The sequence below is a fragment of the Carassius gibelio genome, chromosome B20 (genome assembly GCF_023724105.1).
Source record: "Carassius gibelio isolate Cgi1373 ecotype wild population from Czech Republic chromosome B20, carGib1.2-hapl.c, whole genome shotgun sequence".
Classification (NCBI taxonomy): Eukaryota; Metazoa; Chordata; class Actinopteri; order Cypriniformes; family Cyprinidae; genus Carassius; species Carassius gibelio.
Window position 1 is genome coordinate 27,497,833 of NC_068415.1, and position 56,086 is coordinate 27,553,918.

General features: G+C 36.9%; 3 protein-coding genes across 3 annotated transcripts; 2 read left to right on the forward strand and 1 right to left on the reverse strand.

Moving 5' to 3' along the window:
• Positions 1-3,903: 3,903 nt before the first annotated feature.
• Positions 3,904-18,226, forward strand: cebpz (CCAAT enhancer binding protein zeta). Its single transcript, XM_052586798.1, has 15 exons — positions 3,904-4,112; positions 5,827-7,328; positions 8,421-8,652; positions 9,773-9,935; positions 12,699-12,787; positions 12,879-12,932; positions 13,504-13,606; positions 13,691-13,759; positions 15,072-15,138; positions 15,228-15,334; positions 15,417-15,477; positions 15,682-15,875; positions 16,735-16,805; positions 17,262-17,343; positions 17,544-18,226. Exons 1-15 carry the CDS (start codon positions 3,948-3,950, stop codon positions 17,687-17,689), a joined length of 3,105 nt encoding a protein of 1,034 aa, XP_052442758.1. The 5' UTR covers positions 3,904-3,947; the 3' UTR covers positions 17,690-18,226.
• Positions 18,227-20,638: 2,412 nt separating this feature from the next.
• ndufaf7 (NADH:ubiquinone oxidoreductase complex assembly factor 7) lies at positions 20,639-29,865 on the reverse strand. The gene is made up of 10 exons (XM_052585596.1): positions 29,462-29,865; positions 28,513-28,646; positions 26,930-27,010; positions 26,727-26,837; positions 24,569-24,779; positions 24,408-24,466; positions 24,155-24,268; positions 23,911-24,054; positions 22,210-22,383; positions 20,639-21,038 (listed from the first exon to the last, which is right to left on the reverse strand). Exons 1-10 carry the CDS (start codon positions 29,514-29,516, stop codon positions 20,835-20,837), a joined length of 1,287 nt encoding a protein of 428 aa, XP_052441556.1. The 5' UTR covers positions 29,517-29,865; the 3' UTR covers positions 20,639-20,834.
• A 3,931-nt stretch (positions 29,866-33,796) lies between these two features.
• rps6kc1 (ribosomal protein S6 kinase polypeptide 1) lies at positions 33,797-50,997 on the forward strand. The gene is made up of 16 exons (XM_052586858.1): positions 33,797-34,001; positions 34,538-34,573; positions 35,508-35,628; positions 36,246-36,361; positions 38,768-38,861; positions 39,212-39,271; positions 40,356-40,709; positions 41,426-41,547; positions 41,842-41,934; positions 43,170-43,217; positions 43,582-43,714; positions 43,795-45,003; positions 45,885-45,974; positions 46,914-46,996; positions 47,207-47,302; positions 50,485-50,997. Exons 1-16 carry the CDS (start codon positions 33,900-33,902, stop codon positions 50,584-50,586), a joined length of 2,859 nt encoding a protein of 952 aa, XP_052442818.1. The 5' UTR covers positions 33,797-33,899; the 3' UTR covers positions 50,587-50,997.
• Positions 50,998-56,086: the final 5,089 nt, after the last annotated feature.

A 56,086-nucleotide genomic window follows, 5' to 3' on the forward strand; every position in this document is an offset into this window, starting at 1 on the left:
GTGAGGATGGCTCCTGGCTCCCGGGTTCTCTCCGCTTGAGCAGATGCTTTCCTTGGATCCCAGCTATCAGGTTCGTCAGGCGTGATGGTATAGGGTTCCCATACGGTGACGTCACCGCAGCATCGAAGTGAGCTGTGAAAGGAAACATATCGGTTACGTATGTAACCACGGTTCCCTGAATAGGGAACGGGATGCTGTGGTCCCGGCCGTTCTGTACCTTGATAGCATTTCTTCAGTTTATGAAATCTGAGCGAAATAGCACGCGGCACTCAGGTATATGATGTGTACGCATGCGTAGGGCAGTGCCAAGCGCTATTTAGCCAATAGGATTGGCGGGATGGTATAGGGCTTCAGACATTCGTCACACCGAGGGGTGTTCCCATACGGTGACGTCACCGCAGCATCTCGTTCCCTATTCAGGGAACCGTGGTTACATACGTAACCGAGATGTTTTTCTCCCAATGCCATCTTCAGTTGAAACAGCTAACATAAATTATAACCTGTAATTCATTTCTACATCTCTAATCGTTGGCTCTTTCTCAAGTACTACTTAAATACATATGCATATATTTTGTTTTTTATTTATACAGCTGTATAAAGAGTAAATAATGCACAAATCTGTAAATAATTATTATTTAAATGTTTTTTGTGTTTTCTTGTCATTTGTGACCATGGACCACAAAACTAGCCATAAGGGAAAATTTTCTGAAATTGAGATTTATACAACATCTGAAAGCTGAATAAATAAGCTTTCCATTGATGACTGGTTTGTAAGGATTGTTCAATATTTGGCTGAAATGCAACTATTTGAAAATCTGGAATCTGCAGGTGCTAAACAATCGAAATACTGAAAAAATCTCTTTTAAATTTGTCCAGATACAGTTCTAAGCAATATTACTAATCAAAAATCAAGTTTTGATATATTTAAGGTAGGATATTTTCAAAATATATTCATGGAACATGATCTTTACTTAATATCCTAATGAGTTTTGGCATAAATGAAAAAGTTATCATTTTGACCCATACAATGTTTTGTTGGCTATTTCTAAAAACCTGTGCAACTTATGACTGGTTTTGTGCTTCAGGGTCACATATATGTAGGCCTATGTATGTATGTATTTATGTATATATGTATGCATATGCATTTACCAAGATCTCCTTTAAAAAACACTACAAATTTCTTTTGTGTTTGTGCACACGTGACTAAAGCTAATTCTGATAACAATTTTATTTCCATTGCATTTTGTTTATTGAACACAATATTGACCACAAACAAGCCTTTACAGGCCCACTTAGGGCTGCAAGAACAGGGACCTGAGAATTGTTAAATCAAGAGTATAGTTAAATCAGTGAATTCAATGTAAATTTATATTGAAAAATAAACCACATTATTTCCATAAATTCCATATGGTGAAAGAGTATGAACATGGAGGTTTGAGAGCCATTGATTTTCAGTCTCTTTTTGGTACATTCAGAATAAAATGGCTGAAAAGATGTTTAATAAAGTCACACTCAATATGGTAACATGATCCTATTAAAAATATTGGCGGCCTTGATTTTGTGTTGAGGCGTGATCTCGACTCTTGTAACATTCCTCTGAAGGTATCTAATTTTCATAAACAAGTACTGCTTATTTACTGTAGTACTTATTTACTTAAGTACTGATATTTACCCAGAACTTTTCCCCTCACAACTCCACTCTTATAATTTTTGTCATAATTACAATAAAAGGTTATAACAAGGTATGCAATGCTATAGCCACTGGATTGTTAAGAATAACCCAAAGCAGTTTTTCTCATCTTTTATCTAGACCTGTAGATTCTCTTCCTTCTTTGAAACGTATTATCATGGGTGATTATCAGTGTTATTTTCTGGGAGATGTTGAAACCTCAGTAAAGGACAAAGCTTTTACCTGTTGTATTTTACAAGTTGCTCGAAAACGTCAAGGAGACTCATTACAAAATTATGTTTAGGATTTTGCCAGTTAGTGATTTTATACAAAAACAATTTTATTTCGACGTGGATCCTTGTGGTTTCAGTTCTTAATTTCCTGAAACACTTGAACACCTTTTCTTTTACTGTGAAGCTTCTTCTAAATTTTGGTTAGATATGCATAGCTGGTTGTCAGTAAAAATGGACACAATTCCTCCTATAACCCAACAAGATGTCCTCTTTATTAAGTGTGATTTAAATTCATCCTTATCTGATGTTGTGAATTTTGTTTTGTTGGAAAAAATGTAAACCCTTCTTCAATATATTTTTATGTGAGTTTGCTAAGATATTTCAGGGCTTCAAATACTTCAAAAACATAATAGAAATTTTGAAAAGTTAAGATTTTTTTGTCAAAATATTTATTACTTTAGTATTTTTTGTTCTTTATAATGTCTACATCGACTACAACTTTGTTTTCATCCTTGTGATTATTTATTTTTAATGTTTTTATTTATTTATTATTATTTAATGTAAGCTCTGTGTTTGTCTCATTGGATATATCTTACATTGTTGGTTGTTTCCTGTATTGTTATGTACATTAAGCAATAGAAAAATAATAAAGAAATAAACACATATAAAACCTCCAGGAAGCCTTAGTGGTGTTTTATTGAAAATAATAAAGTTTGAAGTCACCATTATGGAGATAAGTGCTTGCTTTAGTTGGGTGCTTAACCTTTGACTTTTTAACTTAAGTTTTTCTCTGGCTGTTGTATATAAATACAGAAATGCGTCATATAAGTCATATAAATCTAGTGCAAAGATTGCACACTTGCAGTCTTGGCCACGTGAGAGCAAGTGCACGCGACAGGAAGTAAGTGTGCAAGATTGTCCCAGGTCTAAAAACAGCAAAGCACATTGCCCTTAACGTGCACTAAATCCACACTATTTTGAATACTGATCTGGAGTGCTATTCGAGGCTTAGTGTATCCCATCACCCATCACGAGAGGTCACAGAAACCTTTCTAATGTAAGTTAAATATTAATATAATTATATTACATATAATTTGGTAGTTTTTACTTTTATTGGTGCAAAGATAAGTAGTTGTGATAGCTATTTAGTATAACATTAGTATAACACTATCCCCTGGTTTCGGAGACAAGGCTTAAGCCTAGTCCTAGACTAAAATCTAAATCTGAGCTGTTTCAACTGAAAGATAGGCATTTATATTAAAATTACTTATACTGTATCTCCCAATTTAACTATGGCCTAATTCTGGTTTAGGCTAAGCCCTGCCTATGAAACCGGGCCTATAAGTGTGTCTCATCTGGTAATGAAATGCATCCGAAAAACTGAAAAATGCTGCCTTCGAAAGATGGTAGGAAGGCATCAAGGCACGTCCAAATTCAATGTTGGCTTCCGTTCCTGTCTTCTGAGATGCCTTCATCTGGCCGATTTTTGAAGGCAGCATAGATGTATCCTTCACTGCCTTTGATATCCCACAATCCTGTGCCTTCAATTCTGTGACAGTTAAGCCAAGAAATAAAAATGGCACCTGAATGTTGCGGTCAGTTTGTGTGTAAATGTATGTTTTTGATCAACATTTTCCACTTTTTATGTCATTCCTAGAGAGAATGTAATATTGCAGTAATTAAATATTCACTTAGTTACCACCAAAGCTCTCTATATTTTGCTGTAGATCATTAAACCATTACATAGGCCTCAGAAGCCTGTCCGAAATCAGTTTCATGAGGTGCCTTCATGCAAAAACGCTGCCTGCAAAGTCATTGCCTAAGTTTTCGGATGCACTCTTCATCCTCACTTGAACACTTGGGCCAAATACAGGAAAAACAACATATAAGATGTCAAGTGGTCAAATGCAAAGACTGCAAGTGTGGGTACTTGGACAAGGCAATTGTGAATTTACACACTCCGGAACAGAAGGTGGCGGCAATGCAGCAATAAGATAGATGCCAAGCGCCGTTGAAGAAGAAAAGATGCGCACGTGGGGCTGTACATGCGGAAAGGAAACATGCGCGTGAGCATCATGGAGGAGCACAGCAACATCATGGACCCGAACAACAGTGATTTTGATGATGAAGACTGCGATCAGACTGATGAGAATGACAAAAATGAAGACGAGTTGACGCTGGATGATGTTTTGCGTTTGGGCGGGACAAAGGTGAGTTTTTAACGTGTCTCCTCCACACGTGTCATTATAAGAACATAACCACACATAAGGACAATCTGCGAACATTTCAGCTAGCTAGCTAGTTAATTAGACTGAACAACCTTGCCAAAATGTAGAGCATTGATCAGTTACAAACTAATAGTAAAGGTGAATGTTAATGTTTGTTAATAACCTTAGTTACAAATAAATACAACAAAATAATCATTAGAAAATTATAAAATAATCTGATGTAACTATCATGAAATCTAAAATAATTGTAACTCCATATTTATATTATTATTCTTATTATTTTGTGGCAACAGCAATCATGTATAGTTATCATGGTATTGCTACACACTGATGTAGATGTAGAGCCCTTATTTGTACTTATTAGAACCGGATCGAATGGTTAATTGTTATTTTTAACCCAAGCTAAGCAGAAACAGAGAGCTAGGTCTTTTAATATTCCCACATTGAACAGTAATTGCAGCTCCTATCTGTATACAGTACTGTGCAAAAGTCTCAGGCCCCAAAAAAATGGTTTTAAGTCAGTGATTTCTATGTTTCCTGTAGTGTGTCAGTAGGAAATATCAGATTACATTTCCAAACATTATTTTTTGCCATTAAATGTAATAATCTAGTGAGATTTTTGTTTGCACAAAGGGTCTGACAGCAGCCAGTGCTCCACACAGAGATCTGATCCGATCATCAGTCTGTCTGGAATAACATGAAGAACAGAACAAACTGAGACGGACTCAATCCAGAAAAACTGTGGCAATGTCTCCAAAACGCTTCTAGAAACCTGCAAAGCTACAGTACTGTTTTAGACACTTGTGTAACAATGCTTGTATAGTGAGAATGCTGTCAAAAAGAATAGATTTTAGAAATAGATTTTATTAATTAATTTCTTTTAACTTAACTAAATTAAATCAACATTTGGTGTGCATTAAAAAAGCTTTTGTCCTAGGTGCACTTGAGCATTGTTTTTCAGGTAGATTTGCAGGTAGGTTTCTTGAAGTGTCTTGGAGACATTGCCACTAGAGGTCGACCGATATTGGATTTTGCCGATACCGATAGCTAGGTTGGACCACACTGGCCAATGGCGATTAATTAACCGATAGTTTTCAAAATGGATACTGAACAAAAACTAAAATAGTGCTTTATTTACAAAACAACAACAACAAACAGTACTGAACCATAAACATAATAGTAGTTGTAATAATAATAACAGTAATAGTAAGAGTAAATGTTCAAATTACCACACTCTAATAGGGCCCTATGAAATCGGTTAAATTTTTTTCTTAAATTCCATTTTTTATTTCCAAATTCCGTTATTTAATTTTTCTGGATTCCGTTTTTTTTTTTTTTCATTTAAATTTTTCTCCACTCCTTTTTAATAGTTACATTTAAAGTTTATTAATCATAAAGCAAAACTAATTTATTAAAATCATGAAACTTACACATTTTCACATTTATTTGATAAAAGTTTATTATTAAATGTTTTTTTTTCTCACCATATTTTTTATCATTACCAAATTCTTTTTTAGCATGTCTAATTACTTGAACACAAACTAAATTTTATCCATTGATGAAAATGTCAACAGATTTTCGTCATAGTTTCAGTCATTCAGAACAAATTTTAGTTGATCATTGGTGAAAACATTTTGTTGATGAAAATTGACAATTCGTAAACTAAATTAACACTGGTATTATTGTCTTGTCACAGGCAGATTATGTCATGCTGGCTTGCCTCAGTGACTCTCCTGTGCTCATCGATGGTGGAAAGAAAGGTGCAATTGATGATCTGGAGAAGGGAGAGCTGGAAGATTTCATAAAAAAGCTGGGCATCCGTGCTTATGCAGAGCAGCAAATCATTCGAGATGAACAGGATGAAACCTCCTCAGAGCCACCCAAAAAAGAGAAAAAAAAGGCAAAAAGCTCCAAAATGAAAGACGATTCACAGTCTGATGTGCAGAATACTGTTAAACCCACAACAGCAGATAGGAAAACCCCTGTTCAGTCTACAGAACCTGGCCAACCCACTGGAAGGAAGGCCAAACAGAAACACACAAACTTGTTTGAGTTTGTTCCACGACAAACTCTGCTTATCAAACGTGGAGGCAAGTGGTTCGATATAGAGTACACCTCAGAGAGCACGTCTTTGGCTCAGAGTGAGTCGCTGGTCTTACAGTACAAGGCTTTGGCTCAGAAACTCTATGAGAATGAAATTGCCCTCTACAAAAACAAGAAGAACCTCCAGAAAGGTGCCAACTCTGCTTGGATGAAGAGTGTAGTGTCCACAGGAACTTTGCCTGATAGGATGGCAGCTATGACCGTGCTAATTCAGGATGCTCCGATTCACAGTCTCGAGCACATTGAGAACCTCGTGTTTCTGGTGAAAAAGAAAGCAAGTCGCAGACAAAGCCTGATGGCCTTGGATACCCTTAAGGAGCTGCTCCTTACTGACCTTCTTCCAAAACACCGCAAGCTTCACACTTTCTCCCAGCATCCTTTTGACCAGCTGGAGGAAAAAGCCAGTGGAAATCGGGACGCCCGGGACCGCAGACTCATCCTATGGTACTTTGAGCACCTGCTGAAGCTTCAGGTAGCAGATTTTGTTGCCTCACTAGACGAACTGGCTCGCGATACGGTCCAGGCCACCAAAATGCGTTCACTTGCCACCACCTACGAGCTGCTCTGCAATCAGCCGGAGCAGGAGAAAGTGCTTCTTGTGCAGATTGTCAACAAATTGGGCGATCCTGAATACAAAATAGCTTCCAAAGCCTCGCACCTGCTGGAAACGGTGCTCCACAAACACCCCAACATGAAGACAGTGGTGTGCTGTGAGGTTGAGCGCCTCATGTTCAGACCCAACATCAGTTCCAAGGCTCAATACTATGCTGCTTGTTTCCTAAACCAAGTCATTCTGAGTCACGAGGAAGCAGACTTGGCTGCCAAGCTTATCAACATCTACATCACGTTTTTCAATGCATGTGTTAAGAATAAGGATGTTGAGTCTAAAATGCTCAGCGCTCTGCTAACAGGAGTGAACAGAGCGTATCCGTACGCAAAGCTTGGGGATGACGATGTGTGCAAGCAGCTGGGCACGCTTTTTAAAGTGGTGCACATTGTCAAATTTAACACTGCTGTCCAAGCCCTTATGCTGCTCTTTCAGGTCATGGACTCCCAACAGAGCATTTCGGATCGATATTATGTAGCACTCTACAGGTAAACCAACACTCTCTATTTTTTCTGATGAATGACAAAAAAAATAATTTAACTGAATGAACTTTTTGTTAGTAGGTGCAGAGTTTTATTTTATGTACTATTTGTCCATTTACCAACACTTCAATAGTCTGTAATCCCAGTATAATACTAGTAACTAGCAAATAGCTGTTGAACACTCCTTTTAATCATCTAACTACTTAAAATCTTTTGTTTATACAGTATTAATTTAAAAAAGCTAATGAATTCATATGTATTACAAATATTAATATAGGTAAAGATCAATAAAGAAGAACAAAGAAACACATATGCAGTAATCAGTCATTTGGGCATCTAACAGTAAAGAGCTTGAATTTGAAAGAAGTTGAAGTTCCTAATTTTTCAGTCTTGACAGGGAAATGTAAAGTCTTTAATTGGAATCAATATTGCAGAAAGACACTGACATTAAAATGTTTCTAAGCATTCCAGATTTTGCGTTGTTCCACAACTATGGTGGCTGAGAGAGCTTAACGCACTATAGCTTAAGAAAGCACATGCAAATAGAAGATGCACCAGCAAATTAAAATACATTTTCATGCAAATATTCGCAACACAACCAAGTGCAGAAACGTGCTGCAAAAAGCACGGACCACAACGGAACCCTTACAACCATTAACCATGGTTTTGGTACACTTATCATAGTTTGATATTGGTAGTAAAACTGTGGTTATACAAATGGTATTAAAAATGGCAAAAATTTTAAAGCCATGGGTAATTATTGTAAGGGAAATGTTTCTAGGGGATCCCTTTTTTTTATTTTTGGTGTATTACCATTTGTAATTTGGTATTTGGCTGTGTTGTGAGCATTTGCTGCACATGGGTTTTAAAACTGAGATTTACTTCACAAAATTACAGTTGCAGCAGGTCTCCTTATACTGTTCATTCACTTCCTTCCCACTCAAGTGTATTGTTGAATTGATCTTATGGCAAACAATGCCCGTATCTCAAAATCCAATAAACAGCTGATGATTGGTATTAATTTTGTACAAGTCTTCACATTTAATCCTAAAGTGGTACAGACATCTTTATAGACATCATTTGTTTGTTTTCCTACAGAAAATTGTTGGACCCGGGATTATCATCAAGCTCAAGAAAGAGCATGTTCCTCAACCTCTTGTATAAATCTCTAAAATCTGACATAGTGCTGAGACGGGTGAAAGCATTTGTGAAAAGGTTACTTCAGGTCAGTTGTGAACAGACCCCTGCCTTTGCATGCGGTGCATTATTCCTCGTGTCAGAGGTGATGAAGAACAAGCCAGGCCTCAAGTTACTGCTCCAGGAAGAGGGGGTAAGTCTACACCCTCTCAATCTGCATATTGTGTTGTTTAGTCAGAGGTTTTATATGTATGAGGAGATGCCATTGGAGAAAGTGTGACAGTCATTTAATTGCTTGAGGTATTGTACTACAGTCATTCACTGTTTGTGGATGTAATAAAAATGATTGAGTATTGAGCTAATACAGAATTCTGTTGGGATTGAAGTTAGGTGGTATGCCCAAAGCGTGAATCCTTATAAGGGAAAACAACTAATGATTCTTTACACCGCGTCTACACCGGATGCGCGCAGCACAACAAAATACTATAGAACCACTGATCTATAATAAAGATTCATTATATATATAGATCAGTCAATAGAACTCATTATAATCAGTGATGCTGTCTACGTGGATCCGGTGCGGTGTTGCACCACTAATTTCTGACAGTAAACTGCTGCAGTGTTCTATTTATGTCATGTTGACAGATATTTCAAATGATTTTCGATAATGAATGCGATATTGTGTAGCTTGTCAGTGATCTACAGCTCTGTCTATTAAATGCCGCTCCATTTGAAAGCAGTTGATGGCGATTTAGCCGTGATCACTGAACCAGATCTACTGACTAGATGCGCATGATCATATCGTTAGATGTATCGCCCAGCCCTATGGTGAATGATGTGCATAAATTCTCAGTACCACTGACAAACATATAATCTTGTCAAATGTGTGGTAAGTACTGCTGCTCCATAGTATAAACATAGCACAAGTGATCACGAATCTCGAAAGTGATTGTGAAATGAAATAGCGGTCGTGCATTCAAAGGTGGGGGGCGGGGTCACAATGCAGACGGAACATCGTGATGTCTATCAGCCATCAGCAATGGATGATGGGATCGTCTGTCGCCCCAACCCTATTTATCGCACATCAAATTTGGCTGAGAAATTACTCCCAGAAGATCATTTAAAATCATTGTTTTGTAAAGCATCAAACAGACATTACAAAAAGTAGCTTCAGCAAGAAACTTTTTATTTGATACAATTTATTGCATATACTCTTTTGGACCATGAAGCTAAGTAAATGTGTTGATGCTTACCTTGTTGACTTTAGATAGGGACAAGTTCTGGTGATTCTAAATTAAAAAGTATCTTTGCAGGATGAGGAGGAAGAGATATATCAGGACCTTGAAGAGGATGACAATGATGACACTATTGCGGAGGAGAAACTTGTGGATACTGACCAAGATGAAAAAAATCAGAGCGTGAAACAATGCCAGATGAAGCCTACTGCATCATGGGTACATCATCAAAACTTGGGAGGTGAGCGTCATATCTATCCTAATAATTTTTTTAAATGCATGTTTGTTGACCTAAAAAGGAATGTCACCAACATTTTAGTCAGTCACACTGCTTCTGTTATCGGTTTTGTTCTGTATTTATGTTTATATACTAGGGGTGTAATGCTACACAAATGTTTACTTGGTTTTGACATCACATTTTGGTGCAGCAGGGGAAAAAGAACAAGACATTTTTTTTATTATTAAACAATGGTTTACTTTACAAATTGCTCTTCCTTTAAATACATTCAATTGTAATTAAAGGTTACAGTTAACAACAGAGCCCAAACTTAAAGTAAATGACTATTTATGTTAGGGATGCACCAATTCCGCTTTTTCCAGTACTCGACCGATACCGATACTTTTATTGGTACTTGTCGATACCGAGTACCTTTACCATTATTTTAATAGCATTAGTAAAAAAAAATTAATATTGGGTAGAGAAACCAAAAGAGTATGTATAATGTTAGCTGGTTAACTTCATTTATTAAGTAGATACAGTCAAACCAAAATTTATTCAAAACACACATTGCACATTATCACAGTTTAATCTATAGTTTAGAAGGTGGTAATAAAATATCACAAGAACTCAGAGTTAAACTGTGTAAGAACAAATTAATCTTGATAATGTTAGTTTACTTTGATAATAATAATAATAATTCCTTACATTTATATAGCGCTTTTCTAGACACTCAAAGCGCTTACATAGTAATGGGGTATGTCCTCATCCACCCCCAGTGTGCAGCATCCACCTGGATGATAGAAAGGTATGTAATGGATTACAATCAACCAAAAAAAAAAATTCAAACAGCAGTTAGTATGACAATATTTACAAAACTATCAATACTTAGTCGGGCAACCCTTAGCCTTAAAGGGTTAGTTCACAGAAAAATAAAAATTATGTCACTAATAACTCACCCTTCCAAACCCATAAGACCTCCGTTCATCTTCGGAACACAGTTTAAGATATTTTAGATTTAGTCCGAGAGCTCTCAGTCCCTCCATTGAAGCTGTGTGTACGGTCTACTGTCCATGTCCAGAAAGGTAAGAAAAACATCATCAAAGTAGTCCATGTGACATCAGAGGGTCAGTTAGAATTTGTTGAAGCATCAAAATACATTTTGGTCCAAAAATAGCAAAAACTATGACTTTATTCAGCATTGTCTTCTCTTCCGTGTCTGTTTTGAGTGCGTTAAAAACTGGAGTTTAGTGATATCCAGTTCGCGAATTAATTATTCGATGTAACCGGATCTTCTTGAACCACTGAAAATGAACGTGGATTTGCGCATCTTCTCATTTAACAACGGCTCTGTGTAGTAACAGCTGCTCTTTGTGAAATCACGCACCTGATGTAATTTACCGCTGATTAGAGAACAGGCTTTACTGACGAGATGCGCATAACGAGCGGCCGATCGTGATCGGACCAGCCCTAATTACATGCTGTTTGGTATCAGCATTTTAACAAGTACAGGAGCTCAGTATCGGGCCCGATACTGATAGTATCGGTGCATCTCTAATTTATTATTTAACAATATTAATTAACATTCAGATAAAAAAAAATATATATATTCAAACATGTTTTTAAGTTAACTTCTAAATTATACAATTTCTATTAGTTGTTGAAATATTACAATTTACAGAGTGGCTGTCATAACTTGTTTCATAACATTTATTTGTACATGTATTTAATAATTAAAATCATTAATAAACATCCCCAACAAGTAAAATATAATTATATAGTCCAATTTTTCTGGCAAACTGAGCTGTAGACACTGACTAAAATGCTACGTGGCATTTTGTTTACAAGCTGTTTTAGTGATGTCTTTCCTCGGTTGAAACACTAATTGAGTGATTACTTGAGGGGTGAGATGTTCATTCATGTACATTTTGGTTAAAACTAGTAATAAAGAGGAAAGGATGAATATGATCAGTTTCCATCAGAACTGAGGTGTTTATACTGCGATCTTTTGCGCCACATCAAAGAGTGATAACGTGGCATTTAATGTATATAACATAAATAAATTGTATATAGCATAAATATATAAAATACTTTCTAATTCTGCGTCTAAATAAATGCAGTTCTGGTCAAGAAAAAGAGACTGAAGCAGCAGTTGTGAGTGGGGTGCGTATTAAGTCATACATTTTATATCAGTGATGATCAGTTATAATCAGTGATGTTGTCTGCAGTGTGCTGAATTAATCTCTTGTTTTTACATCGCATGTACATCACTTTGTTGTTTCTGATGACAGAATTCAACAAAGTGCACCGACCAAAACTTTTGCATATCAGCAATGTTAATATTAATAAAATCCTCTTAAATAATAAAAATGTTAAAGAAAATTATTGAACTGCAATACCTAAAGCACACATATATAGGTTCGCATAAAATTCTGTCTTGTATGTTAATCTATAAGAGTTTGGGGTGTTTAATATTAGGATTTTGTTAAAAATCCCCCACCCTGCAACATCAAGCCCCGCCCCCAGATAAAATGTGTTCCCTTGGCTATGCATGTTCCTGATCAGTCATTTCACCCCTGAACATTCCTAAATTTAAATATTTACTTTCTTGACATTCCAATTCTCTTTAAAAGAGTGTTCTAGATTTATGCTGTTACGTTGTCAATAAAATAGCAGTAATGTCATTTATCACAATTATTTCTGGTTCAAATTATTGTCTGCGTTATTGTTACACATGCCACTTTTCTATCAACCTTTTTCTTCATTGCAAACCTTTCTTGTCTTCAGGTAGTTCAAATAAGGTGACATATGACCCCATGAACAGAAACCCTTTATACTGCGGGGCAGATCACACGGCCCTCTGGGAACTGCAGAAGGTACCGAGGCTGATACTGTCTTTCCATTCTTCTCATTATCACGGTGATCTGTGCTCTGACATTGTGACCAAGTAAGTGTTGTTTCTTTCAGCTGTCCTTTCATTTCCATCCCTCCGTGGCTCTCTTTGCTAAGACTTTATTGCAGGTAACAACTTTCTCTTGTTAAAATTCAGTCTGAGGTCAAATTGGTACTACACTAATGGTACTAAGAAATCAAAACAATAATCAATTGTGAAATATAGTCTCTTCAGAAGCTTTCAGATTCACCAGTTGGGTTTCTGTGCCTATGTAGTGATGCAACTGTGCACAATATATTGAAAGCTGGATATAGCCTACTGTTATTTGCAGCAGATGTTTCAGATTATAAAAAACCTCAAAACAACATAACATGAATAGATCTTGACGCAATATTAAATGTTAACTTGGTTTACAATTCTGTATGTTATGTCTGAGAGTACTTGTATTACTAGCTGAATCCTTACATGACTGCCTTTTACCTGCTTATTGTGATCAAATGTTATAAATGTAATGTTATAATGTTATAAATAAAACATTTGTTTAGTGTAAACGGGGCTTAATCTTCCTACATGAATAGAAGTGAGGTTTAGACTGCATGACTTTAAAATCTTCAGCTTTTTAAGCAACTTCAAACTTTTAGCCATCAAAGTTTGTCTTAAATGTAATATTATTAATAATATTATTGATTTGACCCACAGGGAGAGTTCATCCTGTACACAGGGGATCCGCTTCAGGACTTCACTTTTATCCGATTCTTAGATCGTTTCGTATTCAGGAATCCAAAGCAAACGAAGGGAAAAAGTAAGCATGCTCTGCAAAATGCCACTTTGGACTCTTGAACTGGTGACTTTATTAATTTTGATAAATTTATCCTTTACATTGTAGAAAACACAGATGCTACAGTGATGCAGCCCAAAAACAGGAGGACGTCCAACAATATTCAGTCATTACCTGGTTAGTCCTCAATATTCATTTAATTATTATAGAATTCAGATTAGGGCTGCATGATAAATTGCATGTGATTGTCATGCGTGCTCTACGGCTCTGTGTAGTAAACGTTGCTGCATCTGAAAGCACGTAATGGAGATTTACAACTAATCACAGAACCTGATTTACTGACAAGATGCGAAATGATAATCACATGCAATTTATCATGCAGCACTAATTCAGATGATGAGCAGTCATTTAATATACTATACATGCACAGAGTTTACACGCAGACCAATCAGATGAGTAGCTGCTCCATTTTAGGCATTGCTTATTTTTTACATTATTTTCTAATTTAATATATTCAAATTTGTGAAATTAGTAAGCTGGCCTGTTTACATTGTTTTGTTTCAACAAACTTTACAAAGATTAGGGATATCTGGAATGTGAAAAATCTAGAATTTGCATTGTAGCAACATTTGTGTATGGAAATGGCTCAAGGGCAGATTTTCTTTGCTACTGACCAAAATGTAAGTTTTTATATATTTTTTAAGTTTGAAAACTTCGCAAATGACAGCTGTAATGTCTCCATGGAAATGATCACACAAAAAAAGCTGCAAACCTTATGAGTGCTTTATTTTGCAAATATTTAATAAAAACATTTAAATTGCAAGTTGGCAAGTTACTTTTCATAAAAACTCATTAGGTTTTTTTTTTCACACTTAAATATTCATCAGTAATCTAGAGAAAAGGGTAAGCTAATTTCTAAAGATTTTTTTCTAGCTAACTAACAGAGCTATGAAACACTATCTTTCCCAAGATAAATGTGCCATTAATTAGCACACAAGATGTTTTATTTAAATATTTTTGGTTAAAAGACAGGTTCATGAAGCATTTCAGTAAGCTGTTCTGTCATGTATATTATATTTTGTGCTGTAACTAGTAAAGATATAGGAGATGACCTGTTCATGTGTGCTCTGTGCTGCCACTTAAACTGGTGCAGCTATACAATGCCAAACAAATTGTGTGGAAAAACTAACCGTCTGAATGTTGAGACACAGATTTGTATCAAAAGTAAGATTATTTTGGATGAGAGGAGCACTACAGATGATGTTTACTAAAATTGTGATCAGTCATCAAATGAAAACTGCTCAGACTAAACGATAGATCTTGGGATTTAAAGGGTTATTTCTTCCAAAAAATTGAAATGGCCATCATTTATTCACCCTCACATTGTTCCAAACACTAGACTTTTGTTTCTGTAACAAAACTATAACAGGTTGTATAACAGTTTGTGAGAAAGAACAGCTGTCATTTTTATTTGTTTGTTTTTGTGCAGTGAACTGTGAGGAATATTTGGCCAAAAAGGAGAGTCAGATACCCGTGGATGAGGTGTTCTTCTACAGGTTAGTAGAATCATCCACTAAATACAAATAACTGTTGCCATTCAAGAGAGGGATAAAACAACGTAAATCTGCTGTTATGTGTCACTCAGGTACTTTAAGAAGCGAGATACAGAGACGCGGTGGAAAAGACCAAACAGAAACGAGGACAACGAGAGTGTGGAAGACGTTGATGATGATGAATTTGAGCGGGTGCTTGGTAGGCCCTGAAATTGACACCGTTTTTCTTTTATTCTTTAAAGTTTCATGTGAGAAACCTGACCTGAATTCTGTCTCCTCAGATGCTTATGAAGGAGACAGCTATTTCACGGAGTTCAAGGATGATGACTTGGACTTTGCAGGGTATGTCAGTACGGGTTACACTGTTGTACTTCATCATGTGCAGTAATGACACTGCAGGTGTTTTCTTATGTCCTTATGCCCTTCATGACAACGTTGTCACTTTTTGAAGGAGCGATTGAATGAAAAGTGATCGGTTAATTGCCGGACGTTATATTTACTTCCACATATAAATGGTGGCTATCTTTGAAACTATTTTTGTTGCAGCAATGTGATGCCTAAGTCCAAGAAAGGTGGAGATAAAGACGGAGAAGATTCTGACGATGACGATGAAGATGATCTTGATGATGAGGAGGTATCTTTGGGCAGCATGGATGAAGACTTTGAAGATGAACTTGAGGATGAAGGTGGAGAGTTTATGGACATAGAAGGAAAAGAGGATGATGATGAGGATGATGCAGGTGTGTCAAATCTTTCATTATCAAAGTTAAAAATAAGTATGTCTTTGTAATGTCAAAGATGAAATGGAAAAGATCTAAAGGCTGGGATTTCAGAGAACTAGCGGTGACAGAAGCACTTGCCATTTTGAATATCAGTAACATTAATTTTCTACATTTTAATTGGCTCATTCTGTTGTTAAAACATTTGTATATTGGAAGATCGCGTTATTCACACAACGCCTGCATTTGTTTGCTAGTTTTGATCACTTTTGCTTTGAATCTCTAGCACAGACTTGTTCGATAAACTGATCGTCCAATCAGAATTCTCTCTTGAGCAAGACAAACTAATCAGACTGATGAAAGTAACACTAAATCACCTGCTGATTAAAGATTGGCTTTATTAGGTGAATATTACAAAACCTTTAAAGACCACATACAAAAACGTATTGCAGCTAAAAATTTTAGATATGAAGTTTTCAGTTTTGATACATTATCACATTCAGTCAAACATTTTATGCCATTCCGAGGGTTTTTCCTAGCATTTACAATTGAAGCTTTTCATGTGATGGGAATTTTTGTTTATACAGCAACCTTTCTGTTTTAATTTTGACAAAGATTAAACCTTTTTTTTTTATTTATTATATCCATGTGGTACGGTAACTGTGGTATAAGCAGAATTAATGGCTCTTGAACAAAGTATCGAGTTATAGCACTTTGCCAGTTTTGATTAATTAGCCGTTTCAGGTGTTTGATTGGTGTAGGAGCTGAACTCTACAGGATTTTTTCAGTGTTTTTGTAAGACTGTACACTTTTCCTAATCCGCTGAATCAACTCAGTTTTCTGTCTGTGTGTGTGTGTGTGTGTGCGCATCATCCAAAAGGTCCTCAACCTGCAAAGAAGAAAAAGAAAGGAAAAATGGAGGACCAGTCAGTGTTTGCATCAGCTGAAGAGGTAGATGATTTATGGGCTGAATGAAACATTGTTACACTTCAAACATTTGTCATATATGAATAATAAGACTATATTATTTTATAAATAGTAAAACTGTGTTTTTCAGTTTTCTGTTGCATCAGTTACTTTCATATTTTGTATCACTCTGATTTCACCCTCTTTTCATGTCAATGAAAAAGTTACAATGGCTAATTATTACCACCTTAACCAGTCTCCAGTTAAAGCTGGGTGACTCCACCCACAGAGTGCTTAGCTATTTACTCCTACACCAAATATGTAGCATTTTATATATACAATGAGCAAATTTATAGACTAAATGTGCATTTGTAAAGAACTCTAATGAATTAGACACAATTGCATGTACATCACCTCAGAAGAGATGAGATTTTAAGCACCTTTTACAAAAATACAGCTGAATTAAAATGTCATTTCTTATTTTATTTTTATTTTTTACAGTTTGGCTGTTTGCTGGATGAAAACACTAACTTGAAGTTTGACAACAGTGATATGAATGCAATGGCCAATACGGACAAAGCTGGTGAGTGCTGAAAATAGATTTGTTTTCAAAAGGAAATATTAGTTCATACACTGCAATAAAGAGTTAAAAGTCTTATCAATCCAAATTGATCAGTAGCCTCATAAACGGTTTCTGTGAGTAAAATCTGTTGGAAGAAACTTTAGATTTACTGCTTTTGTGGAGTGAAATCTTACCTCATTCTCCTGTGTCTGTTCAATCAGATGTAAAGCAGCTGAAGTGGGAGGTTAAGCGTAATGACTGGATTCATGGTAGAGATGTCAAAACTCTGCGACGGAAAAAGGCCATGTTCAACAAGAAAAAGTTTGGAAAGGCCACAAAGCTGAAGAGTGTCAAAAGGAAGAAGTGATGACCTGAAACCAGAATAATAAGTTTATAATCTCTTTCTCTCGCTTGTTGGACCAGACCTCCTGATCTGCTTCACCTGTGCCTTAGATTCCTGTAAATACCTGACGGGGGGATGCTAGTTTCTAAAAGATACTCGTTGTAATGTGGTTTAATCAGTATTGGCTGTTTCAGACGTTTGCAGTGTTGTATTAAATCCAGGGTTCATCCATAGTTTAGAAAATGTTTTGTTTTATGCTTTGTTTTAAAATGTTAATATCTTGTGTACTATTTTTTTTTTTGTTGTTGGTCGTCACATACAGAATTGTTAAAGTCAGTGGGCATCAGTAAACATATCGAGCACAATATTCTTTCACCAGTTCTAGTGTGAACCTACAGCATCACAATATTTTAAAAGCAGATAAATATAGAAGTACAAAACTTTGTGCAAGCAGATGTGTAATCTGATTGACCATAACCTGTCTTTATTTAATACCAGTTGTAAACAGGGCCCTGGAAATAAAACAAAGAATAATGAAATAAAGACTCTTCCCAAACTCCATCTCTGAAACTACATGCACCTGATAGTGTGACATCTGGAGCCAGTTATGTGAAACGTGGGCAATGTGAATTTGATTCACCTCTCATGAGGTTGTCAGTGCAATTTATTTTTCTGTGAAGATTAAGAGATCATAATAAAATGTATTACGATTATTTATCTTGTTTACACAGCCACAAGAAAGAGGGCCCCAGGGAAGCCAGCAAAAGCATATTTTTCATAGGTCATTTAATTAGAATATCATCAAAAAGTTGATTTATTTCACTAATTTCATTCAAAAGGTGAAACTTGTAAATTATATTAATTTATTACACACAGACTGATATATTTCACATGTTTATTTCTTTTAAATTTGACGGGAAGTCATGGCCTAATGGTTAGAGGGTTGGACTCCCAATCGAAGGGTTGTGGGTTCTAGTCGGGCCGGATGGAATTGTGGGTGGGGGGAGTGCATGTTCAGCTCTCTCTCCACCTTCAATACCACGACTTAGGTGCCCTTGAGCAAGGCATCGAACCCCCAACTGCTCCCCGGGCGCCGCAGCATAAAGGATGCCCACTGCTCCGGGTGTGTGCTCACAGTGTGTGTGTGTTCACTGCTCTGTGTGTGTGCATTTCGGATGGGTTAAAAGCAGAGCACAAATTCTGAGTATGGGTCACCATACTTGGCTGAATGTCACTTCACTTTTTTTCTTTTTTCTTTTTGATTATAACTGACAACTAAGGAAAATCCCAAATTCAGTATCTCAAAAAATTAGAATATTGTGAAAAGGTTAAATATTGAAGACACCTTGCACAAGGAGGGCAAGACACAAAAGGTCATTGCAAAAGAGGCTGGCTGTTCACAGAGCTCTGTGTCCAAGCACATTAATTGAGAGGCGAAGGGAAGGAAAAGATGTGGTAGAAAAAAAGTGTACAAGCAATAGGGATAAGCGCACCCTGGAAAGGATTGTGAAACAAAACCCATTCAAAAATGTGGGGGAGATTCACAAAGAGTGGACTGCAGCTGGAGTCAGTCCTTCAAGAATCACTACACACAGACGTATGCAAGACATGGGTTTCAGCTTCGCATTCCTTGTGTCAAGCCACTCTTGAACAACAGACAGAATCAGAACAGTCTCGCTTCAAAAAGGACTGGGCTGCTGCTGAGTGGTCCAAAGTTATGTGCTCTGATGAAAGTAAAGTTTGCATTTCCTTTGGAAATCAGGGTCCCAGAGTCTGGAGGAAGAGATACAGTGTAAAGTTTCCACAGTCCGTGATGGTTTGGGGAGCCATGTCATCTGGTAGTGTTGGTCCACTGTGCTTTCTGAGGTCCAAGGTCAACACAGCCGTATACCAGGAAGTTTTAGAGCACTTCATGCTTCCTGCTGCTGACCAACTTTATGGAGATGCAGATTTCATTTTCCAACAGGACTTGGCACCTGCACACAGTGCCAAAGCTACCAGTACCTGGTTTAAGGACCATGGTACCCCTGTTCTTAATTGGCCAGCAAACTCGCCTGACCTATGTTCCTAAATCTATAGGGTATTGTGAAGAGGAAGATGTGATATGCCAGACCCAACAATGCAGAAGAGCTGAAGGCCACTATCAGAGCAACCTGGGCTCTCACAACACCTGAGCAGTGCCACAGACTGATCGACTCCATGCCACACCACATTGCTGCAGTCATTCAGGCAAAAGGAGCCCCAACTAAGTATTGAGTGCCGTACTGTTCATACTTTTCAGTTGGCCAAGATTTCTAAAAAAAATTATTTGTATTGGTCTTTAGTGGTCAGTTAAAATCATCAAAATTAAAAGAAGTAAACATTTGAAATATATCAGTCTGTGTGTAATGAATGAATATAATATACAAGTTTCACTTTTTGAATAGAATTAGTGAAAGAAATCAACTTTTTCATGATATTCTAATTATATGACCAGCACCTGTAAGCAACTCTATTGAAGATCTATTGTCATTATTCAGATCCACTCAAGTCTTGCATATTTTTAAACTTGAAAAATGAAATTTGTCTTCTCAAAAAGCAGGAGGCTGGAAGTTGTTAGCACAATTGTGACCCAAAAGAAACCGCACATTTTTGTTAGAAGACCTGTTCCAGTTTTTCAGAAGGTATGTCAATCACTTTTCTCAACTCGGTACAGTGAATGAGGGTATGGGGGTCATTTTAAACTCTTCATAATCATACAGACCTGATATAACCCAACAAGACCTGACACTGATGGGTCACCTAAGGAAGACCTCCTGAATGTGTGATGTTTGTGTGCCTTCATAATCAAGGTTGGGAAACACTGCTCCATTAAATTTTTGTGTCTTGTTTAACATTGAATTTCAAGGACCAGGCAAATAGGATTTCTCCTTCCCTTTAATGCTGAAGTAGACACTTTTGGGAAGGCCTATCAATAAGGAAAGTAAAACTACATATAAATAATTTTTTTTTATTTTTTATTATTATTGTAAAAAAGAGAGTGGAGACCATCAAACAATAAAATGTACGTATATATTTCACCTAATCCAGACAGTCAGCACAGTCCAATGCACATTTGTAGCACAGAATTACATCTGGTTTTCTAGTTAAACATCTGAATGCTGCTACATTATGTCCATTTACGGTCTTTTCATTGGATGTCCAGCTCAGCAAAGCCAGCCACTGGCAATGGTGCCGTGTTCTTCTGCATTCCTTTATACTGAGACAGCCGACCTCGATTAAGCACAGAGAAGAACTGAAACCTGTGTCCCATTTTCTCAGGGTTAATAAGCATGTCATAGCTGTGGATGAGCTGTGCTCTGGTGGAGGGGTCATGACAGTTCCTCAAGAGGACCTAAAGCGGAACATGACAAAGCAAATGTCAAGAGTTAAAAAAAACAAAGGGTTAAACCCCAAGTATTTCAGGGAGATAAGTAAAGGGTCAGCTGATACAACACACTGTTTTTTTTTTTTTAGGTTTTGGGAAGCTTTTTAACACTTCTGGGTACAAATCTGTTCCCAATATATAGTTAAATAGGTACATATATACATACAAACAACAGTTTTATTTCAAATATGTAAAGTATTTATCCTTAACATGATTAGGTGTGTGTAAACTTGGCTTAAAAACCAAGCACATAGTCTTAATAGTGTTAGGATTTAGTAATTGGAGCCCAGGTCAGGAATGTTATAGTACAGAGACTGCATGTGTTTTCTGAACCAACAAATACAAAAACTCTCTAGAAATCTCATTCTAGAACAATTTGAGTGATGATGTACAACAAATAAACACTTAATTCAGCTTGGGTTGTTAATCCCGCTAACCTGATTTTACCAAGTGAGACATGTTCCTGGGACAACATCGTTGTTGACCCTGGAACAACATTGTGATTAACCAATCAGATTTGGAGAACCAGTTTATAGATTTTGTGAAGTTTATGCTCAAAATCAGTGTTTTGTGCTTGTACATCAGTGTCATTCATCTATCATTTCATCTGATTTTAGGGATTACTCATGGTTAAGGTTAGGTTTAGGTGTAGGGATATGGTTAAGAATATATTTTTGGAGTAAAATGTTGTTCCAGGGTCAACAAAATATGTTGACCTAGGAACACATCGGACTTGGCAAAATCAGGACGTGCTGTTAATCCCTTTCAACTAAATCACTTAAATTATAACAATATAATGACTGTTCACACTGTTGGTTATGAGAGGATATGAGATACACATATAACTCAATGAGCACTGAATAGTAACTCAGTTTTGAGAGATACTGATTTGATTCTTAAAATCCTCGGGCAAGGCCTGATAAAACCTTCATTAAAGTTGGTCAACATCAGGCCAAGACACTGAAGATGCTAAATTATAAACACATTTATTTATATCTTGGATAGTTTTGCCATGGCGGGGCAATGAACTTGTTTTAATTTTTCATTATTTAAAATGTTTTCCACTGGGCTTTAACTCAAAACTTTGCCCAGAATGCTTTTGGAGGAAGCACACAGACATTAGTATTGTCATTCTCACCTGCAAGCGTGAGTCAATGCCCATGTTCTTCAGGAAGGATCTTTGTGTGATGGGTCCCAAGCAGGTCACCTCATTTCCTGTCATTTTCCTCAGATAACTGAAGTCAACATCTGCTGTCATGTCTGCCATGCCGGGTGCCTCCAAGACATTGTGGAGTTGATGGCCTTTAAAGCCCTGCCACAGAAACAAACTTTTTAACAACAAAATACGGTGATTGCCTGACCCAGATTTCAGAAAACAGGTCAGTCTCATTTGGAATAGGTTCATGGATTTGGGCCCAGTATTTGTAAAATTAATGTGAATCCACAGTATACTCGATCAATGGATCTGAACTTTCCAGGGAGTACATCCCTTTTTATATCGTACATTTTTAAGTTCACCGGAGTGATTCTGAACACTGAAGTAAAACATGACTTCCTGATTTACTGGAACAAGATTTGCTTTGTGAGCATTTACTGAGAATTTGACATTTTAAATGAATTTTTATATGTAAACATTAAGTACAGGTGCATCTAAAAAAAATAGAATATCATGGAAGAGGTTTTTATTTTTTGTAATTTAATTAAAAACTTTCTTATATTCTAGATTCATTGCACACAAACTGAATTATTTCAAGGTTTTTTTTATTATTATTTAATTCTGATGGTTACGACTTACAGCTTAAAAAATAGAATATTCCATTTTGAGCTTGATTAGTTTGATTAATTTTGAGTATAAATACTGGGTACCTCTTGCGCTAGTTTAGAACATTCAACCACAATTATGGGAAAGACTACTGACTTGACAGCTGTCCAGAAGGCAATCATCAACATCCTCCACAAGGAGGGTAAGCCACAGAAGGCTTTGATGAAAGGGCTGCTGTTCACAGAGTGCTGTATCAAAATATATTCATAGAAAGTTGACTGGAAGGAAAAAGTGTGGTAGGAAAAGGTGCACAAGCAACAAGGATGACCACAGCCTTGGAAATATTGTCAGGAAAAGCCGATTCAAGAACTTGGAAGAGCTTCACGAGGAGTGGACTGAAGCCGAAGTCAGAACATCACGGGTCACAACACACAGACATCTTCAGGAAAAGGGCTACATCGGTCACATTCATAGAACCAAGCCACTCCTGAACCAGAAACAACATCAGAAGCATTTCACCTGGGGTAAGGAGAAAAAGAACTGGAACTTGTTGCTCAGTTTTCCACAGTCTCTCCATTGTGTTTTATCAAGTCACAAGTCAATGCAGACATCTACCAGGAGATTTTGGAGCACTTTATGTTTCCATCTGCTGACAAGCTTTATGGAGATGCTGATTTACTTTTCCAGCAGGTCTTTAGAACTTGCCCAAAGTGACACAACCACTTCTAACCTAAACCTCACAGAGAATATATTCGGTATAAGAAAGTTAGCTTTTTTGAATTAAATAAAAATAAAGAACTTTTCCATGATACTCTAATTTTTTGATATGCACCTGTACTTGCTGCTATTGCTGAATGAGATCGAAAAGAGAGCCAGTAAAATAATCTGATCTTTCCTTCACTAGCGTAAATGAGACTCAGTTGTTCTTTTCTTCATTTTTCATCAAATAGCATGATAGTATACTGAAAATAAACAGAATAGCCATAGGAAATAAAACAGATATATTTTATTAACAAATCTGTGGAGGAAGGAATAAGCATTAGAAAGCCTGAGAGAGATTACTATTATTGCACTTACTCTGAAAGTATCAGTTTTTGTTCCATCATGTCCATAGTCTACAATCAAGGCTGCGCCTCCGTCCTCTGCAATCCGATTGGCCAGTTTCTGAACAATGACTCCACCTTCTGGACATACTTCCACATGCTGTCTGTTTTCATCTTTCTAAAAATAATTATTTACAGGGATCAGTCAGTGAAAAAAAAGGATTTCCCAAGATGATGAAACAGATAAATCTTTTTAAAACCAAAGCGGAGGAACTCGCCTGTATAAGGACGCTGGAGGCCAGCGTAGGGCTGTGAGAAACCACAAATCTCAGTTTCTCTGGACTTTCAGGATCAATATCAACCATCACCTCCCGCCAGCCTTTTTCTGTTTTCTAAAATAAAGAGAAATTATCATTTTGGCCTGTAAGGCAATGTTAATGTTCATGATTGAAAATTGGTATTTAAAATGAATTTATCCTAAGATTTTTTCCAATATTTAATGTGAATACTGAAGTTAATAGTTTGATGTACCTGAAACTTATGAATTGGTAAAGCATCAAAAAACTCATGGGCAAGGAAGACACTAAAACCTGGCAAAGGACAGAAGACTTTAGCTACAATAAACTACGATTAATTTCCCATCAACTAGAGTTTGTGCGATTACATGACAGGACAGTTTGATGCATCCGTACCTCTTGGGATGTCCTCTATCCTGCGGTACCAGTATATCGGCAGGCCTGTACGTGTGGTGCCACTGCGGTAAACAGGCTGATCACCATCACTGGACTGTGTATTACCTCCAGTTAGACATTCAGCCTGAAACTGGCTCAACTTTGGGCTGACCTCCACAAGATGAACAGAGATATCCGTCTCACCCAGGACAGTTTTCAACTGACTGAAGACCTGTTACATATGAACACACTTGTTTATATAAAAATTCAACGTATCCCCACATTTGTGTACATTGTTTACATCCCCACACAAGTACACAATGCATTGCTTTATTAATCTATATTATAATCTATATTATATTATACTCTATATATATTTAGTGTTGTTTGTTTGCATGAAGTATTTCTGAAAACAGCGGCACAACAACCACATTTGGGGGATATGCAATATATTATACAGCACCCTTCATTGATTGTCACCTTTGGTACATAAAAGCAAAAAATTGCAGTGGAAAATTTTTTGTCTGAATAAAAAGTCTTTGCAGTTTGTACAATGTAACGATTTAAACAATTAATTTATCTGTCCAGGGGGTGTTCCAGAAAGCAGGTTTTGTGACACCAGAGTATGTTTTAGGTTAAGTAAGTGGATGAACTCAGCTTTTGGTTCCAAAAATAGTGTATGGAAGAAGCCATTGCAACTTGTTCTCTGAACATAATCTGCTCCGGAGTAGGTTATGTTTCAGAGTTAAAGGGATCATATGATACTTTTTAAAGATCATTATTTTGTGTAACAGAATATGTTGACATGGTTCAATGTTCAAAAAAATATTTTATTTTTCAAATAATGTACATTATTTAGATACATACAGCATCTCCCTGACATGTCTTCTTCAACACTAACTGCAGTTACTGAGACCACGTCTTCTTACTTTGCTTGAACATTTGGGCGGCATTACACAAATATTTCCACATAGTGACATAGAGATTTGGGGGTGTGTTTGAATGAGCCGTTTTAGAGGGGCATGGCTGAGTCTTAACTTTGATAAAGAATATCTCTTTGGATCTGAGACGTGCAACTTTACAAATCTTCTTAATGCACCAAGCGCTTGTAACAATATTTTCCTATTTAATGTTGTTCAGTTGCTTTCTTACAATCTGTATTGTTAAAAGCGCTATATAAATAAAGGTGACTAGACTTGACTAGTTCACTTCAGCGAGACTCTAGTGGCAATGACAGATTGCGCACAACATATATATTATTGTTTTATTGGCAAATATAATAATTATCTGTATAAATAATAAAACACTACTTTGACAAGGAATGTTTAATTTATATATATGTGTGTGTGTTGTGTGTGTGTTTATTTAATTTCATATCAGCTCACACATCATGGATCACCATTTTCTATAATGTATTTCAATAATAAAAATACATATCTGATATGAATTATTACCCAAGTCACAGAGAGAATGGTTATATAGTGGCAACAATTCCCTGGAGCACTTGGTGCTGGAGGGCACCTCTCAACCAGTATGAAGTTCAGCCGCCCCTGTACCACAGGATGAGCCCATGCCCACTGAACCTCGTCCCCAAGGGCTAGGGCTTGGACATCACGCTGGACTGAGAAAGGCACCCGAGCACCCAGTGCAGATCGAACGATAGCTGGTAAAAGCTAGGCTTGGGACAATAAATTGATGCATCGCGATTCTGAGATCATCTGAATGCATTGCGGTTCTCTCTGGAATTGATTCTGATCTTAGTCTTTAACAGAAGACTGCACTCTAAGCTAGTTGGCTAGCTGGGAACATTGCAGTGGTGTTGCTGAGGGACAGAGAGCTCTCAGATTTCATCAGAAATATCTTGTGTTCTGAAGATGAATGAAGGTCTTACGGGTTTGGAGCGACATGATGGTGAGTAATAATTGACCGAACTTTCATTTTAGGGTGAACTATCCATTTAAGCTTCAGTAACACTGAATTTCACTTTAAATAAAAGTGAGTGAAAATAAAATTAAAGACCAAGATGATGTCTGTTTTGCTCGTATTTTACAAAGGTGCCAATATTAGTACATTTTATTATCGCCTTCCTCTACCAGACAATTACAATATAACAGGAGATGGAGTGTTTAAACTAAAATTATTAAATGAATTAAAATGAATTATTCATTGGAGTGTTTACCCTCAGGATGTCACTGGCCAAAGATCCTCTACCAGGTCCGAGCTCCACTAACTGGAACATGTTGGATTTCCCAGCCGCCATCCACTCACTGACACACCAGACACCCAACAGCTGTGGAAGACCATATATAACTGCCATTAAATAATACAATATTTCATATGGCTGTATGTATCAGTCATAATTTTGTTCAAAACCATGCTTACCTCTCCGAATATTTGACTGATCTCTGGTGACGTAATAAAGTCACCACCTGCTCCAAGCATGTCATTTTTCACGTAATATCCCTAAAAAGGCAAACAACAGCACATCGGTGTTTGGTGGATAAGCGCTTGCTCTCTAACTACCTCTTATAATGTCTACAAGTTGAGGGGTGGATGGGTACATGTTTGCATGAATGAATAGGCATCCATATAATCCATATGAATTAAAAGGCAAAAGAGTACAAAACAAACTTTGCAGCTTCTAAAAAAAAAAAAATTACAGTCATTTTTGATCTTTCCATCTCAAAATGCTCATATTGTTTTTACCACTTATTGTTTATTACAGGGCTATTTTAACATTACCTATGCTACAGATAAAATATTGCTCTATTTGATAACCTGTTACTAAGCTATGAAATTATGTAATACTGATATTCTTAAAGACAAAAAAATTCAGTCATTTGAAAACAAAATATGTCACATGCAGAGAGTGGGAAAATGCTGCAAAGGAAAGGTTGTGTGAAAAGCCCTTATACATGGAGATGGTTTGGGCGATTATGAAAATGACTAACCTCGGGTTTGCGGCTGCTCATTAAGAATAATCCAAATTTTCAAACACTGGAACAAGGTTAAAGGAATAGTTCACCTCAAAAATCAAAGTTGGTCTACTCACCCTCATGTCGTTTCAAACCTGTATAAGGTTGGGGTAAAGTTGGCCCCCTTTAACTTCCATAGTAGGGAAAAAATACTATGTGAATCAAATGGGGCCAACACTGTTTGATTACCAGCATTCTTCACAATTTCTTCCTTTGTTCAACATAAGAAAGAAACACATACAGGTTTAGAACGACAAGAGGGTGAGTAAATAATTACAGGATTTCATTTTTGTGGAGAACTATTCCTTTAAGAACATATTCATGTGCGAATTAGGCTGCATTTTTTGTGAGAAGCTCTCCCATGCATATTCATAATCTATGCAATTATTAGTGAATGAGAACCACTGTTCCCCATGTTGTAAGCTATAACTTTCCTAAAAACCACTGTTCGTGAAAAATTTTGAGCACTGTTTATATAGTTTGTATCTTTGTTCTATTTAATTTATTCAGCCTTTTTGTTTGTGATTATTGTCTTTTGCTCTTATTGTATTAATGAGTTTATTTGCCTTCTATAGTTGTTTTGAGGAACCATTACTTACATTTGTTAGACTAGTATTCGTTTTTTCTGAATAATCAAAATTGGTAATTGTGAAACTTCACTCATATCTAAAATTACTCATTCGTGAAAATTGATCATATTGTCCATCAACTGTGCATCATAATTGTGATTTCAATACTGACCAGAATTATTATGATTTTTGCCATAATCGAGTAGCCCAACCAAAGAAATTACATTTATCAACAAAAAGTGAAAAAAATAATAATAATAATGATCTTGGGATTTAAATAACCAATATTTAGTCATGTAAATAAGGATTGTGATTCATGTGAAAAGCTGTATTTTTACCCAGCGCTAATTTGCAAGGACACAAAAAAGTTTAACAGCTCTATAATACACAGTACAAAAAGTAAATGTGACATGATGCATACCGCCACTGGATTGGTGAGTGCCTCCCTCATGTACTCCGCCACTGAAATCGGACCCGTGGCAGTAATTTTGGAGATAAGATGTTTATGGATGGAAGAGTTTGAGCAGGATCTGTTTTGCCACATGATCCACCGCACTACAACAGACACCATTGCATCATTAATCATGTACATATCTGCCTCTACTGTATCTATGTTTGTGAGCCTGTGTGACTGTGGGGTTGTTTGCCACAGTATTGTCAAATTAAAGTTCGGTTTTCATCATACCCTATTGTAAGCTTGTAGAAAATATGCCAAAAGTTGTGTGTAATCATTCTGTGATAAAACCTGAAGCTAGTCACTATTTGCAGTGAATATATAGATAAGTAAGCCTACAAGTGGGACATAAAAAAAAAAGTCATTTTGTGGTCTGAAAAAAATGTCATACAGCATTAAAACAACATCAGGGTGATAATAATGACTAAATTGTCACTTTTAGGTGAAATTAATAAATGTGTCACAAGGCATATTACATAATACACTTCCATATACTGGAAACTACAGTTTATATTTTTCAATATACAGCAATATATGGATTGACAATATATGACTCAATATGACAATATATTGATACATATAAATATATTTAGAAATGAAGACAGATGAATCTAATATTTAGAATGTTTTGAGTCTTTATTGTGTATATATTGCTCACAGAATCTCCCATATAAATGTGAATGTATGTACACACACATTCACACAATGAGTTAAAGCAGATCTCTAGTTCCCAGCATGCTTTGCTTCTGACTGTTAAAGGAGAGAAACCATTAGGGTTTTGTGATGAGTTTTTGCTCAATATTAATATAGGGGAAGATTTGTCTGAAACATGTATTACACATTTCATATTGTTTTGATGATCTGGATAGTGTTCCTTTACCAGTGTCTCACTCCGATTAAAATAAACTAATCTCACCTTCTGGCATTAGCCGCTTCAGCCACATCAGAGTCCTCATGCTGCTCGAAATCATTTATCAGTAATCACGGGCATGAACATTAACGGGCTACGTTAACAAAATATCAACCCATGATATCAACACGCTGTCAAAGGTCCTTTGTTCTGATTGGCCGAGGTTAAGCTTCTTCTTCTTCTTCGTTTTTATTGGCGGATCGTAATCACATATTGAGAATTACCGCCATCTACTAGGACAACGGATCATAGACCGATCAGGACTCGAGCTCTCGGTGACTGCGTGTTCACTCCAGCTCCTCCATCTGTGACTTAGCCGCTGATCCGTATGTCATCATATTCTAGCATTGCTCATATCACAATTATGTGTTGAATAAATGTTTTGTAATGCCAGTCTGTTTGGTTTAAGCTTCTTCTTGTTTTATTCTTTTGGATTTAATGGCGGCTGGCAAACCGAAGGTGCATTACCGCCACCTACAGACAAAAATGGGCATAGCGTAAAATGTGCATAGCGCCATCTGTTGTAAATTCGTGTATTCTTTTATTGACATTTATGTTAAATTGAGACATAAATTTGCCCATATGCACGTCTATTATTTTGTGCCTTTGAACCATTTGTAAGTATTGAAAGATATCTAGGCTAGGCTATAGACCTAATAGCATCAATTTATATAATTACAATTATTATTTACTTAATTCATATTTAATTAATATTAAAATGATTTTTGAACCAACTGACAGATAATGTATTCCATATGATTATAGTTCACCTGCTCTCCAAGATAAGTTTGTTGTTGTTGTTGTTGTTGTTGTTGTTTGGAGATGTATCATCACATCACTTGTTCACCGATGGATTCTCTGGATCCTCTGCAGTGAATGGGTGCCATCAGAAGGAGAGTCCAAACAGCTGATAAAAACATCACAATAATCAACAAGTTATCCTTTTTCATTGGAACAAGCATTATTAGTGATTATGATATTCTGACAAGAAGTGACAGAAATTCAAATGCCTCAAATGAATGGTGTGTTTCTTACAAACATGCTAGTTTTTCTCTTTACAAGAGATTTAACATCAGACTAGAGTTGTGTGGATTATTGCTATGTTTTTTATTCACTCTTATTCTGACGGCACCCTATCACTGCATTAATGATCAAGAGATGTAATTTTAAATGTATTAAATTTGTTGAAGATAAAAATTGCATTAAAGAATGGAATTGTAATTTGATGTATTCTTTTGCAGCTGATTGAATCAAAGGCTGTGTGATTGTACGTTATTCGTAGATGTTGATTTATGCTCATCTATTTTTGTTCTTTGGTTCATTAGTCATGTCAGAAAGAAGAAACATTTCCATTATTTTGCCCAAATTACTTCATAATTGTAGCTTCCAACCTCCCAGCAGAACTTGTTGCTCATTCCTTCCGTTAATATTTATTTAAATTAATTTATTGCATTGCAATAAACAATGATTAAACAAAGTTTAATACACAATAATAACATATTTTATGTGCTTTTCACTAGTTGTTATTTTCTAAACAAGCTTGGTGTTTGTTGGTGTTATTGTTGTAAGAAAAAGTCAATGTTTGTAAATGTCATTGTTTAAAAATAATCTTAATATAACACAGCTCTTACAGCCTTAGCTAGTTTTCTTTCCTGTCAATGAAACAAATAAATATCCTCACTTAAGTTAATCACATTGAATGGTGTATTGTTGCGAAATGGAGATCCATGTTGTCTACCACATCTCAAACTTGATAGTTTATATTATTGCAAAATGTAAACTATATTATTTCTCTAATCTGCTGAATGTGACTACAGCATTAAGATGTTAACAACATGATTTTGATCTGATTAATAGGCCTAATAATAAATATAGCACCTTTACAAGTTGCTCCTCAAAGCACTTTAGAAAAGTATAAATTAAATGAAATGTAAAACACTAAGATGAAAACATGCATCAAAGCAATTTAAGAAGAATATAATATAAAATTAAACAATCCAAAATTGTCTTTTACATTAAATTATACAAATCTAAGAGAGAAGTCAGCTTAAGGACTTTCTGTTCTTAACCAATTTTGGACTGAGTTTAGATTTAAACCATCTGGACTTGCGAATAAAAAACTTCCCAAAACATTACAAAAATTTAATAATAAATTCAAAATCTTTGTTTTCAGAAAAATACCAAACCTGACAAGCTTCACACTTACTATAGAGGTAGGAATTCAACATCACTGGACCATAACTAATTTTGCATCTCTCTCTCAAAAAACTATGATTATTTTTATGGTAAATATGTCAGTTGCTTTTCTAAAATGTATGATAAAATAATTAAGAATATATCAATGCAGATTATTAAATTAGTTAAGGAAGAAGTAAAATATTCAACCATTGTTAACTTGAAATGTTAACTTTGCAGATAAAAAATTATTTTTGAGGAATTGTCTTACAACATTGATTTCCAGGACCAGTAAATAGATCTTATGTATTTTGTTATTATGACAGGAAAAGAGTATCTGAAATTAGAACTAATTTTCTAACCTTTACTGTCAACCCTAAACGTAAAGAGGTGTATTTTAAAATGATGAATCACATTTATCATGCAAAATAATTTTGAAGAGTAAGACTTAATGTGGGACACTCTATGCCAGTTATGCAATTTGGAGATAGGAACAGTTGAACAGCTGTTTTTTCAGTGTAATTTGGTACAAACATTAATACATTCTGTTGGATAGACTGAAGATTACCTGTAAGACTGATCCTCTCAAAGATAACTTATGTAATAAATCATTTGTTGCTTTCGCTGAAATTTTACATTCATAAATGTAAATTTTTCAAAACTCCCCCACGATTAGTGGTGTTTAAAGAGGAATTTAAAATGTATTTGGAGACGCTAAGAGGGATAAAATGTCCCAAAGCAAAAAAATGTTGTCTTTATATTTATTTATTTTTTCTTCAGTGTTTTTATTATTAATTAATTTTGTTTTATGATGCACAGAGTGTGAACGAAAATTAAGATTTCATTATTTGCAAATCTCCCAGTCATGAATGCTTTTCTGTGTTAATGTTCAAAGCATTCAATAAAAAAAAAACTATTTCAGGAGTCATGTGATCACAGATCACTTTCAATGGAGGGACAGAACCCAGGGTAAATTAAGAATATCTCCGTTTGTATTCGTATTTGGAAGATTAACCAACGTTGGTTAAATGGGCTTGAAACGATATGAGGGTTAGAAAATCATTACATTTTAAAGGGGTCATATGCTGGGATTCAAACTTTTCCTTTCTCTTTGGAGTGTTACAAGCTGTTCGTGTATTGATAAGACCCTTAAAGTTGCAAAGACTAAAGTCTGAAATCCAAAGAGATTTTCTGTATAGAACTTAACCACACCCCTTGAAACAGCACATTTAAACATGTCCCCGCATGTCTACATCACGATGTGGGAAGATCTGCATAACACCACCCAAATGTTCATGCAAAGAAAGAAGGCGTAACTTTTTTTTTCCGCTAGCACCATGTCCTGGAGATCCTGTGTGTTTTCTTGTGAAAGCGAAACTTCTTTGTTTGGCCTACCAACTAACTGGAAATCAGTGGTTAAGGAAAAACCAAATATTCAGATGTGTGCAGTGCAGTGCATTTTATGGAGGACTGTTTCCTGATCCTGGAAGAGAAGACTACAATTCCAGCTGTTCTGACTCGCAGTCTGTAAGTATGTTTACATGTTTAAAGGATTTGCCACTGATGATTCAAACACGAGTTCTGCGCAGTGTAGAGTAGCGTTTGTTGTTTGTCGTTTCTCCGATAACAAATGCAGACATGTTTACACAGCACGATGCAACGCAATGTGTAAAAAGACAGTATATGTCAGCGGTTCTCAATTCCAGTCTTAGCGCCTCCCTGCTCTGCACATTTTGATTCTCTTCGCTCAAGATGTTTGTTCTACTCAAACGCACAGTAAGTTCCTTGCGAAGTGGACATCACAGGATATTCCACCATGATTCCAGGTTGAAGCGAATGTTCCATTCAAAGTGCACTGAAGTGTGCAAGGCGTGAATTTAAATTGAGGTATTCGGCCAATCAAAACGCACTGGATAGCTGGCCAATCAGAGCACCCCACTCTTCAGACCGATGAGCTTAGTTAAAAATCTACAAGTTTCAGAAAGGCGGGGCATAGAGGAGAAACAATAATATTTGGAAAATAATGTGTTTTTTATGTTAAATAAACCCATTTCATTACACCAAATACACACACACACACAAAAATCTTTTTTGGCAACATCATGTGATCCGTTTAATTTTAGATGAACTGTCCCTTTAAATGTCAAGACGCTCCCCGGAAGGTTAGCATGCAGCGTCAGCACGGCCTGATGGTTATTCATGAGCTGATCTGTAGCACTGTTGTCTATTGTAAGGCTAAGTGTCCTGCTATGGCGATGCGTGTCTCAGGATGATCTCGGCGAGAAACAAAGACGAGATTGTGCGATTCTACACGGTCACCGACCCCACGACACACAAGAAAGGCTACACGGTGTATAAAGTGACGGCCAGGGTGAGAATAACGGCATTTCACCGGGGTGTAGAGTACATGTGCTAATGCTAATGTTCATCAGGGACACTAACACAAACTAATAAAACATCAGAGTGGATGATTTGATCAATGATTTGGTTACATCTGTGATGACATGCATGTTTTGGGCTGTGTTTGTTGATGGCAAGTAAATCTGAACCGGTCACAGTCAGATGTGTTACATCATATCCATAATCCTGTTATTATTTTTCTCTCTTTGAGGAAAACGCTCTTATGTATTAAGTCTTCAATCTTTGATTGACACCTGTCAACAGAAATATCAGTTCAAATGCGTCTGAATCTTACACAGACGTAATGTCAATTCAGTAAATGTGTTAATAATAATGGTGTTTTAGATGGTGCTCTTCGTTTCAGTTTTTGTATTCTCTTCCTTATTTTTCTCTCATACATACACGTAATAAAGAGCTGACTAAACCAGAATTTTTGTTCATAATGTAGACCGAGGACATTTGCCTATGTAGTAGTTATATATTAAATATTATTCTGTTTCTCCACAGATTATTTCACGCAAGAACCCCGAGGACATTCAGGAGGTGAGAATTATAAACAAATTCACTCTTCAAAATAAATAAAACAAAATTAAATTAATTACATTAATCATAAATGTCTTTATTCTAACTGTGAATGGTTCATCAGTGCACATTATTCCACAGGCTTTAAAGGTTAGGCTAACCGAGACTGACACAACACATATTATTGCTCTTTTGTTGGTTTGGATTGATTCTGTTAACCTCATAAGTAAGTCGCTTTGGATAAAAGTGTCGGCTAAATGAGTAAATGTAAAATATTGTCAGAATGTTTCATCACAATGTAATAACTTGACCTGTCACTGAAACAACATATATGTAAATGTGTTGTCATTAAGTCTGCACTCAGCATTGGTTGATGTTGACCAATGTCCAAATAGCTGTTGAAGCATTATTTTATGCTGTTGTTGTAGACGATGGAGCCAAAACCTCTAATGAATGCTTTCAGCACCTTGTTGAATCAATGCCACGTAGAATTAAGGCAGTTCTTAAAGTGAAAGGGGGTCAAACACAGTATTAGTATGGTTTTCCTAATAATCCTTTAGGTGATTGTAGTAATTAGATGCATGTTACATTTACATTTATTCATTTAGCAGACGCTTTTATCCAAAGCGACTCACAAATGAGGACAATGGAAGCAATCAAAAACAACAAAAGAGCAATGATATATGATATGTTATGTTATGCTATCTGTTAATGTAATGAGGATTACAGCAGTAATTGAATGAAAAATGCTGTTTTTTTATCTTGTTGAGTCTTTTTTGACTCAACTTTGGCATATTGCAGAAGTAAAATGTAATGCAAATGTCGTTTCATTTAGACTTATGTAAAATAACAATGTTTGGAAAACTGCAAAGCATAGCAAAATTTTGTGTCAAATTGTTGAGATATTACCAGGCATTCATCACAGGTCTTTATTTGTCTGATTCCCTCTCACTAGATCACAGTGTGGAAAAGGTATAGTGATTTCAAAAAGCTTCATCAAAACCTTTGGCAGATACACAGAAACCTCTATGGGCAGTCAGAGCTCTTCCCTCCCTTCGCAAAAGCTAAAGTCTTTGGTAAGTGTGTGTGTGATTGAGACCGAGTGTGCTGGGTTTTTTTCTCTTAAAATTGTGTATTTATTCTGGGGTGCATTTCCTAAAACTATCGTTAGCTAGCTGTGGTCATTGAACTCTATTGGTGATGACAGAACTTGAGAAAAAGGTAGGTTTTTAGTTAAAACCAGTTACACAGTTTTAGTATTTGTATTGTTAGTATGAATTAAAAAAATAAAATGTAGTTAAAGTAATTACAGAACTGTCACTTTCCTTGTCGGACCAGTGTTGAATATTTACTACATGTGCAGTTTATTGATCTGTACTGTACTTCATGTTTGTTGATGTAATTGAGGTGAACTGAATATTGTTGTTGCATATTTTGCTCATTTAGATATCACCAAGGTAACATAGATAAGGTTTTCTCTGATATATCCAACGTGCTATAATGTGTTTCTGAAAAATATAATTTATTTATCCAGTGAAATATTGCAGGCCAAGAAATACATTATCTGCTATGCCAGGATATTTACGGCATGGGAAATTTTTAATAAAAATAGATGCATGAAAATGTAATCCTGAGAGTGTTGTTTGTTCAGATTATGTTACTTCTATCTTAAGGTGTGTGTTTGTGTTTGAAGGTCGTTTTGATGAGTCTGTGATTGAAAAGAGAAGGCAGTGCTCTGAGGATTTGTTGCAGTTCAGTGCTAATATTCCTGCTCTGTATGGCAGCCAGTACATGCAGGATTTCTTTAAGGTATGTATATGAACTGGGATAGCTATCAGAGCTGCCAGGTTGTTTTCAGTGATATTTGCATTTATTCATCTGTCAATCAGTGATATGCATTTTTAAATACAGGCCTTCAATTTGATGAATTCCAATAAGAAACATTGTTTCATAAGTAACAGGACACCCTCTGTACATCACACATTACATTTACGTGTTTTTATTATTATATATATATATATATATATATATATATATATGTAGATAGTATTAGTATTACTGTTACAGGGTGTTTTTTTTTTTTTTTATCAAAAATGTCTATCAAAAGAATAGAGAAAGCTAGTGTTAGAAGCAGGCCTCTGAACCGGTTCAATGGAACGAAAACAAAAATTGGAAACGAAGAAAATTCTGACAGGAACCGAACCAGAAGCAGAAACTAAATCAAGTGTTCAAATCAAAAATTTTAAATGGCCATTAACCGGTTAATAACGTTAATGCATTGTTCCATTTAATATTTGAAATTTGCTGTCAACCAATCAGGAATAATGTATTCAACAGATCATGCGCCCTGCAGCGTTTGTGAACGGAGAAAACAGAATAAAACTATAGGTGTACATATAAAGGAATAGCCTATATTGGCCTACACAATGTATTTCATTTAAATCATTGAGCGATCAACAAAACGAAAGAATAAAATGGCTGAGTTTCGTTTTATTGTTGTGACGCGATCCAAAATTCACAGAAAGGAAAACGAGACAGCAGAAAATAATGTTCTTTATTTTTAAAAAGGTTTACAGTTTTATTTATTTAGCGAATCTTGACCATTTTTCTGTGTATTTGTATAACTATGACCGTATCGCGCTGGTGCCTCATGACACAGACACAACATATTTTTGGAGGGATTTGGTGTGGAGAAAAGGAAACTAATTACTGTGTTTATCATATGTAGTATTTGTATAGGCTACATATATATGTGTGTGTGTGTGTGTGTGTGTAAATATATGCTGTTTTATAATGTAAACATTTTAATTTACTGCCATTTTAGCACATTATTTCTGAATGTAGCCTTATAATAAAATGTGATGTGAGCCTATGCAACTCTCATATAAAAGTCCTGCAGTTAGGGGTTAGTCTTTCTGACCTCATGGCATGGTCAGTTTTTTCTTCGTAAAAAAAATTGCTAAGTTATCACTAGTCTGGTTTTGTTTGTAATTATGGGGTATGGTGTATAGAGCGATGTGGATTTTTAAATAGTTTTCTGTTAATCCGCAAATAACTCTGCACTAGAGTTAATCGAAGTGGCTACATGATGAATTGTAAAGCTCTGGCTCTAAGCTTTCAAATATGACACCTGTCTTGTGTTGTTCAAGGTAGTGGTTAAAAATAGTAATATATTAAGAACAGATCACAATAATTCTTTAAAAAGCTGAAATTTAAAGCTTTAAAATGATGCCTATTTTGTGTTAATCCATTCAGTGGTTGCTTAGTAATTTGATTATGAATTTTTTCATGTAGGAGGTGTCAGACTCACACTTTGTTTCTGAACATGAAGAAATAATTTATAATAACTTTTGGAAAACCATTCAACTATTTAAGGTTTTGCCACTGACTTTTACTGGGTGCTTAATTTATATGCCAGTGAACTACTGTCCTGAAATAAGATATTAATTATATTATTACAAATAAGGGCAGTCAATCAACTGGTGATCATAATCTAATAAATAGCTTGGTATTCAGTGTATGACGAGATGACCTACGGCTGAAAGAGAGTTTGAACGAGAGATGCTGTTTGCAGCTTGTCACTTTGCAATTTTATGTCAGTTGTGTCTTAACATTACTCTGACAAAGCTTCAGGTGATTGAGGGAAATACGAGGACCGTTTCGAAACCTGCTGTGGGTGATACACTGCTGCCAGTTGGTGGAGCTGTGAGCTTGACTAACAATAGCCAAATCTGTGCGATCAACCTACTTCACCGAACATACAGCTCAAGTTTGGTCCAAATCATTCACTGCGTGTGGAGGATATGAGGCACTTCCTGTCTCTGCTTTTTTTTGCTGACTGGGGTGTCCACTAGCACGTAATGAGCAGATCAGGTGATTTCAGTTTTCAGTTCATAGAGCTGTCGAGCATCCAAAAGATGAGAAACAGGGTCTGGAGAGATCTAATGAGACGATTTGTTCGTCTACAACAACCTAGCAATGGCCTGGCAACCAGAACACCCTAGCAATTAACTATATTCATTTTTCTCTTATTAGACATCTTCTCATTTCCATTTGTACTATTTTGCAGTAAAAAAAAAAAAAAAAAAAAGGATTCTGTCTGTTTTTTTGTCAGACAGAATGAACAAAGATTTCCTGAATCTCTTTGTTAATCACTTCCTCCCCATCTCACAGGAAGTAAACATTGTAACCTCAAGCGGCTTGTGTGTGTTTTAGGGTGGTGAGGTGCAAGACAGCTCTGAGCTCATCGGCCCAGCCGAGCCCTTCTCTGATTTCTTAGCCGACAGTCTCTTAGATAGCAGCTCTGAAGGTAAGATCATCCGTAAAGTGTCAAACTCACTTTGTTAAATTAAAGTCACACTTAAAAAATGGCCCACATCCAATAAAGTTAATTTTTGTATTCCCGAAAATACTTAATAGTGTTTTTAAATCAAAACTTATGATTTTGGATTTAAGTAAATGTATTGTTATTAATTTCAAATTGTTGTAATTAAGCATTATAGCATAACAATATAGTATGTGTTGCTGTGCTAGTGATTTGCATAATTTGACACACACTAGTGAATAATATGATCACTCATGATTATGTTATTTCAAAATGCATTAATAACTGTACAAAAAGCTATTTAATTTGGTATTTTTTCTGTTGCCTTTCCGTAGCTTCTAAAGATATCAGTGTTGTGGATGATTTGACAGTGGGCAACCCATGTGAACATGAGCGTAAGTGAGAGTTTGAATTATTATATTATTATGATTGTGTGAATTATCTTGTCATGATGACAAAATTTCAGGACTAATACCATTAACATTTTTATTGACACCTGAAAATTTGTGTCTTTTGTCATCATTTGACTTCATCCTAAAAGAACCCTTTGCTTTTTCTTCTTTAATCTCTCCCTGTCTAGTTTGTACTTCTCTGAACAATGCCTGAAACTTTTCACTACGAGCACTTCCTTCATTTAGCTTCTTTATGATCACTTGTTTTTTGCATCTACAAAATGAATAAATGTAACTCCTTCAACATCTTGGCATTGACATTGAATATGATTAATTTCAAATAGATTTTTGTTATTAAAAATGGTTTCGCCACTGCGAGGAAATACATTATTGGAAAAAAGAGGAAACAAGAAGTTTCCCGTATCTTCTCAATTTGTTCAGTGATTTAGAGTAATCTTGAGGTTTATCACATGGACATCACATGTCTTAGTGCTATCATATGACATAGCACTGAGACATACAACAGGCTTTTAAATAGTCTTTTTATATTCAACAAAATCGTTTCAAACTGTGTAAGGCTAATTTCAAGACATGGATGAAATAAAATTGCAAAACATTCTATATCCTAAATGTTAATATATCCTTCTTCGAATACTTTTCTTTGTGTATTTTTAAGGCTCTTTGTATGCTTAAAATGATATGAAATCCAGGGGCACACAGCAGACATGCTGGACATGCTGTGTAAGTGGACTCTGTAGTGCCCCATTTTAACTAAAGTTGGGAGGGGGTCAGCTATACAACCCTGCTGCTTGAGGGCCACTTTCCAACAGAGTTTAACTCCAGTTAGTTTCAACACACTTCCCGGAAGATTTGAGTGATCTTGAAGACCAAAGCTGGTTCAGTTGTGTTGAACTGTGGCTAAACTCCGCTGGAATATGGCTCTACAGAAGCAGGATTGTCCTACACTCACCAGACTCAAATATATTGTTGTTGTAAAGCCATACAACTTTCAAAGTTAGTGATTAGCTCTGCCCAACAGGAAGTCAGCTGTTCTGAATTCATGCTAGATTTGTGTCGTTGATGACAGGTGGCAGCAGTGACAGTGAGCTGAATTCTCTGGAGGTTGATGGAGACACTCTGGCTGCAGTGGATGATGGAATGGCATCAGGCAGCATCAGGCACACAACAACAAAAAGCAACTCCTCTCCTATCCAGCAGCGAGTGACGTCCCAAAGCCAGCTGGGAGTAGAGTCCAGCCATAGCAGTGGAGGGGCTTTGAGCTTCACCTCCAGCCTCAGGAACTACTCCGAGAAGAAGGACTACCTGGAAGAGGCCAGTGAGCAGATCGCTCTAGCTGTCCAGAAAGAAGTGGAGCAGGACTTTGCAGTGGCATTTTCCTACTACCGTAGAGGTGTAGATCTTCTGCTGCAGGGTGTGCAAGGTATATAATTGAATGCATAACACTTTATTTCAACATGCAGAACTGGCTTCATGTGCTCGGTTATTCCAGGGTTCTAGCAGAAAGTCATCTAAGCATGTTTCTCTTGACCACAATTAAGAGAAAACAGTTTAACACACCTAGGTTTCTACCAAAAATGTGACATACTGTGAGTACTATTGGCAGAAATTTGCCACTATACCCAGTTGTTCACAGTTCACAGTATTTTGTTTACAGCCAAAACTATCTGAATTTGAGCCCTGGAGGCTTTCTTATTACAGAAAACATGGACAGTGTATACAGCTCATCAGTAACAGCAGCTGAATAATAAACACTTACCCAAACAATACATGTTCGTGGGCTTCTCAATCACTTATGACTCATTTCAGACAGCTCAGAATCAGTTCTTTCTTTTAGGAGATCGTAGACCTTTTACATTCACAAACAGCTATATTACAGACAGACTATATATATATAAACTGTAGGAAAAAGCTTAAAAGGGGCACTTTAGCATCAGCTTAATTAGAATATGTAACAATCCACTATGGATAAATTGTCATTTTATATTTGTTATGTTCTACATCATCATTTGTAGTGATTCATTCTCTCCAAATGTTAAACTTGTGAAGTTGCACATATTTTTAATACTAAGCAAATAAACCAAACTCACTTTTTGGAGTGGACGTTTATTGCGAGTGTATGTGTTGCATATATTTCAGGGGAGGTAAGTCCCAGCAGAAGGGAGGCTGTGAAGAGGAAGACAGCTGAATATCTGATGCGTGCCGAGCTCATTTCTGAACAGCTCAAAGACAGCATGGGTCAGAGCTCCACTCAGAGCAGGGTCAGTGTGTGTGTGTGTGTGTGTGTGTGTGTGTGTGTGATCTTTCACCTTCACAATCAAACATGAGGCCTCATTTACAAAATGCCCATATTTATAGTTACTTTGAACTGATAAAATGTAAAATGTAACTGATGTAAAAGTGAACCAAGTGAGTGAACACGTTTTATAAATGAGTGCACATTTTATGAATGTGGCTCTTAAACATTTACATTAGCCTATTAGTCATATTGCCTGGACTATGTGTTGTTTACATCTGTTTTTTTTTTGTTTTGTCATTGTTGGGTGTGTCTTCAGGCATTGGGCTCGCAGTGCTGTGGTGGCTTGTGGACTGAGCAGACTCATTCTGATGAGCTAATGCATTACAGAGTGCTGGGCATTATTGATAAGGTACAATATTATGTTTCAATATTAAAACTGCATTATGATCATTACTGTATACAACACAAAATATTATGGAAATTTTTAAAGGAATAGTTCATTAAAATGAAAGCCAAGCCATTATTTATTGCTCCCATCTCATCTCTTGTGAAGCATGTTCCTAAAGAAAGGCTTGATCTTCTTGATGTTGAATAAAGCAAATCTGCAGGACCGGACAGTTTTATTAATGTGGTCTGAGAATGTTATCTGATTATCAATCATAACTACAAGGTTTCTGGCTGTTTTCGATGGGTTTGCTGGAACCACAAGCAGTTCTGTCTTGGCAAGGTTAAATTGAATGTTATGGTCCTTCATCCAGCAAGAGATGTCTGTTAGACAAGCTGAGATGCGGGCAGCTATTGTTCGATCATCAGGATGGAATGAGAAGAGTTGAGTGTAATCACATTGCAGTGATATAAAAAGCCATGTTTCTGAATGACTGAACCTAGTGGTGCCATGTAGACAGAAGAAAAGTGGTCCAAGAACTGAGCCCTGAGGCACCCCGGTAGTAAGATGTTGCGACTTGGACACCTCACCTCTCCAAGACAACTTGAAGGACCTGGGGTGCGGTTCCTGAGATGCCCTTTGCCATAAGGGTTGACAGGAGGATCTAGTGGTTAACCGTGTCAAAATCAGCAGACATATCCAGAAAGATAACTGTTGAAGATTTGGATTCCGCTCTTGCCAGTCTTAGGTCTTCAACAAGTGAGAGCAAGGCAGTCTCGGTTGAATATCCACTTCTGAAACCAGATTACTTGCTGTCAAGGAGGTTGTTCTGTGTGAGAAAGGCAGAGATTCGGTTGAACACAGCTCGTTCAAGTGTTTTTACAATATAATGAAGAAGGGAAGTCGGTCTGTTGTTAAAAAAAAAGATGGGTTAAGGGTAGGTTTCTTAAGTAGAGGGGTTATACGAGCCTGTCTAAATAAGCCCAAAAAACACCAGTGTGAAGGGATTTTAATGACAGTATTATCATTTGTAGAACTGCTTTATTGATTAAGCATCTTCATTTCAAATTTGGTAAATTTTGAAACGTTGACACCTGTTATTGAACTGACCTGAATCAACAGTGAACCGATTCAGTGTCAAACTGCATAAATTCCTAGATGAAAGGAAGGTTAGAGCACAGATTTATACAACACTTTCCTAAGAAAGTATTTGTGGTTAAACATTGTTTGATGCCTGTGTTTGTTTAATTCATGTGCAGGTTCTCTTGGTGATGGATAGAAGAACACAGGAAACATTTATTTTGAAAGTAAGTGGTTCATTTACAGTAAATAACACCTTATAATTTAACTGCCATGGGCCACAGATATGCTGTGCTTCAGTTTAAATTGACTGTTTCATTTTTATTTGCATAGTAATAGTTGTAAAATCCCCTGCCTTGTTCTGTACCAAACTGTCATAAAAGTTTTGTTGCCCTTAAAATTACAATTTCTAAATTCAATTCAATTTCCTTTTGTATTTGGGACTTTGTATTAAATGTGGGAGAAAAGACAACGTTATAAGAGATTACAGTAACATTACAGTAAAGATTTAACATTACAGTAAAGTGTAGGCATAAACTACAAATACAGGACCACTGATTATGTCCTGATATGACTTCTGTGTGTGTGCAGGGTTTAAGGAAAAGCAGTGCATGTGGACGTGTTAAGAAAACTATTTTGCCTCGTATCGTGCCTAACATGGTACAACTGGAGAAATACATAATATCAGAGGACTCCGTCTTTCTTTTATTGCAGTATGCTGAGGGTGAGTTGTTTTCATTGTTTTTGCTTTTTTGCCTAATCGTGTAAACAGGATGTTGAGTAGTGCTTCCTCTGTCTCCTCAGGTGGTAAATTGTGGTCTCATATCTGCAAGTATCTGCGTGAGAACAGTCCAGAAGAAAGCTTCAACATACCTTTCATCCAGAAAGCTCACTCTGTAGCGGTACATTCAACCCTGAACCCTGTAGACACCGGTTCCAGCAGTGTGGATTCTCGAGCCCTAAGCCTCGGGGAGAATCCCTCAGCACCCCAACTGGCAGACTCTGGTGCCACCTCTGAAGAGGAGTGCACCAACAGCTACTTGACACTGTGCAATGAGTATGAGCAGGAGAAGCTGGATCCAGATGAGGACCGCAGCTCACTCGCTCCCCTGTTAACACAGAAACATACATGCTCCGTGTTGAGCACTGATAGTCTGTGCTCTCCGATATCGATGCAGGAGCTGTGCTTGTTCACTGAGGAAGAGCAACTAGCCGGCTTTGAGGACCATCCGGACCAGTCACCGCCAATGGAGCTCTTCCACAGTGACAGGAGAGAAGCCTGCAAGCCATCGATTGTACCCTCAGATGAAGGTTCAGAGCTCACAGAGGAGCCAGTGGAGACGATACAGGAAGTGTCGGATGTCTGGACATCTGATAGTGATCAATGCTCGAACGATCTGGTGCCGGTGATTTCCTTTAAAGAGGCTGTACTGGAGGATGCCACTGTCAGCTGTGCTGTTGAGGGACAACCGCCTGATTTATTGGTCAATCTGCCAGTGCTTGAAGATGGCACAGTGGACACGCAAGATAAAGAGCTTATCACTCAAGACATCGCTTTTGCTGCAGTGGCCAAATCCTCTCCTACATTTGGCAGGCCAGATGTTCTACAGAGAGGAGAGAAAGAGGAGTTGGACCAGTCCGTTGATGTTGCCACTTCTCCTCTTCTACACAGACCATCAAACACATCTTTTAGAACAGACTCATTGACTCGGTCTTCCCCTGAGCTCTCTGGCACACTGGACGCAGCTGTTCCTGGAACTCAGATGGACTTTGTTCAGCATGGAGAAGTGGGCTTGAGGTCCAAAGGTACTTTAGGAGAACAGGGGGATGAGGAAGTGTCCAGGTTGTTTCAAGAGCTTGATAAGTTGGCCGCAGTTTCATTAGACACACGCATCCCAGAGGCTCTAGTGAGGAACTGGGCTGCTGACATGGTTATGGCTCTGGATGCTCTGCATCAGGAGGGCATTATATGCCGGGACCTGAACCCCAGCAACATACTGCTAAACCACGCAGGTGAATCAATCAATCTTGCTTCATTACACTATTCAAAAGACCTGTTCCTTCATATTGGCTTTTGAGAATGGCATTTGTGTGTTAGAAGAATACTCCTAATAGTTGATATCAATTTTAAATGTACAGGCTAGTGCTAGTTAGGTTAGTAGCTAGTTGGGTTATTTGGCAAACCAGCCTGGTTAAATGTTGGACAGAACACATGCTTGATTGATTGATTTAACTCCACTATTGTTTAAAAATAACTTAATTAGTGGCTTAAAATGGGTTGAAAATTCTAAATCACACACAAAATTATTAGAATTTACAATCATAGTCAAAAGGTGAACATTTATTAATAAGCAAGAACACCCATGGACAAAAAATAAGACAAATAGTTTTGATTGGCTGCTGTTCAGGGGGAACTGCCACCTCACATTTCATTTATTTGATTTTTTTATTAACTCACAGTCCCAATGCAGCTCTTGCATTAAAGCTCAATTTGGAAAACCCTGTTGTGATGTAATGTTTAATGCATTTTGTGATGTTGATATAAAAACAAATAACCTAGATCACTAACAACAGCTTTCATTGTGTAATCTGTTATCAGTAACAGACTACAATTTTTATGTAATTACCTAGTACTGCTAACAAATCCACTGGGTTCATTGAGTGTGTATATATTTACATTAACTTTTACATTTATTCATTTAGCAGATGCTTTTATCCAAAGCTACTTACAAATGAGGACAATGGGACATTATCATTCATGCAATCATTTTATGGGGTCTTAAATTACAATTGAAGAGAGACTAGCACACATTACATAATAACTTTATTTATTCTCTCTCTCTCTCTCTCTCTCTCTCTCTCTCTCTCTCTCTCTCTCTCTCTCTCTCTCTCAGGTCGTGTGCAGCTCACCTATTTTTGTAGCTGGAGTGATGTAGAGGAGTCATGTGACCCGATCGCCCTCTCTAAGATGTACTGTGCACCAGGTCAGCTTGTCTTAATCTTATAGGCACAGTCTTGTCCTGTATTTGTGCTTTTTCATTAAATGCACTGTATTTTCTTTTTTTAGCTCACTATTCACTGACTCTGAAAGAGGAAAGAATAAAAGTTTCAGGGTTTTTCTTAACAGTACAGGCAGATTTTGCCTGGATTCACAATTGTTGGGGAGGGTGCAGGAAGAGAGGTGCAGATTCAATAGTCTATTTTAATGCAGTTGGCATTTAGCTTGCAACAATAAAGAAACCTAACTAAATCTAGATCAAGGGGGAAAAGCACACGCCAGGGCAAGAGAGAAATTTGTCAGAATCTGACAAACAAAACAGAGCTGGCTGGAACCAATCAACTAAGAGAAACAGCAAATATAAGTAACCAAACAGTATTGAGTATATATCAAATGGGGAAATGGCCATTCTTTATAATAAGTTATTATAATAAATAAAACGGATTATATTTGAAGTAGAGCTTCAATAATGAGAATTATTGCAGTATACTGTTGATCAGAAGGCTTTTAAATTTACAAAGCACCATCATTTACCATGTATTTACTGCAGTAACACTAAATGAAACGAGGTGTTTTGGCAAAAATTAGAGATTTTTTTTTTTTTTTGAATAATTCAATTTAACCATTTAAAATTGAGGTTGTTATAATTTTTACAGATGTTGCTGTTTTTGTTAATGAACATAAGTTTCCATCTGCATCCTAACGCAAGGTACTACTACTGTCAACTCGAGCTACTGTTAAATGTGCATTTCTGAGAGACATAAAAAAAATTAATTTTACTTTTGTTATATTGCAGCCTGCACTGCGAACTGTGCTGGAAATACACATAATCAAAGTCAGGCAACACAAACCTGTTTAATGATTTGAAACTATTCGACTATTCGATGATTTTTCCATAAAAAAATTTTCTCTCTCTGTCATTTAGAAGTGGGTGGAATCTGCGAAGAGACATTAGCGTGTGACTGGTGGAGTTTAGGAGCCCTTTTATTTGAGCTCATAGTCGGAAAGGTGAGATTATTTCATCAACAGATGTGCTATCCTTAGTGAATCATTTTCAAATATATATATATATATATATATATATATACTGATTTAAGTGTGACAAATTATAGCGAAGGGTTTTGTGTTTTCTATGTATCTCTGCTTAAATACAAAATACTTAAATGTTGAAGGACTCAAATTTGTTGTTTGTGTACAATTTGGTGTGTGTGCGTTTAGTCTCTATATCAGTGTCATCCTGCTGGCATTGGAAGACACTCATCCCTGAACGTCCCTGAGTTTGTGTCGGAGGAAGCACGCTCTCTGCTGGAACAGGTATGTATTACAATTGTAAACATTTAATTTATGTCACCTAGAGAACAGAAGTGAGGGTACACGGTTACCGAAGTGTCTAAGACAGGCTTCCCCTCTCTTTCTGAGTTCAGTTTATCATAGGGAAATAGTTTAAATGGAAACATACCTCACTTGTTTGCATTTAGGGCCGTTACATAGTCAACGCTAGAAACGCGAGCAAGCAACGCGAAGGACGCGAGTGACGCGCTCCCTTTCATAGTCTAAACAGTGGACGCAAGCGTCACGGGCGATGCATGCATGTAGAGTCGGGTGATATTAGTAGGGTCGGGTCGCGTGATATTCAGATCACAATGGCAACTGAAGAGGAGTGTATTCTGTTGCTGATTTTACATCGGCGGCAACAAAGGCAACGCAGAGATTAATTGTGGATGAATACGTATAAGTTCGCATAAATTTTCCTCTTCTCCCGCCGTTGTATTCAAACCTTCTTCTTCTGTAAACACAATATACTTGAATTAATGTACAATACTTGCAATGTCGCCCCCATCGACAACGCATAGTATTGCGTGCATCGGCGCATCGCGTATCATAAACTAGAACAACACATTTGGCTACGCACCGACGCATAATGGCGGCCGAAGCATAACGATGCGTAGCCTCAGGGACGCGTATGCGTACAGATGCGTTGACTATGAAACGGCCCTTACTGTAATACATACTGTTTCTGTTTGGATGTTTGAAGGCAGCTCCCTGTAAGTCTTAAAGGTGTCAGGAACTAAAAAAACAAATAAGCCTAAACTTTTCTCCGTCATACCTGAAGTGTTTAAAGGTTCCATAGAATGCATTGATATGATATTTTAAATTGTTCTCTGGTGTCCCTTGAGTGTGTATGCAAAGTTTTATCTCAAAATATCCCACAAATAATTTTTTATACCTTTTTCAAATTTTCACTTTTAGGGTATGAGCCAAAATGCTCTATTTATGTGTATGTTCCCTTTAAATGAAAATTAACTGGTCCTCCCCCTCCCTTCAAATGTGGTTTTCCTACGGGTTGCTTTTCATGTCAGCGGGAGTGGCAACCTTGCTCCCTTTTCAGAAGAGTGTTGTAGCTTTAAAAGTGCATGTTTGTGGAATAGTGGTGTTACAGTGACCGTGTTACTGACCTCACATGTCGCTTCCAAACACAATTTTCACACATTACGTATAGCACGTAAAGGCAGCTCTAATGAAAACAGGCAGAAATATACAGGCAGAGGCAATGGTAATGCTTTAGCAGCATTAGCCTTACAGAGAGCCAAAAAACTCTTTTGGAAAAACAAAATAAGGCACGTGATGGTTACTTTGTCTGGCATCTGGACTTTTGCGCACAAAGTGTTGGTATCGATCCCTCTTTCAGAAGCAATATTTGCACAACTCCAGCTCTGAGATGACCATCGTTTGTGAGAGAGTCAAGTCCGATGTATAATGTTAGCACAAATTATAGGACTTTTCCATTTTTTGTTTAGTCCTGGACATTTCCTTTGAATAATTAAATGTAACCACTGTGTCCTCAGCGGTCTATGGAGACTCCAATGTTAATTGGTGCATCCCAACACACAACACTTTTAATGGCTCTTTGGTGCTGACATTGTGCCTCCAGCAGCTACAGCAGGAGAACAGTAATGGTGGACCGCAGCTTCTCACTCAGGGCTGTGTATATGCTAATAGGGCAGAAAGCGTCACAGATGGGCGGGACTTTCACCAACTATGTCATCATAGTCTGGAACTGCTTGTGTGGAGAGACTGTTTATGATTTTATTTTGGAATTATAAAACAATGTTTGGCTGGATTTTTACCATTATAGGCTTTTTTTTTTCACATGCTGCTGCCATACAACTGTTCAAACACCTTATAAAAGTGATTTTTGCTTTGTATGGCACCTTTAACTGTTCCATTCTGTGCCAGTTCGTGCTAGTCGACATGATCAGATATTTGTTAATTTTTGCTCAAATGGTGCACTTGGCCACCTACAGAGAGAAACTAGTAGCCAGACAACATGCAAGTGACCGATCCTCAGTGTCAATGTCACTGTATGCATTCTCCGGGCTGAGAACGGCTCCTAATTGTGCTGATCTGAGCTCAAGTGGAATCATAACTGGAACTGTTCCTTATCATTCATAGAACCTTTTGGCCCTATGGTGGTAACCGCTTGATGTTCGCTGATCTTTTGCTGCTAAAAAGGCATGCTCCCAATCATCAGACCATTCAAAATGTCTCTGTTAAAGGAAGAACAATAGTAGAAACATTTCTACAAAACCCTCAATAATATCCACACTTTTCTAAGAGTTCCAGCTTATTTGTTGGTATAGGGAATTCTAGTGGCACTTTTTCAATACACACTACCAGCTCGGCTCAACTAGCCTTTGTCTGGTTTTCCATGGTGTAAAAGTTGTACCTGTACCTTCTTCCAGACACTTTTTTCGTATCAACTCCGGCGAGGTTCTGAGCAAGCTTACGCGATACTAAAATGTGACGAAAAATTGCTTCAACAGGTTTTAATGATCCTCTGCCTACCTTTTTCCCCAAGTATGTTACATCCTTCTTAGCAAACTCACACTTTGCCAAATTTAGTATAAGTGAGGTATCATCTGAAAGAGTGAAGATGGTTTCAAAAGTTCTCATATGATCTACCCAGCAATTTGAGTACACCACCATATCATCTAAATAAGCTTCGCAATCTTGTACGCCAGACAAAAACGTCTACATAGGTCATTGGAATGTAGCCGGTGCATTTTGCATCCCGAACGTGATTTAAAGTCACACCAGAGGTGTTCAGCTGGGAATCAGGACTTTGCTTTCTGCAGACCGGTCAAAGTTCTTCCACACTGACTCAATCTATCATTTCTTTTTGAACCTTCCCATAATCACAGAGGCATTGTCATTAGATTAGAAAAGGGTCCTGTCCAATCTTTTACTATAAAATTAGAGGCACACAATTCCATAGAATATAATTATATGCTTAAACATTAAGTACTCATTGGAATTACTAATGTAGTCAAACCTGTTCATTAGAAAGGGGTGTCCCAATGCTTTTGTCAATAAAGTGTATGTCAAATGATCAAGGGAATTTTGGTTTCTCAGTTCATAATGCCTTTAACTTTTGCTTTAAGAAAAGTACATTCTACTGTAATCACCACTCATGCTCTCTCTTTCTCTGTCTGTAGCTGTTGCAGTATAATCCAGTGGAGCGGCTGGGTTCGGGAGTCGCTGGTGTGGAGGATATTAAGTCTCATCCATTCTTTTCTCATGTGAACTGGACCAAGTAAACCATTAAGATACACTTGAATGAGAGGAACGATCTACATTGACTGTAAAATGTCCATATGTCCAAAAACATCAAATGATGGAGAACACATGCTTATTTAATGTCCCAAGCTCGTTGTCAACTGTGAGGAAGTTACAATGTGGTATACAGGGAGTTTCTGTTTATATCAGGAAAAATATCAATACATATATCCTGTATAAAACTGTTAATATGTATGGGTGCTTAATTTATAGTGTTTACAAAAAGCAGCTGGCACATTTTGACTGCATGAACATCTTTAGCATGTGCTAGAAGGACATGTACTAAGTGATCCTAGTCAGTTGTTTAATTGAATTTTATCACAGGCACTACATATTCTCTACTAACCCATCTGATGCTTTGTGTTATTCATTAAACTTCTCTGTGTCAGTGGGCTTTTTTTTTTTTTTTTACTGGATGTGTTAGATTCTCAGTGTTGGTTTATACACTTTAAGATAACTACATGCATAATCAAGTCACTTTTATTTCTATATTGCTTTATATAATAGAGATTGTGTCAAAGCAGCTTCACAGAGATAAACGGAAGAATCAGAGTTCAGAATATGGAGTTCAGATTCTGCTATAAAAGATTATTATTTAGCTTTGAGCACAAAGAAAGAAATGACTACTTTTTAAAAGGTGCTTGTGCAGCAGATGATCTGTGTATGTCTGTTAATAGTGTGTTTGTCTTAGTAAAGCATCAAACATACTGAGAAGTGATGAGAGAGTTAAAGAGGGAGCACAATAGAAAATTTGTTAAACCATGTGTTTAAATATATCAGACTTGGAAAACAGTAGGATTTTTTTTTTTTTTCTGGTGTGCGAAGCGGAGTAAACTTGCAGTAGTAACAGGATGAAGAATTGCAATTTGAATCAATGTAATGAAGTAATTTTGAAAAAAAAATTAAAAGCTCTGGAAGTTTATAGGCCTAATGGGCAGAAAGAATTAAAGATTTCTTTAGATTGGAATTCAGTACATCTTCCTGTTGAGTATGTCTAATTTAATTCAAGTGAAGCGCTTAGTCATATTCAAAATATAACAAAAAACTGATTTTTGTATGTACATATTTGTATTTATTAACTAGATTTGTATATCAGAACCCAATAGAGACAAATGCTGAACATCTATACTGATATGGACTGTGTAATGTGTTAGGTATGAAAGGATGCTACATCGTTTGATGTAAATGAAAATGATCAACCTACAGATGGACGAATTCAAAGGCAAAGTAAAAAAAAAAAAAAAAAGATTCGGCAAGCTAATCCATTTTGGCCCCCACATGCTTGTATGCATGCCTGACAACGTCTCCTAATGAGACGACAGATGTTGTGCTGGAGTATTTCCTCCTAGATCTGGACCAGGGCATCACTGAGCTCTAGGACAGTTTGAGGTGCAACCTGAAGGATTCAGATGGGCAGAACCATAATGTCCCAGCGGTGTTCTGTTGGATTTAGGCCAGGCGAGCGTGGGGGCCATTTAATGGTACCTATCCCTTCATCCTCCAGGAACTACCTGCAAACTCTCGACACATGAGGCTGGGAATTGTCATGCACCAGGAGGAATTCAGGAACCATTGCACCAGCATAGGGTATAACAATGGATCCCAGGATTTCATCCTGATACCTAATGGCAGTCATTCCTCATGGATATGCCTCCTCAGACCATCACTGACCCACTACCAAACTGGCCATGCTAAAAATGTTACAGAAAGCATAATGTTATCCACAGCTTCTCCAGACCCTTTCACATCTGTCATATGTGCTCAGGGTGAACCTGCTTTCATCTGTGAAAAGCACACAGTGCCAGTAGTAGACCTGCCAATTCTGGTGTTCAATAGCAAATGCCAATAGAGCTTTAGTATGCTAGGCAGTGAGCACAGGGCCCACAAGAGTATGTCGGGCCCTCAGTCCACCCTAATAAAATCTATTTCTGATTGTTCAGTCAGAGACATTCACACCAGTGGCCCGGTGGATGTCATTTTGTAAGACTCTGGCAGTGCTCATCCTGTTCCTCCTTGCACAAAGGAGCAGATACCAGTCCTGCTGATGGGTCAATGACCTTCTACGGCCCTGACCAGCTCTCCTAGAGTAACTGCTCGTCTCCAGGAATCTCCACCATGCTCTTGAGTCTGTGCTGGGAGATACAGCAAACCTTCTGCCAACGGCACATATTGATATCCCATCCCGGAAGAGTTTGGAATGCCTGTGCAACCTCTGTAGGATCCAGGTATCGCCACATGCTACCAGTACTGACACTGACCTTAGCCAAATGCAAAACTAGTGAAACACAGTCAGAAAAGATTATTAGGGAAAAGGTGTCAGTAGCGTCTACCTGTAAAACCATTCCTGTTTTGGGGGTCGTCTCTTTGTTGCCCATCTAATGTTTCTCACATTGCACTGCTGGTTATACACTCACCTAAATGATTATTAGGAACACCTGTTCAATTTCTCATTAATGCAATTATCTAATCAACCAGTCACATGTCAGTTAATTAAATTAATTTAGGGCTGTGGTCCTGGTCAAGACAATCTCCTGAACTCCAAATTTAATGTTAGAATGGGAAAGAAAGGTGATTTAAGCAATTTTGCACAACCATTTTCTAGGGTATCCAAAGAATGGTGTGAAAAGGGAAAAACATCCAGTATGCGGCAGTCCTGTGGGCAAAAATGCCTTGTTGATGTTAGAGGCCAGAGGAAAATGGGCCAACTGATTCAAGCTGATAGAAGAGCAACTTTGACTAAAATAATAACTCGTTACAACCTAGGTATGCAGCAAAGCATGTGTGAAGCCACAACACGCACAACCTGGAGGCGTATGGGCTACAACAGCAGAAGACCCCACCAGGTACCACTCATCTCCACTACAAATAGGAAAAAGAGGCTACAATTTGCACAAGTTCGCCACAATTGGATAGTTGAAGACTGGAAAAATGTTGCCTGGTCTGATGAGTCTCGATTTTTGAGACATTCCGACATTTTGAGTCAGAATTTGGCGTAAACAGAATGATAACATGGATCCATCATGCCTTGTTACCACTGTGCAGGCTGGTGGTGGTGGTTTAATGGTGTGGGGGATGTTTTCTTGGCACACTTTAATATGCCCCTTAGTGCCAATTGGGCATCGTTTAAATGCCACGGCCTACCCGAGCATTGTTTCTGACCATGTCCATCCCTTTATGACCACCATGTACCCATCCTCTGATGGCTACTCCCAGCAGGATAATGCACCATGTCACAAAGCTCGAATTATTTCAAATTGGTTTCTTGAACATGAAAATGAGTTCACTGTACTAAAATGACCGTCACAGTCACCAGATCTCAACCCAATAGAGCATCTTTGGGATGTGGTGGAACGGGAGGTTCGTGCCCTGGATATGCATCCCAGAAATTTCCATCAACTGCAAGATGCTATCCTATCAATATGGGCCAACATTTCTAAAGAATGCTTTCAGCACCTTGTTGAATCAATGCCATGTATAATTAAGGCAGTTCTGAAGGCGAAAGGGGGTCAAACACAGTATTAGTATGGTGTTCTTAATAATCTTTTAGGTGAGTGTATATACTCTTATATATAATCGTGTATGTGACAAATAAAAATCTTGAATCTAGTGCATCTATTGTTCATTTATTTTAATTTAATTTTAACACCAAATCAGCTGAAACTGATTAACAACCCCCTACTTAACTCACCAGATCAATATCCCAGGAGTTTAAGCATACTGTATGTGTAATTGTTTATTCTTTTATTAATTTGCAAAGCCTCATATTTGTTTTTTTAGGTAAGGTTTGTTTAACTAGGCTAATTAAAAAAAATCAACCATAACTGTCCCTTTTGCATTATGCTTGTATGTTTTGTCATTAAAATTGAATATGCATAATAAAATTAACCAGAGGTCATTTATTAGACCAGGAATGGGCAATGCTGGCCCTCAAGACACTTGTTCATGGTTTTACCAGCACAAACCTTGTGACTAACTTTCAAAACTTTTCAGAATTGAAGCATCCATTGAGTGAGCATAGGTTTCGTCGAAAGGTGACACTTTTCAGAATTTAAGCATCAGTCGCTGTCATCTAAAAACCCATCACTGGCATCCACACAGTGAAAGTAACCAATCACATAACTAGGGATATGCCGGTATCAAATTGTCCTGTTGCAATTATCGCTATTACTATTATCACGGTATTGAAATTTAGTTTTAAAAAAAAGTGTGGTCATAATTCACTATAACAGGTTAAATAACTTTTTTTCTTATAACAAAAATAACTTGAACATTTAAATAAAATAAAGCAATACAGAAAAATGTATGAGGATAAAAGTTTTACACAGATTAAAGAGCAAAAGAACTATAAAGACCAATCGGTATCACTTTACAATAAGACCTCATTACTTAACCATTAACACTCTCACAATGAGCAGTAGATACATTTGCTACAGAAGTTATTAATCTTTGTTTTAAAAAAAAAAATCATGTTAGCTCATTAAATAGCACAGCTGCAACTTTCGATTTTAACTGTGTTATTAAATATTGGAATACCTAAAATTAATGAATGTTCAGAATAATTTTTCATTGGCAGTTTGTTAATGTGAAAATAATCAAAACACTTTCAAACAATATCTAAGGTATGTTGTAGTCCAGATTAAAATGAAAAAAAAAAAGTTTGAAAATAAATAGCCCTTTTTAACTAAATAGTTATGTATTTGGTGCTGTGAATCCATAGCAAATCCACAAAATCTGAATGGCTATTTAAAATCATTTAAATATGTTTTAAAAAGTAGCTGCTTTATTTATGGGGTTTGCAGGGTAAGGGCTGTATTTTCTGCAGTTTAGCGCCATCTGCTCTCAGAGAATGTTCTTTCATTCAGCACGTCTCTCACGTGTTCTCCCCCATGGGCTTCTCATGCATGCTTGTTTACATCATAGCGCACACAGCCATACAGTGGTGTTGGGCATTTTGACCAATTGTTGGGAAAATTATTCTTAAAATGCATTCCAAATTCGGAATAATTTGTAATATATAATTATTTACAGTATTAAGAAGTGCCCACGACAACAGTATCATGCTTATACATTACAGTGATATATTGCACATGTTGACACATAACTCAAAGTAAATGGTCGCCAAGACAAATTCCTTGTACACATTCTTGGCAATGAAATTCTTTCTGACTTCTGATTTAGCATTTTCTTTCACACAGCTATTTGTTGGCTCCTTTACTTTAGTTGGATGTCCTGATTTCAATTTCTGTCTGGGCTAACCCAATGCATAGACATCCAAGAGGGGCTTGGAGAGGCTTCTTGATGCTTCACATTGAAAAGAGTCAGTGTACATGTCTCAAACGTATGTTTAGTCTTCCAGATAAGGTGTTCCAGGTATATTCAACTGAGAAGATCCCATAAAAAAAAATTAATATATGACATATTTTCCAATATCAAGAAGGATATTACCATATATGTTATCTATAGGTCCATTTTTAATTTTCA

Coding starts and splice junctions, on each gene's coding strand:
- cebpz (XM_052586798.1), top strand. CDS start 3,948: ATGCGGAAAGGAAACATGCGCGTGAGCATCATGGAGGAGCACAGCAAC. Junction 4,113..5,826: donor TGCGTTTGGGCGGGACAAAG/GTGAGTTTTTAA, acceptor GTCTTGTCACAG/GCAGATTATGTCATGCTGGC. Junction 17,344..17,543: donor GGCCAATACGGACAAAGCTG/GTGAGTGCTGAA, acceptor CTGTTCAATCAG/ATGTAAAGCAGCTGAAGTGG.
- ndufaf7 (XM_052585596.1), bottom strand. CDS start 29,516: ATGATTTCGAGCAGCATGAGGACTCTGATGTGGCTGAAGCGGCTAATG. Junction 28,647..29,461: donor GAAGCGGCTAATGCCAGAAG/GTGAGATTAGTT, acceptor TGTCTGTTGTAG/TGCGGTGGATCATGTGGCAA. Junction 26,838..26,929: donor TCAGTCAAATATTCGGAGAG/GTAAGCATGGTT, acceptor GGTCTTCCACAG/CTGTTGGGTGTCTGGTGTGT.
- rps6kc1 (XM_052586858.1), top strand. CDS start 33,900: ATGATCTCGGCGAGAAACAAAGACGAGATTGTGCGATTCTACACGGTC. Junction 45,004..45,884: donor CATACTGCTAAACCACGCAG/GTGAATCAATCA, acceptor TCTCTCTCTCAG/GTCGTGTGCAGCTCACCTAT. Junction 47,303..50,484: donor CACGCTCTCTGCTGGAACAG/GTATGTATTACA, acceptor CTCTGTCTGTAG/CTGTTGCAGTATAATCCAGT.